Here is a 72,089-nt window from a genome sequence, read left to right on the forward strand (position 1 = left end):
TTTCCTTTTATTTCGCTCGCATCACAGATATATAAATGAAAGCTAGAATAAAAACGGAAGCCATCAATTAGAAAATGTTAGATTAAGTGTGAACATATATCACACTATTTATTATGGAGATTTATTGAAGATTTATACTCAGCTCATGAAAGAATATTTCTAGTTATGTAACACTTATGAAACGGAAAATTACAAGTTTGGTAATTTGGATTTGAGTATGCTGAATTTAAAACTAGTATTGAATGGATTATGAGATTTAAAGAATGTGTGATGTTGTAAGGATCCTAAGTTTCACTAACGTTTATTTTATTTTTAAAATTGTACTATCACTTCTTATTTTCTACTTCCGGCCAGAATTAAATGCTTTAACTTGTTTATGGAAATTGTCTTGCTAACGCCCAAGTATTTAAGTTGTGGCTTTTTGCCAAGAGTTAGGGAGAGAGAAGGAGATTTAGGAAGCAAGCCGCTTGCTACTGCAGTTCTACGAGTTTTCAGTCGGTTGCTGGTTGCCTTTAAGGCCAGAGGTTTAGCCCTCTTGATATTTGCAAACGTATTGCAGTTTCAGCAGTTCGGCGTACTACATACGTAACCCTTTTAAATAAAGGCCAATCTTAGTGCTAGGCATTTGTATACTAATTCAAAGTTAGCTTTTAGTTAGAGTTTTGGTTAGTAGTTTTATATTCTTACGTTCAGACCACAAGTGGTTGGTCTTTGTATCCCTAAGTTCGGGAGTACTTGTAAAAGTAGAGAAAATAAAGGGTTTCGTATACCCTTCCTGCTTGTGTTGTTTGTTATACACAAATCTCGAACATAGATTGAGTAATCTCCCTGTTCTTATTCAGGACACACCACGTTTCCAAAGCAAATTAAGAGAAACACAAGTCCTGACAATGTCATTTACAGTCAAGTGTCTAATGAGTTTGCTTTTTGAAAATCACAAAAAGAAAAGAGTGCTTCAGTGACTTTATAAGACATTTTTCTCTCTGCCTTCCAGCGTGATTTCGTGGAGTGATGGTAGCACAGTCAGAGCGTTTTCGAGAGGTTCAGGATTTGATTTCTGGCGAGGGCTCTGCATATTTTTCACGTCCCCTACCAGAATCAAAAAAATTAATGACTCTAGAATTTAATTTAAGATGTCTCGATATTTCAAAAAGGCTTAGCATTTATTAAATCGGTTAACCTTTTCGAATTCCGAAATTTGTTTAATAGATTAGGAAAGAAGATAACTAAATAAAAAAAAATTAAGATTTTTTTTCCTTTGGGAAAAGATATACCAAACTTTCAATGCAGCTAAATACAGCCTCATCAATTTCGTTTATTAATAAATACAACTTGTAAGCTGCCGCTTCGCGCCAATGTATAATTTGCTAATTATTGCCTCATTATCACAGAAGTAAAGCAAACAGGTTATATTTAAATTATGTATAAATAAGAAAGCTGAAGAAAAATTATTAATATTTTATCTATGTTGCTTGAAATTCATCATGTTCTGTTAATGTTAGAAACTATCAGAAAAAGTTGAACCTGTAATCAAAAGGATTCTTAGCTGGAGCCTAGATGCGAATATGAAGTTTCATTTGAAGACTTGTATCGATTGATTGTAAAAGTTATATATTTTGAAATTTTCTTCGATATATACGGAAAGGAAGCAACTTCGTCTAAATTTCCTGCTGAATAAACTCTTGTGGATCTGCATTTTTCTAAAAATAGAGAAAACAATATGCACTGAGAAGATTGCGATTTTTGTCACTGCAGCTATAGGTTTAGAAGTGATTCAAAAAGACGAAAAATTAATTTGCGGTAAATATAAAGAAAATCATAAAAATAATGTTTTATTATTTTGCAGAGAGATGAGTCTCTTCTAGCTGAAAATAATATTAAAAGAAGAGAATAATCGAAAATCTTTAAAATGTCTGTTCTTCCAATCTGAAACTTTTCAGTTAAGCAATGTTAAACATTGTTTCCACAAGAACCAACATTGTATGTAATAAAAATGTTGTAATTATTTTGTTTGTAGGAATACGTTTTTCTCTTGTATTATACAGAGTGATATATTCAACTTACGCGGAGTTTAATATGCTTTATTTCCAGTACTGTAGAGTTATTAATTTAAAACTAAACCCAAATACAAAGAATACGTTCCAAAGGTCTTACCGTTGATTAAAAACTTGTATGGAAAAAAATTCATATGATATGGCACAAACGTTTTCAGATTTTCATTAGAATATTAAGAAGAAACCTGAAAGAGGTTCGTACACATATTGTTGAAAATAGGGAGAAAATGGTTAATGGAAGAGAAACACACCTATGTAAAATTTCAAATCACGAAAGCACCAGTATTAATTTAGCGCAGATTTTGAATCAAACTATCGATTTTGGGGGCAATAAGACGCAGGTTTTCTTCTTCTGGAGCAAAATATATCCACTTCTGAAGAAACGCGATATACATCTGACCGCTTTTGCAGTCTATATAATTTTAGGAAGAAAGTGATAACTTGATGAGAAACGTTTGGTTTAACATGAGAGATTAACATGAATGTCTTCAAATGATGCTTTGATGTTTTTCAGCTACCTGCCTGATGTTGCAGTTTTGATCTCCCGTCTTAACTGACCTCAGACTACATTTTGTCCATCAAATCAAGCCTTTGTTCTCAGTTCTTTTGTTTGATCATGATTTTAAGTACATTCTATAATTCGCAAGATTCATGTTAAATTCATGTTTCGAAGCGCTACTAAATATATATATATATATATATATATACAGCGCTGGTAACATCATAGAGTCTATGTGTATTCTTTGGTAGCATACATCCTGAACTCTACTTTGAAGACTAAGTAGCGAAGTCTCGCTGTGTCTTTAAGAACAAATACTGCCAAAGAAAGATTTAAATAACCTTTTCATCTAAAACTAAATTAAAACAGATGCACGCGCTTCGTACTCACAAATCACCACCACTTGTGGCTACGTAATGGAAAATAAGAATGTAACAAATCACTAGTAAATTAAGAAATTCTAATGACTGGCTCCTTAGCTTAAACTAACACTAAATCGGCAGCACACAGCAAGGCCGGGGTGAGAAATATCAGTATAAACTAAAACGTGTCGAACACCGAACTAGAGAACTTATTTTAATTTCACAGCTTGTCAGGACTTGTATGTCTTTTGACTAGCTTTGGAAATATAACGTATCCTGAATAGGTGTGGTGTGATGTATTTAATTATGGCAAAGCACACTATAGGGCTATGTGCCTAAGGGGAGGGATGCCTTCGTGGAGGATTTTCTAAAGGAAACTGGCTCGTATACACGTTACACATGGGGAAAACCACGAAAACACCCATGCAGCCAGCCCGTTCGCGGGATTCGAACCTCGGACCGAACTACCAGTGTTCAGCGACTTTACCGCTCGGCCGCTTTATCCTGAATAGGAACAGAGAGCTTACTATAGCTATGTTCCATTATGTGTGGAATAGACGACACAATCATGAAGGGTATACTGAACCCCTTATTCTCTATTATTTTACAGATGCTCCCGTACTTCGGAATACAGAGACCAACCACTTGTGTTCTGAACGTAAAAATATAAAACTACTAATATATAAAATAAGTAAAAATAGATATATAAAATAAGTAAAAAAAAGTATGTAAAAATATAAGATTCTAACTAAAAGCTAACTTTGAATTAGTATACAAATGCCTGACATTAAGACTGGCCTTTTTAAAAAGGTAGTAAGGTACGTAGGTAGTAAGCAAACTGCTGAAACTACAATGCGTTTTAAATATCAAGAAGACTAAACCTCTGGCCTTAAAGGCAAGCAGCAACTGATTGAAAACTTGTAAGAATGCAGTGGCAATGCAGCTCATCCCCTCTTTCTCTCTTTCTAACTCTTGGCAAAAAGCCACAACTTAAATACTTGGGCGTTAGCAAGTACAATTTGCATAAACAAGTTAACGCATTTACCTCTGGCCGGAAGGAGGAAATAAGAAAGTATACTAAAGTTTTAAAATAATATAAACCTTAGTAAAATTTAAGATCCTTACATACTTCCCGCCAGAGTTAATTAGTTTGAAACTGAGGTCGAAACGACTTTTTTGAAAACTTTTAGCTCTAAGATTCTAAGTCTAACGCGAGGACAATCTTTTACAAAAACTCACTAAAAACTATCTATCCTAGAAATTAAAATGTCGTTTTTACATGATCAACTCCATGGACAATTACTTTTCGTCTATAGTACATCTACAAACAGGAGTTTTTCTTAGTTGAATCTGGTTCCTTTCATATATCTGAAAGGAAAACTAGTTTAATGAAATGTTAAACAATTAAATGACAAGTAACATGAACACAAATATTTTTCTTTTAAAACTATATTCTTATTTCACTCATACTATTTTTTAATTATTTCCCCGTGTTCTCTGACATGTGTTGTAAAGAGAAACACCAAACACATGCGTGTCTATGCACAAGTGCTCAAAAACTACCGCCTACAATCAAACCACTAACGTCTATATATTGTTAATATTGAACATAACAAGAACACATTTTATATTCATCTCTGAACCCTGAGGTACTATTCTTAAGAAGTGGCTAACTCTGAAGTGAGTCAGAGAGCCTAACTACGTTCATTCAACATTTAGCACATATTCACAATACGTAACTCCTTTTTTTCAGTCATACCAATAAGCTAAAACTTTGGCATTACTAATACATTTTCATTTTTAACATATCACAGTACTTCTTAACTTTTAAGATAACAGTTCACATTGTATATAAGAACATATTAACATGACATTGATTTTACGCATTTTAAAACATACATTAGTAGTAAAATGTTTTGTTAACTTCTATGTCTTCAAAGCAAATGCTAATTCTTTTACATTTAAATGCTACATTTCAAAAGTCCTTCAGAAATAAAATTTCTTTTCTTGACAGAATCTTTTAAATAAAATTTTATACAATATTTTTACAATATTCTTAAGGTACATTTCTTATAAATTACAAAAGTTTTTTACAATACTCAAGCATTTACACATTACTATTATACAATAATTTTAGAATACTCGTGAGTAGTTGAAAAACATAGTAACAAATAGGTAAACTCAATTTTCTCGCATTTTTTGGCGATAAAGCTAGACCTCACATGAGATAAAACGTTTCCTCACAATCTGCCACTTGCAGTAAGAACAAAAATTAACTTTAATTTTCAAAGTAACATAAAATTTTTTTTCGATATTCAGACATCCCCGTAGCCGCCCAGTCCTGGAAGGTAGCGAAGACCATTGTCTGGTTTACCCTACGTCTTGTGCGGGTTTGCCCTTCAGTTTCTTCCTCAATGCGTTTTCTCTTTTGGCATACTTGATGGCCCTTGAAAACCTTCTTACTGCAGATTGTACGTCCGGACGCTTGATGGGTGGTGTTTTTTGGAAGTATCGGGACAACTCTCTCCAGTTGGTGCCTGTATCTGGTTGCTGGCTGTTCAAACTTTTGTTGCTTCCTTGCATCTGCAGCTGGTTCTCCCTGGTCGATTCACGGAATTTCGCTGCGTAGAATCCTATCCGATGTTTCACTCTTCCATTTTTGAGCAGTGTTATGGTTGCGGCCATTTCTCCTGGCTGTCTTCGCATTACTAGAACTTTTCCCATCTTCATTTTGAGGGCGGTCGTGCCCTCTCTTCTCTGGTCGGGGGAATGGCTTCTTTTTCTTGTTACCTTCAGTTTTCCAACAGGGGAACTTTCCTTTTTTGTTTACCTTTCTACTCGTAGCTGACTCTTGCGGTTGTCGTTATGCCACCTCTGGAGATTGTGTCTGCCGTTGCTATACTTTCAAACTGGATTGCGAACTCAAATAACTTTTCCATTGTTGTTGAATTCCTTAAGTATATGAAGTCTTGTACTTGGGGAAGTAACCTAGGCAAAATTACTTTGAGTATTTCAAGATATGGCCGGTTTCCATACAAATTTTAAAGACGTGTATTTTTCTTAAAATAAAGCTTGAGAGATTTTCAGTTCTTTGATGGTATGTGCTGAAGAGTTCCGCCACCAATTTGGCACGATTTCTTACGACAGGGAAGGCCTTTACTAAGGCAGTCTTGAAATCTTCGTAAGTGTAGGTGGGACTTCCCACTTGACCTAAGAGATTTTTCCGATGCATTTGAACTTACTACGAGCTTGGTCCCTCAAAGCGCTGGTAGCTAAGGTGACTTTCTGGAACTCATGGACTGGATATAGCATGAAGTGGTCATCCAATTTTTCCAAAAAATTGGTCACCGGTGAGTTTCAGTCAAAGCTTCCTGCTAGTTTCATCGATGCGCGCATGGTCTGGACGATGTATTCAAATCCTTCTAGGGTGGCAGCTGGTATTTCTGGATTTTGAGCCGATGCTGCAGGCACCTCAGATTAATCTTGAAACTCGGCCATGGTTATTCTTCTTCGGGCGCCACTGTCAGAACTTGTATGTCTTTTGACTTGCTTTGGAAATATAACGCATCCTGAATAGGAACAGAGAGCTTACTAAAGCTATGTTCCAGTATGTGTGGAATAGATGACACAAGCAGGAAGGGTATACTGAATCCTTTATTCTCTATTACTTTACAGATGCTCCCGTACTTCGGGATACAGAGACCAACCACTTGTGGTTTGAACGTAAAAATATAAAACTACTAACTAAGACTCTAACTAAGAGCTAACTTTGAATTAGTATACAAATTCCTAACACTAAGACTGGCCTTTTTAAAAATGTTACGTAGGCAGTAAGCAAACTGCATAAACTAAAATAAGTTTTAAATATCAAGAGGACTAAACCTCTGACCTTAAAGGCAAGCAGCAACTGATTGGAAGCGCGTAAGAATGCGGTGGCAAGGCGGCTCACTTCCTCTCTCTCTCTAACTCTTGGCGAAAAGCCACACCTTAAATACTTGGGCGTTAGCAAGTACAGTTTGCATAAACAAATTAACACATTTAACTCTGGCCGGAAGTGGAAAATAAGAAAGTATAATAAAGTTTTAAAATAAAATAAAAGTTAGTAAAACTTAAGATCCTTACAAGCTTAAACATCGGAACTGAGTCCTCTATGTAAAACAGTATAGTTTCGCTTTATTACGAATGAAAATATCGACGATAACTCTAAAACAAATTATAATGGAATATATGTTCACATTAAATACCCATGCCAGAAAAGATTCATCTTTTGAGTGGTTTGTAAATGACCAGGAAATCAAGAGAACTAATTATTAGTTTTTAATTTGATGTTAATTTAATGTTACTAAACAAGAAGTCTGAACTACGACTTCATCTCTTTGGGACAATATCAGACCTCATAATATCAAGAATATTATTTGGTTGATTAAGCATTTATAATGACATACGTAAGTAATGTTTGCTTTAAATAACATACCTTCTTCGAAAGATGGTCCACCAGCAGATAAGCAGTAAAATCATTCAACACGGTTGTTCGGGTCGGGGCTCAAATTACCTTCGCAAGAGCTGCTTAATATGGACGTTTTCGTGTTTTTCCTTATGTTATGCGAAACAGTTTGCCTCCACGAAGACATCCCCTCTTTAGACAGACATCTCTCGAATGATTTGCATAAGCAAATAAACTAAACCTTTGAAGTTTTTGCAAAGAAAACTGGCTTCGCATAGCACATGGAAAAGCCATTAAATGCCAGTGCTGTTAACATGATCTCTGGAAAGAAGTACCATTGCTCAAAGTTCAATGACCTTAACACTACAATTCCTGTTCAGTTATTAGTGACTTTTTCGAGATATATGTATACTGAGAATACTTACCGCATTCCTCAAAAATGTCATTTTATCAAAAACTTTGTGGTTAAAATATTCTACGTATTGGGAAATATTATCTTTAAACTTATTAAATTTGTTTACCAAAATTATGATTTGTCGAAATTTCGAATAAAAGACAGTTTGTTAAATTTTGCTGTAAACTATATATAACTTTCATTTGTAAAATCAAGTCAAAAACTAAATAAATTTGGGTTTTTTAAATTTATTTTGTTTTGTTTCAAGGCATTTAGAGTTACTTTATTTAGTTTGTAAGAATTCTGAGATCATATTTCGCTAGAGATGGTGATAAAGAAAGAAACGCAATATGAAATGTAGCTAAACCCTTATAACCTTACAGACTGTATATATTTGAACAATGTAGTAAATTCCTTCCCTGTACTGCTTCATTTCATTCTTGACGTTTTAGAAGTTGCTTCAGGGAGGATAACAAGAAAAATACTTGTAGACTGATAGGGAATGTATTTCAACACCTTTTTTTATTGATTCATTTTGCTCAGCACTGAATTTCTATTACAGAATGTTTCTCTGAGTAAGTTTACACAGTGCCCTGTAAGTTAACTAAATTAAGAAAATTGACCAACTGATTGAGTCTGAACGGTCTAACTTTGCTTATCACCGTTACAAATGGTGTTTAACGTCATGAAGAAATTAATTAATTTTCTTATTTAGATTGTAATATATAAATATACTAATTCCATATATACTGTTAAATTTTTACGTTTTTTTTTCTGAAGCATATCTGAATTTTTTATTTTTCTAAGTAATTGGCTTACTTTACGTATCTGACGTTGAAAATACAACAATGATTTGTGATTGAACAGATGTTTTTTAATTATACTTATTTTTGTATTACAAATGCTGGCTTTTGGCAATGAAGCTCTTAGCTGTTTTCCTTTCCAGTACTTCTGGCCCACAAGAATTGAAACTATTAATTGCAGAATATATATTTAAAATTTCTTTTCCTATAGGATGTTCAAAGTTACAAAGCGAACACACTGGAGAGTTTCTGAGTCTAATGTAAAAGAGATGAGCCTTGAGGCAATCGTGTGCGTTTAAAAGACAGAATGAATCCACAGCTTTAGCCGTAAGGAAGATCAATATTATTAGATTAATTGCTCCGAAGACTTTGCTAAGACTTTTCTCTAGGTTTTACGCTCAAATTTTATTATGAATTGTTTTAACGTTTATATATATTCGTGTTTTAGCAGAATGAAAGTTCATAAGATTTCTTAGTTTCGGGAGGACAGTTATTCCTTCCATTGCAGAGAAATCTGCACTTTCTTTTCCTTGTAGTCTATAATACGCTGGCACCCATTTTCCTTTCTTTGTTTTTACATTGATAATGAGTCAACCATTCACTGGGTTTAATTATTTTTTGTCCAAAATCCCCATCATTAGAACTAACTCATAAATTTAGCCTTGTGCTATATCTTCTGGATCTGTCCTTGAGATGCAAACTCAATATGTATATCTAAAGATGCAAACTTGTTGGCGAGTTAACGATAAGAGGTCTAACAGGAACTGAAATGCGCTTTGCAGTGCGATTAAGAATTGATAAGAATATTCAAAATATTTCTACTTTCATATGTGCGTATTCAGTAGCAATTTTTATTGTAGAACATTCAGTCCAAAATGATGATGACGTATGAGATATGCTTCAAATTAAGGCAAGCACCATGCACATATTTGATAACAACATTACTGTTGTGTCCTTACTACTGTTTTTTATTATTATTGTGAGTAACTACTGTCCTATGCTAGATGTTATGCTGAACATAGTTTATATTGTGTGAATATTACAAGAAAATTAACGCTTATTGGATTGTTAAGACCTTTAGAACGGAGAAGTTATTGAGGCATTTGCTTCAGGAGCGCAAACAGGAGCGGGTAAAATGGCGTTCCAAAAATAACAAATTTATTTTAAAAGATAAATAACAAATTTATTATTTATTTAAAATAAATTAAAATAAGCAAAAAATAAGTTAAACATTGATTAATTAAATTATTTTCTACCCTAAGCGCAGATTACGAAAAATTCCAATAATTTAGCAATATCTAAATAAGCAATATTAGTTCATGCTTAGATGTTCTATAGTTTATTTTCAGAATACTGTAAACAATGGTCCTTAAGTTTTTATCTATTTCTTAATATAAGACGGAATTATCTTAGAGCTGCAAAAACAGGATCTAGTAACAGGAGCGAGAATAAATGGCACATGTGCGATGTAGCGTGCGTTGTACAGCGAGTACGTTTTGCGTGTAAGCTTTCTTTTTCGTAGTAGAATATCTGAGTTGCCAATTATCAGAGATTAAACTTTATATTATTTCTTGTTGCAGATCTAACATATTAACATAATAAATGCGCAATACCAAAAATGGGATGGGAAAGTGCTCCGTCAGCACAACGATAAAGTTACAAGTACGGAACATCCCGCCAGGCGTTCAAATATTACATTATTTCAAATTTAAAAGAAAAAAAAGTATGATTAAAATCATATAATGATACAACATACACCAAATATACCAATTAATAATTCAATGAGAATAAATAAACTATTCTACAGTAAAAATACAGCTATTCCTTATAGGTAAAATACAAAATTTCAAAATATTAGAGTTACTAGTTTATTTCTAGCTGGAAGAATAACTGGATGTTTACGATTGAAATTTAAATTTGAATGTGAAAGTCTACCCCCAACTCTTATTAATCCGCTTGATGGATCTAGAAGAGGATTAAAAAACTTAAGCTTACTCGTAGGTGTTTTATCAAATAAATTTCTGTTCTTTCATATTCTTCTGACGTGAGTTCTCCTGTATGCGTTTTAGGAGATTTTACACCTTCTGCAAAATCTAAAAATAAAGGCTAAAATTCTAATTAACTTATGAAAATTGTAACTGATACTAAGTAAGTTATCAAAAAATGAGTCATTATTTAAACTTAATGTCACTTTAGAAACAGTCTTGAGTTCATCAGTATAAAGTTTGTCAGTTAAATTACTGGGGGTTTGCACAGTCTGAGGAATAGGTAAATTTAATTTTGAAATATCCGGTCCTTTCACAAGCGACAAGTGCTTGAACCACATGCTTCGTCCATTGTCTAAGATGTAGATTTCAAAGAATTTTATTGTGCATATTGTGCCATAAAGTGCGAAGAAGAATACGTATCTCAAGAATCAGTTATTTACCAATGAATTCTGTCTTTCCTTCTGCCACGTCTGTTTGCAGCAATATCATTATATTTAAGCAAGAAGCCTCTCCAGATCTATAACAGCTGTTGCCTAATCATCAAGATATTATAGATTATATTTCTCTCTCTTTATATATATGTAGAGTATATATGTGTGTATGATATTTTAGGGATTCACAGTGATGGCATGTTGGTCGAATTTAGCGGAGATTTTCTAGACACATTAGGCATTTTTAGGAAGCAGGAAAGATGAAAAATGAACAACGCCTTCGCCGGGTATCGAACCACGGACCTCTGGAATACGCGCCTTGCGCGCAGACCCCTACACCACAAAGGCACGCTAAGAAGGCGGGAGAAATACCTTATATACTCGCCTTTTTCGTAGGGCGACTGGGGTCTTAGAAGACCCAATCACCAAATCCACCACCAAAAGAATCATCATCCACCACCCTTTTAGTTCTGGCTCCACTACAGACACACTAGGATTTTTTGGAAAGATACTAGGACACACTAGGATTTTTTACTTTTTTAACGCTCATAAAATTATATATAATTCTTTTCCAAGTACTCAAGTTTCTTAAGACGGAACTAAGCATTTAGAAACTAACAGTTATTACCACATAAGAAATCATAACATAAAATACTGAATTAAAATTAGCGATTGGATCGAAGAGAACGTTTATGTGAATTGTAGTACCAAATCCATGCAGTGGGAGCATGCACTGCTCGCACCTAAAAATTTAATGCGATACATGCTACCTTTTACGTTTTAACTTCGTAATGTGATACTTCAGTTATTGAGTACCTTCGTTTGTGTTAATTCAGCGATGTCAATGCTGAAGAAACGCTTTTCTTCAAATATATAGATAAGCGATTTTACCAATCTTAGTTTTACCAAAGTATTTGTTCTTGAATTCAGAGTCATGAATTATCATTCTATTGAATTAAAGACAATCACCGATTTGAAATGCAAGGTTTATTTAAATTATCATACTATTTCATAAATTGAATTTTCCCTGAACTTTACTGTTTCGTCTGTTGCACCATAAAATACAAATGAAGTAAGTTTGAAATAAAACGCGAAAGTTCTACAAGCAGGATAGTGATGGTAACATCATCAAGGTCTTGATTTGGTGATTTGGTGATTGGGTGGTGGATTTGGTGATTGGATTTGGTGATTGTTGCTGAGGATACATCACAGAGGTCAAACTACACTCATGAGAAATGGGAAATTAAGTCACAATTTTGATGAGGATCACTCCTCGGAAAGGACCTGAGGGTGTCTGATACCTCTTCCACAAACACAAACCTTTCGGATTGTCAGTATTGTAAATGTTCCCTTTCTGCACAGAGCACTGTACATTTGCGAGTATTAAAGCCGGGATTCAAATCCTGCCCCAACAATAAGGCAGCCAGCAACGTGAGCCACTGCATCGATCATAGCGGAGTCTGCACTTATATTAAATACAGTAATATTTAATTTATCCGCTTCTCTGTGACATGTAAAGAATTAAGCAAAATTTGATAGTATGATGAATTAAACTATAAAAAATGCTAATTTTAACATGAAATTAAAAGTTCATTTTCAGATGCAATTTTCGTTTCTTAATATTTTCATAAAATTGGGCAAAACTTCAACCTTCTGCTTGACGTTATGTTTTAACAACTGAGGTACATATTGGCGTATGTTAAAATATATGCCAAACGGAAGGTTATCACTAGGCCTAATTTTATGTTTTACTTGGACGTGTTTCTCTTCTTTTAATTAATATTTTATTCATCAAATTAAGAAATGAAGAATATGAAAAAAGTAAAATCAATATAAAACATTTATAAATGTGTTTAAAGTCCGGTATTTTCGATAAATACATTTATCTTTAACGAAGAAGAAATTCACCTGATACCCATCTATATTTATGGGGAAAATACAACGAACAGTAGCAAGTAACAGAAATGAAGATACTGCTCCGTCGAAAGTAAGAAAAGGACGATTTATTGATCCTGATATCTCTCATAAAGCACTAAAAAGGTGGGACTATATCAGCTCTTGAAACTGTAATCGACGAGAGAAAAACGCACATATTAAATGGATATCCAGGCTTAGTGAAGCATTCAAAAAATTATTCGGCAGTACGGAACGTGAAATAAAATGTTTCTTTTTTTTTTCGCACTTGCTTTAAAGTACAAAAAAATAATCCGTGGAAATATGTTGAATAAATGAAATACTTTTTGATACATAAAAAACTAAGACAAAAGAAACATTAAGCCCCTTCCCTTTCTAAAGCTTAGAAGAACGATTACCTAAATCGGATCATCTCAGAGAAATATATTTCGTTACACTACCGAAATAAACAAGATTTCTTTGAAAAGAATCAGAGGATATTTGTTTTGTTCTTGACATCTGTATAAGAGTTCTAACAGTAAAACTTTCATAAATTGTTGTAATGAAATACGTGTCGTACATGTTATACACTATTTTTATTTCTTTAATGGTTATTCGAAAGGTGAATATTTTTTGAGGGTATAACATATTCTATAGCCTTTCCATTTTAGGGACTTTCTTAGAATTAAGAAGAAATGTACTGCAAAAACATTAATGCACTCCTGCTACAAAATAAGCAACAAAGGTAAAACACGGAAAAAGATAGTCCGTTTAATTGACAAACTGATGAATCTGGGACTTGATCTTTGTGCCTTATAATATCGACATATGATTCAACTTCTTCAACTGCTTGTATATATTATAACCCATCTACTTTTATGCTTTGAAGTGTTTGTAACCATTGTAATCTATTGTAATCCATCTGTTATAAGTCGCTGTGTATAGCAGCAGTCAAATATTTGTATATTCCCTCTCAGCATCTTTTTCTTAGTGCAATCAGGTAATATTGTCTATAACAGCTGTCCCTGTACCTATGGTACATTTAATACCAGGTGCTGTTTAGTATCTGTATATCTTGTATTTGCCTATTTACCGATGAATAATAATGTTAACTTTTGCATATGCACATTTATTATCAAGTGCTGTTAAATATCTGTATATATTGAATTTGCATATTTATCTGTTGCATATGTATTGTCTTAATAGTCTCTTTGCTGTCCATAGCAGCTATCAATGTACTTATGGTACATTTATTACCAGGTGCTGTTAAATATCTGAATATATTGAATTCGCATATTTATCTGTTGCATATGTCCCGTCCTAATAATCTCTTTGCTGTCCATAGCAGTTATCAATGTACTTATGGTACATTTTTACCAGGTGCTGTTAAATATCTGAATACATTAAATCTGCATATTTACCTATGAATAATAATGTTATTGTCTTTATTTTTATCTTTTGCCCATGTATTATCATACATATAACTGTCTGTATTCCCTCATAATGCACTATGATAATATCTACATTGAACGTATTTTGTGTTTTTCACTGTATAATAGTATATAATATCTTGGCATATCTAGTTGTGCGTATTAATGATACATTGTGTGCCAGTTGCTGTTAAACATCGGTATACCATATACTTGCATATTTGGCTATACATTATGCTGTTACTGTCTTCTTTTTATCAATTGCCCATGTAATATCATACATTTAATTCTCTGTGTAATAATAACACTGAATGTATTGGGGTCGCTAGAGACTTTCATTGTATAATATATCCAACCATTATCCATTGTTTTAAATATATCCATTGTATTTATACCAACATTGAATGTATTTTGTGTTTTTCACGGTATGATATATGTTCATAATTTGTGGCATACTTAAATCTATATTTCATCCTTTGCAAATGTATAGTAACACATTTAACTGTCTGCATCAATTTATTTGCTGCATAAGGATCACAGGTGTCATGACAATTTTAAATATATATTTGTATTACCAACACTGAATGTATTTTATATTTTCATTGTATAGTATTGTATAGTATCTACTGTATCGTATCGTATTGTGGTATTGTTTAATATTGTATAGTATCTTATATCAGTTGGCTTTATACAGGTTAAATATGTTAATTTTTATTCATTATGATCTTTTAATTAGCTTTTGTATTGTATTGTATTGTAGTATAGTATTGTATGATATCTTATATTAGTTATCTTTTATGCAGGTAACTGCATCAATTTATTTGCTGCATTAGGATCACTGGTGTCATGACAATTTTAAATGTATTTTTGTGTCATTAACACTGAATATATTTTGTATTTTCATTGTATAGTATTGTATAGCATCTACTGTATCGTATTGTATTGTGGTATTGTATCTACTGTATCATATTGTATTGTGGTATTGTATAGTATCTTATATCAGTTGGCTTTTAGTACAGGTTAAATATGTTAATTTTTTTTTTGTATTGTATTGTATTGTAATATTGTATAGTATTGTATGGTATCCTTTATTCGTTAACTTTTATGCAGACTAAATATGTTATTTTTATTCCTCATAATCGTATAATTAGCCTTATTGCATGTTTTTACCACAATACCACGTGATCAATTGTATTGTACCGCTATTGCATTCTGTTACTAAGTGTGGTACGAGTCCTATACCATAATTAGTAGTAACCAATGTATCGACCTTTGTATATCTTAAACACAGTTGCATGCTAAATATATTTTGTATAACATATTCCTTTTTCCTAACTATTGTTGTACTATAGAGATTGAATGCGTACCGAGATCAAATTATATTGTACGCTACCTACTTCTTCTGTATGACATCACTACCTGCGGTATTGTAACATGACTTCATAGCGAATATCTAGTTTATTACACTAGATATTCGCTATGAAGTCATGTTACAATACCGCAGGTAGTGATGTCATACAGAAGTGTCATAGCGAATATCTAGTTTATTACACTGACTTTTAATGTGTTGCTTTGTCAAATATATGTACTTGGCTATGCAATGTATCCCGATCCAGTTGTTAGTCTTCTGAATTAAGTCGAATTCTGAATGCTTTACGCATTTCCCATGTATCAGTACTTCCAGTCACACACTGATGGCTATTGTATTCTTTTATTTTTATTTCTTTTGGTATATCCTCTGTGTATTGCTGTAATCATTTACATTCATTATGTCACTATGTTTTTATGTTATATTGTCATTAAGTCTAATTCTACTGTCTATATTATATATTATTCGGCTGCCCAACATTAGACTGTACTTTAGCCTATGTATATATTATATTTGTGTGTATTACACCTTTGTAAAATTTTTGCTTATGGTCAAAACTCGCCCTTGTTTGGTCCTGTATGTTTTTGTTATTTTATTTAATAAATGTGGGCCCTGGGCGGTTGTTGGGACTGTCTTTCGTGGGCATTTGGTCTGTTGGACTGCCCCCGGTTTGAATTTGGCTCTGGGTTTGGGCGCCCGGTGCGTGGCGTCTTATGATTCCTCTTTAGGCTCTAGATATACGTAGGTGAACGTGGTGCTATACCGATTAACCTTTTGGTAAAGGGACAGTGCCCACGTCCTCCGTTGCTTATCGCTTATTCTGGATCCAGTATCATGTATCCCGGCATCTGCATATATAATCTCGTATCATCTTGTAGCATGTAACATATTCTGCACCATGTATCATGTATCTTGGATATTGGTATCTGCCTATATTAGTATCTTCTGCACCTTGTATCATATATCTTGCAACATCCTGCAATACGTAACCTATGATGTAAAATATAACCCTGTACGTTTTAACAAATACCTTGAATCATTTTGTAATATATATCATATTTCTCGTATCTTCCTGTAATAATTATCATATATCTCATATCATCCTTTAATATGTTACCTATTTTGAATCTTCTTTTCTTAAGTATGTGTATGTCACCTTATGCATGTCCTTATATTTGTCACCTTATGTATCTACCGCACCTTATGTTCTACATATCATGCATCCTGGCATCTGCCAATATTTGTATTTTCTGCATATTGTAACATATATGTCGTATAACCATGTATCATGCATCTTATTTCGCATCGTCTACCATGTATCCTGCCACTTATATCACTTTGCACCTCGTATTATGTATCTTGGCATCTGCATATATCTGTATCCACAGCATCTTGTATCATATGTCCCGCAACATCCTGTAACATATAACTGATTCTGCTCCTATATATCTTATATTCATAAGTATGTGTACGTCACCCAATGTGTGTCACCTAAGATATGTTCTTATGAATGTCCCCTTATATATCTCATGCACCCTATGTTCCTACGTAAGATGTATTTAGGCATCTGAATATATATGTATCTTCTGCACAGTCTATCTGTAGCCACCGTATGTTCTTATGTATCATGTATCTAAGCAATAGATAAAGGTGTACGTGGCGCTATACCGATTAATCGTATTGGTACAAGGATGGTGCCCACGTCCTCCGTCGCATGTCGCATGTTGCCCTGACATGTGTGTGCTTTTGAGTCAGTGCATGTCTGACTTACTTAATTCCTGCTGTTATACTAAGACGTATTGTAGTATTTGCATTTCCCTGACTACATACGCAGTATCAAAAGGCCAATTTTCGCATTAATAGTCTCTGTAGAACATTTAAATTTAGTTCTTATTTAGCTTGTTAGTTTATTTCTTATTTTCTACGTTTTAAACCAAAAGTGCTGGTCTCTGTATCCTGAAGTGCGGGAGCGGTTGTACGCTGTGAGAAATAAAGAGCAAAGTTAACCTTTCTTATCCGTGTTGTTTGTCCAACGCACACACGAGCATAGTTTGAGTAAGTTCCCTGCTCTCATTCAGGATTACTAAATATTCCCAAGGGCAATTAAAAGAAATACCTGTCCTGATACTGTATGGTGCCTGGTGGCATACGTCGACCTGCTATCCGTCGTCGCAACATGTTCCAAACATGTTCTATGGGACTCAGCTGCGGTGATCTAGCAGGCCACGCCAGATGTGGTAAGGATTCCCTCTCCAGATAATTCCACATCACTCGAGCTGTATGAGGGTGTGCGTTATCCCCCATAAATTTCGCGTCAGTACCCACTGCAGCAATAAAAAGGAGCACAGGAGGGTGTAAAATTTCGTCGCGTTATCGGACGGTTATGTTGCAATCAGCAGGAATAACTTAGAAGTAAGTGAGGCCATTAGTTGCTAATTAAGCCCATACAAGTAAGCCTCCTCCTCTGTAATGGTCTTTTTCGATAATGTTTGTAGCCCGATAAAGTGTCCTTGGCTAGCGCCATATCATTGCTTTTCGGGATATGTTGTGGATAATAAATCGAGTCCAATTAATGTCCAATTGCGACGCTCATGGGCTCAAATGACCCGCTCTCTGACATGCGATGGGAGCAAAGGAACACAAACTGCAAGTCATCAGGCGTACAAGTCCACCTTCATATAGTAGATGTGACACAGTGTGGCAAAATATAGGCCGTCCTGCAGAAGCGGAGAGATGTGACGCCAGTTGACGGATGTGCTGTTACTGATTTACAGCGTCTTGCACATAGATTGTCTGCCTTGGGGCTAATCCTCTGGCGTCCACACCCACGTCTTTTACCTTTATATCCTTTTGATAATGATTCCCCAGCCTATTGTTGACAACGATGCACATGCAGCTCGCAACATCACGAATGCCCTCCACAGCATTTCATCCTGCAAATGGTGTCTTCGGCTCATTATTTCCGCTTTGGATATCTCAGATTATACAGAGAACTATCACTGCTTGTAAACTGACTCGGAAGTCCGGCATGCCCCTTTTCCAAGCGTTGTAGTGTGACGGCAGGATTGCGTCTTATGCTAATTTCGGTTGCCTATTTGCATTCGGAAATGAAGCGTTTACCTCATATATAAATGTTATATTTTAATTTCTTCTTTTTAAATTCGTACCTTTTCTTTTAAAATTAGTTGCTTACATTTTGAGCACAAGTGTGTTACAGAAACTTGATTGCAGGAAGATAATATAGCGCATTATGTTAAATTAATAAAATATACTATAAAATCATATTTAAAAAATTGTGCTGCTTGCTATGGCGGATCATATGTAAACCAAGAAATACTGTGATCATGAAGATGGCTAATAGTGGATTAGTTGTCTGGATAACATCAAAAGAGAAAGCAATATCAAAAATTGAAGAGTTTTTCAATTATTGGAAAATAATCCTGAGAGAGTTTTATTACCTTATGATATTTTTATTTATGATATTTTTATTACTTATGATATTTTTTACCCAAGTTATCCTTCTTGATGTATTTCAAATTCTAAAGTTAATAATCATAAGTTGTTCTCAAAATTTATTTCTAATTCTCGTAGCTGCTTAATGTACTTTGCTGTACATTAAGCAGCTACGAGAATAACCATACCCTAATAAGCTACCTTAGTTTGGTGTAGATTTTAAGTAAAAACCCCATCGACTTTGCGGAATTCGGATGTACTGATTTCGTCAAAAGCCAAAAGATTATGCCCTCTAATCATCTTCGAAACCAATAGAGTTTTATTGAAAATCTACGTCAAAATGAGACTGCTCTTTTTACTGATTTAAATTTTATTTTTATATTGCATTTTCAATTTAAAATATTCATAGCTAATTTGGCAGCCTTCCAAGTTATTCACCTAATGCAACTGCCTCACTTGCCTCACCCTGGTCCCAGGTCTGTTGGAAGATGCTAATCCTATGAGATGATGATACTCAAACAATTAATGCTATGCTACTTTGCTACTTCATTTGAGTATCATCATATTCTAAAGCATATGAATCAGCCCCTAACTCTTAAGAATGTATTCTCTACGTCCTCTTTCTTCGTGGTTGCATTGAATGGTTGCGTGAAGCTGGGTGATCATACCCAGCAATAGCAGCCACCTGCAGCGTTCAGACACTGCTGTGCAAAGATGTTGCCATAAATAGTTGCTACAAGGAAATTGCCGATGAAATGAAAGCTCTGGAAGGCCAAGGAGCACAAATGCGAGGCAAGATAGGATGATTGTTCGCCAGGCCTGAACCGCACCAACGGTATCATTGCCGACCATTCAACACACTACGGCCATGTCTATAGCTCCCGTGGTACCGTCCACCATCTCACGTCGCTTGTTCTAAGGCGAGGTTACGCTCACAGAGATGTTTAAGACGTTTGCCTTTGACCAAACAACATCGGCGGAGTCATTTGAAGTGGTGTCGCAACCGATCATCATGGCTGCCATCAGACTGGCATAATATAGTGTTCAGCGATAAATTCCACTCCACTCTTGAAGCAAATGACTACCGTGTGTCTGGAGAGGACTGGGCCAGAGGTCTCAAAGAGCCTTTGTTTTACAAAGGCATACAGCCATAACACCTGGTGTGATGGTGTTTGTAGCTATTGCTTACGATAGCAAGTCAGCTTTACCTTCATGGAACGTCATGCTGGGGCCATTTTCCAACAAAATAATGCCAGACGACATACTGCTAGCGTATTCCTGGAGTATTTCCGTGCGGTTGATACTCTTCCTTGGCCAGCAAGGTCATCAGACCTTTCACCAATCGAACATGTTTGGTACATAGTGGGCCGTCAGATTCGGGCACCACAAAGTATCGCAGATCTGGAGTGGCAACTGATGAATGCCTGGCAGAATGTGTCGCAGGATGACATTAGGAACCTGTACACTCCTTGCCTCGACGGATTTATTCATGCATTGCCGCCAGAGGCGGTTCGACCAACTGCTCATTTGAACACTCAATGGGTGATTGTGAGCCGTGAACGGGTACTATGACCTTGATTTTTTAATCATTTTATTATCTGTGTATGAGCTACACGCATATTCAATTTCATGAGAAACAACCACTTCCTTCATTGTACTTCGATGTTTCTTGCAAAAGTGTGTATTGGTCATAGCATCAACTTTGAACAGAGCTCCGTCTGATAGCATCAACAAAAAACTTGAATGCAATCAAAGAATTCTCTGAAATGCTTTGACTAAAAAGTCACGGTATGGGTCCTAAGATATAGCTATGAAATATGCTGGTGCTCCAAGAACTCAAATTTGTATGGCGCTGCCTTTATTTAGAACAACAGAGTGGGGATGAAGGTAAGAAGAAGAGTAACGTAAACGTGTTTTCGAGGTTTTAACAAGGGCAGAATCCTAACAGACTTAAAAGTTTAATATATAAGTTATTTTTCACGCCTTCTTAGAGTGCGTCTGCACACTCGGCGCGTATTCGAGAGGTCCGTAGTTAGATTTCCGGTGAGGGCATTGCTCCTTTTTCAAGTGTCCTGCTTCCCAAAATCCTAATGTTTCTACAAAGGTTTCAATTTAAACTTGCCAAAACAAGAAAAATATTTTAGTCAAAGAAATCCAAAAATTTCGCAATACCTGATTTTGATAGTTTTTCAAGTCTTTTGCAGATGTATAAAATAGCATGAAGTGTACAGGAAATTGACGGGACTAAAATGATCGTTTGTTACATGGGGAGTTTCGTTTTAAATGAGGTTTGCTATGAGTGGAGTTTGATTGTATTAATAACATTATAGAGTATTATCTCAAAAAATATCTGGGTCTTAATTACTCCAAAACCTTAAAACCATATCAGAATATAGGTATTCAAGTACTGATAAGTATATTCGGCTATCTAAATTTGATGTTTCGATGTTTGCTTTATTTGCCGCAGAGCTGATCGCAGCAGTACAATTTGCGACGGCTGCTTGAATCTTTTACATAATATGAGGGCTTATGATCACGATTCTTCTTACCTTATACAACGTCTTTAGCTTGTTCCTCAAGGGAAATAGTGTGGGAGAAAAGCTGACTACTGTGCTGACTTTGGAAACATCAGACTTTCGCAGCAGATAATACATTTGGATCGATATAACATACTCGATGCAGGGTTTTGAAAGCATTTTATTAATTTCTTCATTATATATCTACCTATTCTTTCGCCTAATTTAAACATTTAAAACATTTCCACGTGTTAAAGAATTTTAAGTAATATATTTTTGTGAACTTGACATTGTTATTTGATGACTTGCGTTACTTTACTTGCCATATTAGTTCCAATTGATTTTAGTCAATAACAACTTCAGTGTCAATACTTAAGTTCTTAAAAAAACTCTAAAATTTTGTCGAAACATATATTTAGTAGAAGAACATAGAACTTAAAATAGAACAGAGATGGTAAGTAAGAGTTTCTGAAAATCCATGTTTTTTTCTGCTTTGTTTTTATCATAGTAAACAATTTTGTACGCTCAAATTGCTTTCATTCTCAGACCTTAATAATGCTATAGCTTTTTTCGATAAGGTATTACTTTTCATGCACAAATTTACACTTGCGAATAAAAAGTAGCTCTTTGGGAAAGAAATGCTTTCTATTTCTTGTGTAAAAATCTTCTTTACGTTTCAAATAATTTTATTACTTTTTTTCTAGTCACATATTTTAGAAACTAGAGAGGTAAGTTTTAATATTTTGTAAATTCACATAACTGTGTTGATTACCCTGCACTCTTTAAATCGTTTCATTTCTGGTTAGTTTAGATACAGTACTTTAAAAGGATAGATTTTCCTGATTTTTTTATTGTATTATAAAGATATTCTAGGTAATTAACAATATAGTTAATTCTAGCTAATTAAAAATACAGTTAATACTAATTAACAATACAGTTAATTTTCATTCAATGAAGTAGAAGTAAATATTGAACGTCTTGGTAGTAAATATTGAACGAAAAAATGATTATCCAACGCTTCACTCCGATGATTGAAATGGAATGCCATAAGGATGAATAATAATTTTTTATGAAATAAAAATGCAATAAGTTGAAGAAACGTTTTCTATTTTAATGCTTAGCTATTAGATGTTGCTTCTATCTCTTAGATATTAATAATGAATTGTTTTTGTCAATGAAATATGTCGTACTTTTTCCATCTGTTCCAAATCACAAAAGAAATGTGTTCAGTTTTTGGACTGGAATAACTATTAATTCAAGTTCTAATGAACTATTTTTTTTTTTTTTTTTTTTTTTTTTTTTGTTGATTTCTCTTATTTTGTCGTTATTTTTCAGAAAGTACTGAGAACATTTTCAGCTAAGTAAATGGAAAATATGTATTGAATATAAGGTTAAATTGCTTTTTCATTCAAGAAATATGCCTTCACTCTTATTCAGTAGGATTACTATGCAAATATTTATGCAATTTTGAAATAGTTATACTTTAAAAAGAATTTTTATGCTTTTAACATATTAAAATTTCTGATGCTAAGCTTTTAAAAAAATTTTCTTCTTTTAGATTGCGTAAACTTAGGATGCGTTAATATCCTAAATTTCAGTGGAGAATTCAGTGGAGAATTACTGCTACATGCAATCATCTGTGCTCTAAAAACACAGTACGTAAAAGTTTAAGTTTTGCTACGGGATTCGAAATTTATTCTCATAACTTACATAATTTAAGCAATATATTTAAAATTACATATTATAGGACTTTTACAAGTATTATGATTTGTAGAATATTTCTAATATTAAATAAAATTCAATTTTTCCATTTCTGTGTAATTCATTCATTAAAGACTTATGTTCTATATTGCCTATGATAATGCACTCTACTAGTAGCTGAGGCATTAAGACCATTGACTACTAGAGGTCTGATCTCGATTCGAATCCAGGCGAACGGACTGACTGCATGACTGGATTTTGTGTTTTTCATCATGTGTAAGTAACTACGCACCAGTTTTCCTTAGAAATTTCTTGGCACAGATACTTCTCTCTTTAGAAATGCGTGTGCGTGTTTGTATTCAAATAACTTAAATAATTATGAATATTTTAAACTCGAAATAGATTAGTTCATACTGATTCCAAATCAAAAGAGTTGTATTTTTCATCTACAAGTATTATCACAGTAACATCGATCAGATGATGTTAGTAATTAACTCGCAAAATATTAATTCAGAAGTCAAACAACAAAAATCACAGTTATATTTGCAAAATTTTCACAGGACTAGTTTCGATGGTTCTACCGAGCCACCATCCTCAGCTGCAAAACCTAAAATGAACAAGATAGGAAATAACAATTAGATAAGATAAGAAAGCCTGGACAAGAATAAGCAAGTGGCGCCATCTGTTGGTGAAACCAGAACTAAAACATAATTTCTTTAAAGGCCGAAGGCAAATTTGGATTGGAATTAGGATCGTTAACTAGAACAGAAAGATTTTTATGAACGTGAAATGCCTCTAGAAAATCCAGTTCTCCAATGGAAGATGTTTTTTGAATAATTTTGGCAGCAGAAAAATTGAAAGTGTGATTTTCGGACCAACAATGTTGAGCAACAGAAGACTTCTGTGTTTCCTCTTTTCTAACATATGCCTCATGTTAATTGACGCGAAATTTTAAGGCTCTCTTAGTTTGGCCAATGTAAATTAAACCGCACTGGCAAGGAATCCTATAAATACCCCAGGAATTCATATCCGGAATGGGGTCCTTGAGTATGGAACTCGGAATTTTATTGATGGGAGAATAAACAACCCGAAAGTTAAATTTCTGCAAAATATGTGCAACTTTATAGCTCTTTCCATCAATTAGCTCGCCAAATGCAACTTTGCCTTTCCATGACATTTTTTGGCAACCCAAACCTGCTTGGAAGCTATCTTATCGCGCCTGGACATAACGTAACAATAGTTTTCTGAATAAATAGAAATACATCTTAAATGTTTGGGGAAAATTTTTAAAAAAGTGAAAACAAAAAGGGAAATGTAGGAAGATATTAATTGCCGTTCATTTGGAGGAAATGAAATGCAAGCAAAATCAGTAAGCAGAAAGAAAACGCAATTTTGCGAATTTTTTCCTTAATATTTAAAGTTTATCCACAATTCATAGACCTTGTCTTTGAAATAATAGTCTTGCAACCTAAATATGTGTATAACGACTTTCGAGCCTCACCTCAGCGTATCTGTATTTTTTCCTGAGAATTAGAATCACCTCAGCTTATCTGTATTTTTTCCTGAGAATTAAAATCACCTCAGCTTACCTGTATTTTTTTCTGAGAATTATAAACCTAGCATTTGCAACTCCATGCTGCTAAAAAATTTAAGAAGGAAAAAAACCTTATTTCAATCTTATAATTATGATCGAAATTCCAGATTATAAGAAACGAAAACAAGAACAATAAATAAGAAACATGCAAATTTCTCTTCTTTCCCTAATCTTGACTATGACGCGGCTGGCGGAACAGCTAAATTTGCAGTGACTTTGAAGTCGTCATGGCATAATAATATGAGTTCTTGATATTATTTGTAATTCTTTCATGTCTGTCCCCAAAGTAAACATTTTGAAGTTGTTTGTCGAGCCGTTACTATGAGAGAAAATTCTGTTCTGTGTAACAAAATGTATATATCTTATTTCTTGGTAAATGAATAACAAATATTTTCTAAACGAAATAATGGTAGTCTCTAATATTTGTCAACAGTTTATTTTAATTTCTGTTTGAAAATCAATTAAGTAAGATAATTTTTAAGTTTTATTTTAGTTTTTATTAATCATACAATTTAAATATATCCCTATTCTTTCGAAGAAGTGCATAAATTATTATAATTTTTTCGAGGATTAATTATTCATCCAAAGCTCAAATAAGTTCTAACGCAGATGTAGCTTTTTTATGTCGATTTATAAATAATTTCACAGTACATTAAATTACAAAGCAAAATATTAGATTACTAGCTATCATAAAGGGTGAAAAGTTGTAAATTATTAACTATCATAAGTAACTAATTTTTTAACTTCATGAATAGTACACGCTTTATTTAAAAAAATAAGTTAATTGTATATGCTGACACCAGAGGAAAAGAAGTTGTTAGTTTCATAAATGAAAATTTGAAAAATTCTATTTTAAACCGGTATTTGATATTACATATTAGAAAGAAAACTCCGGAGAACTTTATTTTAAAATGTAAAGTGCATTTTGTGTAATCTTGACTACATAATATTCCCTATTTTATACTTCTATATAATGCAAACTATTACATTTTACCTGACTCCCATTTAACCAGATGTAGAACGTACAAAGTAACAATAAGATGTAATTTGTTAAACATTAAATAATAATATCATTATCAATTTCTTGAATACATGTGTGTGCATATTTTCCTTTTCATCATTTCCCTATTATGATCGCTTGCTTGCTTTGAATTTTTTGGTAGTCTTTAACAATGTTTATTTGGGATATGCTGCACAGCAATATTTTCGTCTGACGTTGGAACCGTTACAAACACTGAACGTTTTTATATGAAAATTTATTTAAATTTCGTTTCGCTTTATAATAATTATAATAATCGTATCATTCCTTTCAATATCAAATCACTTTTTATGACGATATTTCTTGAAATCTTAATGAAGTTATTATTTTTACGCATACGTGTCTTTTGCCTGTTGTGAGCTCCTACTTTCGTAATTCTTTCTTGACTAAAATATTATGTCTCAATGAACTCGTTCACATGTTTTTAATATCTGCATCTCCATAGCTTTTGTAATTATATTAGTATAGTCTATAACAGTCGCCCCCTAGGTTACTATATTATAAAATTTAATCTTGTGTGATGTTACTGGCTCCTAGACCGATCAAAAGCCAAGACTGTAGGCTACTTAACGAGATCACACTTAGCTACCGCTGTTTTGATAGTATTAATCGAAAGATAGCATTAAACTGTGAGAAAAATGTATCCTTCAAAACAGAAATGGAATTTAACTAATTTAAGGTAATTATAACTAGAAAAATATAAATAGTTCACTTTCACAGCATTTTAACAAAGAAAATGCATGTGATCATTTATAAACGGTTCAAACGTTCCTGTAAATCACTGTTTTCCAACGTAGGACCCATAACTCCCCAGGCGGGCAATTCGAAAATGGACTCGTCCACAGTTTAAGGGGACAAGGGACGTTCAGATTTCCAAATTTTCTTCAAGAAGTCGAAATTTTTCAAAACTTTATTTTTTATTCCCGTAAATAATTACGTGATGTATATGTAAAAATGTTTTTAAATTGCGGTGTATTTTTAATACTTCATAACGAATTTTCTCTGTAGACAGGAACATTTAAATGCTTAGAAATTTCTTCCTAAAACCTATCATTCAAGTTTCTTTCGTGAACATTTCAATTCTTAAATACAGTCAAAAGTCTTTAATCCGGACTCGTCGGGACTTCGGCGATTCCGGATTATCGATTTTTCCGGATTATAGATCATCAGTTTGAATCTGGTAAGATGGCATGCAGAAATTATAAAATTAAAAATATGAAACGGCAAATTAAGAAATAAAGAGCAATTCTTATCTAAAGAGTATCAAAATTTATAAAAAAAAAGCTTAATATTTATTTGTTTACTTTATTAAACGTTTCTTTCAACGCGCGCATGCGTAAAGCATACATTACGCATAGACGAAATTAGAAATTGCAACCAGAAAAACTATTTGATGTGTATTCGTGATATTTTTAATGACGAGGAATTTGATTTAAATCACATCAAAGACGGAGTACATCGAGATGAAATACTACATTTAGTAAGGAATTATAAGCCGAATAAAATAAAAACATCCGCTCTGAAGATAAGGATAGTGCTGACATATCAGCGTGAAATTGATAAACAGATTTCGGAATGGTTAGGATTATTAGGATATGCCTTTATCAATTTTTTTGCAGCAATTCCACTTTTTGTTTGAAGGACATCGAAACATGCTTTCGCTTTGTAGATCCTTTGTAGCTCCAGAATCGGAAATTTTTTTTGACATAATCGAAAATTCAAGCTTACTTTTATAAAGTTGCTCTAACAGTCTGCAAAAAAGAATAAGCTGGATCCAATTAAAAGATTAAGGAACAACGCAATCTGCAACATTACCTGAAAAAGATAATTAGATAATTTTAGCTTAGCTTATACCGTCCGTTATACATTAAATGCGCATGCATAAACGTATTATGCGCATGCGATAAAGCATATGCGCATGCGTAAAGGTATTATGCGCATACGTAAAGGCATTATGCGTTTATGCATGCGCAGAAAGTTTGTAGCTTTGAGGTCCGGATTATAGATTATTCCAGATTATGGACGTCCGGTTTAAGGAATTTTGACAGTATTAGAAATTATGTATATGCTAGGGGGCATAAGAATTTTAGAGAGGATTAGGTGGGACAATAACACAAAAAAGGTTGGGAAACACTGCTGTAAATGATTTGACCGTACCACTAACCTCAGACCCGTCGAGACGCTATACTCTGTAGACATTCCTGATAGGAAGAGAAATTGTATATAAAAATTTAACAGTAGGAAAAATAACCAATCTTAGTTAAGTAAAGATGATTTAAGAAACTTTTTTCAGGTACAAAAAAAAAATTCTACAGACACTTTGTTTCTAAAGAATAGAGACCTGTGTCTGATCTCCTCAAAATCGATAGGCTTATAGAAAATTTACAGCTAATCAGGGTTGTTTGTTTGCCTAGTTTTAAATGATCGGCTAAAGTCGAAACCAACATGTTTGACGACTTAATCCTTTGCTTCGGTGACACTTTTCCATAACTTGTCGGTTTTAAAAATTTATTTTAAATTTTTTCGGCGACTTTCTTTTTTACTGCAATCTTAAAATTTTTTCTATAATATTTAGACCATTTTCTTGTTTATACATACAAAAGATCAAGGTATCGGCAATTCAATAACAATATCTGAATTATCTTGTTTATGGCGACCACACGAAGTGTCGTTTACTTTAATTTTTCTAGGTCATTTCAGAATCTAGTTCTTGTGGTGCCTTTTAAGAGGACACCACACATAAATTAAGTTTTCCAAAAATCTAACCTCACTAAATAACACTGCGTTGTGATATAAAATTACCGGATTACACTCGTGTTGATAACTGGTTATGATTATGAGTAGTGATTAAATAAAACATACAAATTGTTATTTCAAGAAATGCTTGACATTTATTTTTCAAAGAGAGAGTGCTTCTAAATCATTTTAAACATATTGAAAATCTTGAGCATAAAGAAAAAAAAAAACCTTTCTTCCGGGAAGAAATAAAAACAAACATAGGATATATATAAATTTGATTGCACCTGTTAATCTCTATTTAGATTAACATTTTTCACCGAAATCTATTATTCTTTCTTAATCAAATACCCAAATTATCTTTATAAAGGGTATTTTATAAATGTTTTGTAGAACAAATTATTTATCCAACATATTGCACGTAAAATAAATAAATCAAAACACAACATTTAACAAAAGTCGTAGAAGGATCATCTACCCTCAACTTAATTCAAACAAGCGGTAATTGCCTAATTTACAACTATTGCGCTAATTTATTTCTTCAGTAAATATTACTTTACTGAAGATTTTTGAAAGTGATCCTAAATTAAAGAGCTAATTTTTCTGCTTCTAGAGGTATAAATTAAGAATGAGTAAACTTAAATTAAGATTATAGGTACTTAAATTAAGATTAAGGTAGGAGAAGGTAGTCTCAAATATAGGAGCATTGACTATAACTTCAACAAGATATTTTACTTTCCTTGAGTTATGTTAACTTAAAATTTCCCTAACATTTCTTTAGTTATAATTAATTTAAAATTTGCTTAATAATTAGCATTAAGATTATAAAATCTTCTGCCACACAGCTCTATAATAATTTCAAAATATTTAAATATTAATAAGCCTTATCTTTAAAGAAATTACATTGATATTCCACCACTAATTCCGTTCAATAGTTTTAAAAATAAACTTCTATCTATAAAACATTTAACGAATCACTTGAAAAATAAGTTAGTTACACCTTAAGGTAAACTCACATTTTAAAACAATTTCCTGCAAGCTCTTGAAGGAAATTTTAATTAGAGTTAGAATTTACAGAACTTAAGGAAATAGCAAATTAAAGATGAGAAAGTTTTCTTCATTTAGCTGGAAAAGGCCCGACAAGGAAATGCTGGCAATCCGTCAGATTATTTAAGCTCCAACTCTCGATTTTTCAGGGAAAAGCAGGATCAGCAAGCATTAAGAATGAAGGCAGAAGAAATCGGGCGGCTAGATGCTATTTCAGGAAGAAGAAGGAACAGCTGGAGCGTCTGCATCTAGGCGGCATCTGCAGGTAGAACTATCATCAGGAAACGGGTCGAAACTCATAGCATAGGTAATCGGACTGCTAGTTGCTATTTCAGGAAGATGAAGTAAAGCTCTTGAGTTTGCATCTAGGCGATTTAGGCAGGAAGAACAATGACGGCATCTTGCTCTTTGGTAAAAATGTCATACAGAACTCTTGTGGTAAAAGGATAAGCCGGCATCTTTAATGTAATGAGCAATTGACATCTTAAAGCTAGAAGCAAATTAGCATTTTTAGAACGCAGCGAAACGCTGGCGTCTTCAGTAAAGAGGTCCTAAAAATCTGTTCTCGGCCCATAGCCACGTGAACGCCTGCCTTCGCCTCTCATCGCCGAGCCGAGGTGACAAAATTTGCCGCATCCACGAGAGCATGAACTCAAACGGCCATGAAAGCCAGAAACAACATGGGAAGAAGAGACCGAAATCCCGATTTGCAACTCCTTTTAGATATGACGAGACTTTCACACTGTCTGATAAACGCTGGAAATTATTTAAAAAAAAACAGTTTCTACAACCACCACTTGTAAAATTTCTCATTTTTCCCAGTCGTTGAACTAAACACAAATTTAAACCTCGCCAACTATCGCCGAGACTGGAAAATCTGCGAAAGCCGAACTGGCAAACATAAACTAACCGCACCGAAATCTCCTAACTGCGTATGCAAGATAACTAGAAATCTTGTTCGAAACTGCGTTTTTACTACTTCCTTATTTATTACTTTCCGCACAATGCAAAATGGAAATTTCAGTTAAATAATTTACTATATCTTAAAATCTGTTACGGCTAGATTTTTGAAAGTGACCCTAAATTGAAGAGCTAACTTTTCTGCTTCTAGTGGTATAAATTAAGAATGAGTAAACGTAAATTAAGATTATTACGTAGAAGAGCACCATTGTGTGTTTCAGCGCGTTTACAAGCAAAGAGTGAAAAAAAATGTACCAATTCTTTCGTACCAAACTCCAATTAAAAAAATTAAACAAATCAATACAGATATTAAATAAAATGCACATTGTGTAGCATAAATTTAGAATAGTAATAAATTAAACTTTAATAAGTCATTATTGAAATAATTATGTGAATTTGCTACACAACATAGTCTCTCACGGACTCTGACCTCAAGCAGTCTTAATATAATAAATTAAAATAGCAAAGCACATTTTTATGAGTTGTCACAGTAGAATAGGCTTAATTGCATTCCATCTATGAAGACGCAATTGAAATAAATAACAGTTCAAAGCAAAGTAAATAATTCAAGATATATGAAAGAGAAGGAAAATTTTTCTCAACAAGAAAAGGAATATCTAAGATCATAAAAAGCTTTTACAGAGTAAACTCTAAGAATATAACCTATAATCACAAAATTCTGAACTGAATCAACACAGCTAACTTTCTGAACTAATTATTTGACTGCTTAGCCTCGAACGCAGTGGCATACGAATGATTACCCAGCGGTTCGAAAAGAGCAGTAGACATTCTTCGAATGCCTATGTCGGAAATTTCTAGTTTGTCGCCGAGATGACAAAAAATCTCCAGATATTGCCAAAGCTCGTCAAAACTAACATATCTATAAATACGTCTGAGTATATCTCTGATTTTGGTTGAGATATTTTCCAATTAAGAGAGTTGTCGGTTTGGAATTACAAGATTCAAGACATAATATGGAAACTAAACACTTACTAGCATGAAAGATGGCCAAAAATTCAGTCAAGGGAAAATATAATTAGAACACCCTAATATATTACTACATGAAATACATCAAGTAAACAAATGCATAGGAATCAAAATACAATCAAATAAATTCAAATATTAACATATATTCTCAACTATACACATAAATATTCTAAAGCTTTCAACGACGCCTTATCACTGACCCATCGTAATATCTTAAATTTTGAAAGGGAAAAACTGACCCTTACTTAACTTAGAGAGAATACGATAACGATTACAATCTGGTCCGAAACACTGCAGGGTGATGTTAAGAACAAGGTTCGAATATTAAAGTTTAATCCAAACATTTAATTTGCATTTTATAAATTACATCGTTCTATAACCTAAATTTCCTGTTTTCATGAATCCTTTTACTTATTTGTTCTTTAAATTAGTATCGGTGGCATTTTTATTCAAATGTGGTGGTTATTGCTTTTTTTCCTATTCATTCCTTTTTAATAAAAAATATAAAATATCTGTTACTTTACTCGGAGCCGAATATTAATGGTGATTCTCGAATAAATATTGCATATAAAGCTCCCATTTTCTGACATATCACCTCTGATTTATTGGCCATTAACGCAAACTCAGATGTTTCTCCTGTTAATGAAATAATCGGAAAGAGTGCAGCTACGAAAAATCTCCATATCTCCAGTTTAATACCTCATAAAATTACATGGTTGAAGTATGTATTATAAAACAAAATTTTATTTCTTTTATGTACAGTTTGGCAACAGACATATCTTCAGTGACTCATTCTGATTTTTTGGACGATTTACGATTTCTAATCTGAGTTGTAAATAATAGCTGCCTGGAACCAACATTTAAGTAAAATTTTTAATTTATAGCTCAAAATATTGCCTTTTAATGTAAAATAATTAAATTAAAAAATAATGTATTTTTTAAATATATATTTACATTTTTAAAGGTAAAAAAGAAGAAATCTGTAGTTCTTTGTTGTTTGCTTTTTGTTTCTTCGAAACGCGAATTAATATTGAATATAAGAGCATTCAAAAATGCAGAGTTTGTTCACGCATTTTTGAAACGATTCCAATAAATAATTTTAAAAAGCGAATGTTTCGAAAAAAAAAGTCTGGAAACAGCTTACTATTTGAAATGAGAGATATCGTCTGCTCCTTTTAAATTTATTCTTCTTTCAAAATATAGCATGTCTGCAAGCTTTGGATTGAAGTATGTGTCTCTGAGCTTTCATAAGGGAAATGTTTCTTTTCTATACTTCAAAAATATTGTGAAGTGTACGATATAAAAATTTCTAAGGAAAATTAAGAAACATTACTATTCGAAAAGGAAAACCGTCAGTCATTATTTCGATATGGAAAAAAGACTCCAAACTAATACTCGAAAAAGGTACGTACTAGTTTTTATGCTTCTAAACTTAAATCTTTGGCAACAAAAAATAAAACACAATTGTAACAACACAGAAAATACTAAATTATGAATTTTTCTCAAACTTTTGCCCAAGCAGTCGGATCAAAGCAGAACAATTTACAAAACCCTGTATGAAAATTATTTAGCAAGAAACAAATGGAAATGCTTTGTAACGAAGCGAAATGACTGCAACGGAAAAAGATCTATTTGTTATTGGAAACGAAAGGAAAAAACTATATTAACCTGGTTCCGTGAATGTAGAGAAAGTTTTAATAAGAGTTTTATGATTGTCACAGGATTCTCTTACACTGGAAAATTTAAAAAATCAAAAGTGGAAAAAATATTAAAATCAGCACAACGTACTATCAGAGAAAATTTTACGTCCTATATTTGCAGAAGAAATTCAATTTCTTTATCCCCGTGACATTCAAAGTGTGTAAAGCAACAAATCATTCTTTGAAAAGTATCACTGCACTACTTGAAGAAATGAGGAGTGATATAGGTGTTGTATGTACACCTTTTTAAAGTATTCCTGCTAAGTTCACTGACGTTTCATTTATGGGCTATTGTACTTCTGGTCTCTTCAAACGAGCTCTTTGGAAAGTAGTGGAAGAAGAATGGAAAACAATATACCCCTAGAAATGTTAACAAAGACATTTCTTACGGATAACAGAAGCAGAGTTCACAAAATGCTATCGGATCAAACTATTTTAAACATTACTTAAATGGCCCTCAAATCGGTTTAAAAATACTTAAACATCCTCTGTAATCTGAAAACTCTTTCAAGGCACATTTAATCTTAATTATTTTTTTAAAATATTCGAAAATTCACTTATGGAAAAATGATGCAATATTAAGCTGAACCTGCAAAATTTTATGAGCTATTGCATAAAGTTTCTATGTATTTCCGTCTGAATTCAGATACATTGAATCATTTATCTAAGTATTTAGTTTTGATCTCATTTTTGTTAAAGTTTCCAATGCTACGACGTACAGAATATAAATTCATGAAATATTTCGGACAGTTAAACTTCACAAACTATGATATCTAAAAACAATATTGAATATTCTAACATCATAAATCAATCCTGCCTTCGTATAAGTAACTGCTCATTATAAATACGTAAAAATGAACATATTATATACCATAACACTCAGCATAAGAAACAAACATAAACAAAATACATCCTTTTACATTTGATTTTATGCAGGTGATTCAAACTTACCTGTACAAATGTGGCTGTTAAGTTGCATGAATTGGTGCCACTTAATCACATGCAAAATTCGATAAGACTTACCAGTTTTTAATCTTACTTCTCAATGAACATTTGACACAATTAAGTGCATTGCAACAAGAATGTTTGGTCTGCTAAATTTGGACTGTGTTACGAACTGATATCAATATTATTTCAAAAGTTACTGATCACGAAACTTGCATTTTTTTTCTTCCTGCCTTTCTGAACTGCGAATGATGGGTCAACGGATGTCGAGGCGCTACTGTAGAAGATAATATTAACGTAAGTTCTTATTTTTCCGAGTCAACATTGTTGAAGAGATACAGATATTCAATAAAGTACCCCAAGGGAGGAATTAAAAAACGGTTCATTCTTTAGAAAAGGCTAACAGATTGGCAAAATAAAAATCATAGCGAATGTCTTCCTTCTCCAAGTATCGAAAGCAGAAAGAAAATTAACAGCTAAAATAATCATTCGACCACTGTTAGTTCTTAATATGGGCGAGATGTAAAATCTCAAAGCTAATTTGAATATGGTACATTTATTGGAATGTTTTCACGTATGGCTTTTATTTAAATCAGTATAAAATTAACTTGTAATTATTTTTCTGGATTCACATGTGAAATGTTATAAAATATTTATGCAATCAAAATCACACTTACTATTGCAGACATTTAGCTAATATGTAATTGAATCATTGTATATATTGTGTGTTTGAGTATAACGTTTAGTGATATTATTTATCAGATTTTGCTGTTAATAAAGAGATAAAAAGGTGGAAAAGAAGAAAAAACCGTAATTTCTCCTCCAAACTTGTTGTTCTTAATCTATTTCTGCATTTTATAGCTATAAAATGCAGAATCTAAATATTCGGGAATATCTATATTTAGATTTGCTTACTGGAAAAGACTGCAATAATAGTAAATCAAAGAGTTATTAATCATAAGTTTATGACAGATAATTACTTACACATAATTACCCGTCGATTTTATTGGATGAAATTTTAATATGCTCATGCAAATTTTACTGACATCATTTTATTTGCATTGCTTAGCAGACTTGGCTGCATTATTATAGCTTTGGTAAATATAATTCTGAGCAATAACATTAAACGCATGGGTGAATCTGAGATCCGTCGATCTCGTACTAGAAGATGTCACACAGGTGAAGCATTCGTTATGCCTGTTTTGTGTGCAGTATTAAGTGGACAGTACTTTATTTCTTATTCACATGCGGTTATAAAATATATCGAATTCGCAATATTTTTCTCCCCTATATCTTTATCGAATTCCATATTTATATAGTAATATCTACAGAAAACAATCTAATGCACGTATTTCATTTTTTTTTCAATGGACATTTTTCAGTTCTTAGAAACCATATATTAATTTCGTGGAAGTTGCGAAAAGGTGCAAATGTGTATGATAAAGACAGTCAGTCGGGTTTTGGAATTGTTATGAAGATTTTTTTAGAGTCGTTTTAAATTAAATACAGTTTATTTCCATTCAAAAAATGTAATGATCATGAAGTAACAAGAAGAAAAATCTTTTGCGTTTGTTTATATATATAAGTAGTCAGTAATAACTAATAATTATTAACCTACCCTTAAAACTACGTTACTATATTTAATTTTTTTTTTGATGAGAAAACTTACAGACCTCACAACTAGGTCATAAGTAAACACTTTACTTTGATCGTATAGAGTTTACTTATAACCCAGTTGTAAGGCCTGTGAGTTTTTGTATCAAAAATAATTTTTTTAGTTCATTAAAGTAATTTTATTAAATATTAATTATTAGAATGTGTGTTAATATAGCATTAGGGTAAACCAGAAGCAAACGAACATACATGGAAATATTTCCATATAAGGTACACTAGAACGATCGCCCTGCACAAAACTTCATTAAGCACCAACATGTTTGCTTATATGAACATCAGTCATCTGTTCTGTATTAGTCCTGACACATTTAATGACCAAGATGCAACTATCTATGGGTGCTTAGTTCCGATGAGGAGACCTCTGGATGAAGCTGACGCATTTCAGCATTTACATAACAACATACTTTATTATGGAAATATCAGTCTTTTGTTTTGCATTACTTTTAATACAGTTGTACAGTTGCGCGCCTCCAACCTGCACGCAACCAAGAGGTGACTGTTGAAACTGGAATTTAGACAGAGACTTGCTAAGGGTTTAAGTCCCTTTTTATTCAACTTAAGAAATTACAATTGCGTGCTCTTGACGCTCCCAAACTACGCCGAATCGGAGGTAAAATAAAAATAAGAACCTGAAAAGAAATAATAACAAGACTCTAACTACGAGGCTCTCTAAACGTAACTAACCTCACCGCGTTTTACAATACCGCTGCTAATTCAGCAAACTTTGAATATCACGTTGAACGATTAACAATTCTCCGAGGCAAGCACACAGGCCGAAACGCGGGGTTCTTCAATTTCTGGCTAACTACCTCCACGCTCGTGAAGTAAGAACAGCACATCTCGAACTCGTTTCCTTTCTATTTAACTCAGAATACTTTCGCTGATAATTTGAATCCTTGCGCGTTCTACTAAAATTTACATACTCTTGCACTGGCAGTTCCAGGGGAAAGTAAGGCTTGACAGGAAAGATAGTTTAAAATAAATGTTAGTTAAAATAAATATAAACCCTACACAGTTCATGACCAAACGCAACTACCCATGTGTGGTAAATTCTCATGAACATAACTCATACATTATTATGGAAACATCTGTCATCTGTTTTGCATTAGTCCTGACACAGTTCATGGCCAAGCACAACTACACATGTGTGGTAAGTTCTGATGAAGATAACTCGGAATGAAACTAACGCACTTTGTATTTAGTGGAACTGTGAACTTCTCTGAAGGCTTGATCAGCAGATTAGAGAAAAATCTTAAAGGTATCTGTCAGGTTGCGTTCGCACCTTCAAGAGAAAATAATAATGGCAACTTGGCTGAGAAAGGAAATGTAGTATACCCTAATTAAAATGTTGTTCGAATCCATTTGGAGTGGAAAAATTTTTCATCAATTCTCTGCTCCACATACTCTTTGCTGGCTGTTGAACGACCCGGTTCTCTTCTTCAGAGATGCTTCTTCTTTCATTTAACATCTAAGGGTTGTTAAGAGTCAAAACCTCATCTTTTAGGTTTGATTATCATGTATAAGTCTCCCTTTTTTAATCCCATCATAAAAATAAAAATAAATTAAATAAATCAAAAAATATAAAAATGACAGTGAAATTCACGCCGAAATCTATCAACTGTTAACTAGTCGCAAAATAACGACTGTTTTGTCAAAGGTTTTATTTATAAAAGAATAATGAAAAATGCACGCATGTTTTTCTTTTAGAATATCCATTTTAATCTGATTTCTGCTCAAATAATTCAAACAGGAAGTTTAATAAATTTAATTAAAGAGGTATGTCCTTACGTTAAACTGTCTTCTCATTTCATTATCTTTTGAATGACATTTTTAAAACCAGGAGCATGTAAATTAGTATTAAGGCTGACAATTCGCATCATTAAGAAATTAGAAAGTTACGTTATTGCAAGCATCTTATGTTGCACAAGATCTTTCAAACTGCCTCGTCCAGACATTGCAGAGCGAAAAGAGTAGGATTAAGCAAAACCCAAAAGCATTCATTTAAGTAAGCGAGAAACGTTTACCAATCCCTAAAAGATAGTGACTGGTAAATCTATCACATTAATCAAATAAGATATCATACTGGAGATTAATTAAACTTTGTACATACACATTCGTTATTAATACGTTTTGTATAATTGTTTGCACTTTTGCATTTGTAAAAGTTTAGTTAATAATTCTAGATTTATTCTGATATATTTATTATCTATTAAAGCACGTATGTATGTTTTAATTTTAAATTCTTTCTTTCTTTATTTATAAGTGTGTCTTTGTTAATTGGGAGAATTTAAAGCAAATTTTGTTTAACTACTACATAAAATAAAGATCTGTAAAAAGTAAACCAGACCATTATCTAAATTTGCCAAATTCTATTGATTCCAGCTTTCATATTGTTTCAAGCATATTCGATATATGCATAAAAAATGCATCCGAAAGCTGAAAATATAAAAAAGAATGGAAGTTTGAATTTGATAGCTGATTTCAAGCTGTTTTTGTTTTTAACTGGATTGGAAACTCAAACATGGCTTTTAAATTTAGAAAGACTACCTGACTACTTCCCATATAAAGTTCTGTGAAAATTTACATCTCTTGTAGCAACTATTATTTTATTCTAAAATGACATTATTTTAAGATTTCAAGTTGTTGCTGTTAAATAAAATACTCAGAAACCTTTCTATTTCTCAATATTTAAATTATAAGAGTATAGTGAAATTTATGTCTCATCTAATAAGCCAAGAGGAATCTTCGATATATAACTTTCTGAGGGAGTATAATGCGCTAATAAAATTTTGTTAACTCCTTCCAAAGAATAGGAGAAAATGATGTTAATGTACGTTATTTCATATCTCATCATCTCCAGAGCAAGATTTAAGAATTTCTCCGTAAATGTTCAAGCAGGTAATGATCCGAAAAATGTGCAGATATTTTAACGGAATGATTTTTCTCATATATGTCTCTCAAAGTATTAAAATGAAAGTGAGAATTTTTAACATTGCAATAAAGATGAATAAAATTAAATTTTGGCTGAATTCAAAATAATTAGATATAAAATAAACTTATTAAAACCTCGTTTCTGGTAATTAATTAATTAAAAAAAGACTTCAAAAATTACTTATTATTTAAATATCAAATTAAAATATAGTCTCATTATTATTGCATATCTTAAGATAAGTATTTACTAATATCGAAAGCATAAATTTGGTTATAATTAGTTTGTTGACAGTATTTTAATTTGCGTGTAAATGTAAACCAAAAATGCAAATTTTGTTCGTCTTCTAACGTAAGTTGTGCATTTTAATTAAATTGCTGGTTTTATGTTAAATATTACTCACAAATGGTGAAAGCTACCAACACCGTCATAGAACTCAAGATAAGGAATAAGATAATAAATGGAAGAGACAGTTATTTTTCGAAGCACTTCTGTGTTTGTGTAAGCGCAGCACGTTTCAACGCTGAAAGAATTATTTTCTTTCTCTTTTTTAAACAATTGCCAAATTGATTAATTACAATATTCTTCAATGTCATCGTTTTAGAGCGTGTAAAACAAGGCTAGATGATACGAAATCTGGAAATTATTACTCTCTTTAACTTTTTTCTAATTACTGACGATTGGTAACGAAATATAATAATAATATATTCTTCCTGTCTTGGAAATGATCAGAATGTGGAAGTCTTACAAAGTGATTTAATCATAGTATACTTCCTTTTACAGGTGAACAATAAATAGGAATTAATTTGTTCAAAGATATGATACGTGAAGCTTTCTTTTCACTTATTTGAAATATTGCTCTAGAAAATGGCTGATTTTTTTCTTCTTGCAATCAAATCAGACTCTTACAAACGGTTTCCAACAAGAATATTATAAGTGAAATAAAATAAAGTTAAATAAAAACTATTTCGGATACAACCAAATATTTTTATATTATACATAAAAATTAATTTTAAATAGTTAAATACAACTTCTTGTAGGCCATAAATGACACCGCACACTGATAATTTGCTAATGCAAGGTTTTCTGTAGCCTCTCTTGTGGGTTTTTTTTCATAACCAACATTTTAATTTTATTTGTTAACATATCCATTCATATAGAAATGAGCTTCATTTGAGAAAATAATTATTTGGCCTAAATTAGCGTTCTTGAAGATATTTAACCAAGATGAATTGTCAGAGCATACCAAACACAAATAAAAACGAGTGACAGTGATGCATGATGAACATTTATAGCATGATGACTATTTGGTTTTAAAATCTTATCACTTACTGGAACTCACTTTATAAACAATTATACATATGTTGTAGCTTGTACACCTACCATAATACGATTAATTGAATTGTATCGATTAAATACATAACATACAAACTCAAAGAAAGGAAAGAACATGAAATTAAATTTTAAAATTAGAAAACTTCTTAGAACAACGTTTGTATTAGAGAAGAATTTTACATATATCAAAGAAAAATAACATGTAATGTGCTCTTACAGCAGTTACTTTGCATGAAAGAACATATATCTTCTGCCAGAAAAATAATAAATCTTTGTTTATTACATATTTTGTCTCTTAGTAATGCTTGTAATAAGATTGCTAAATATTTTTGATGATGACAAAGATTTGTTCGAAACCTTCAATATTTAGCATAATTTTTATGTCCTCGGTTTAGAAGCTTTTCAACAAACACAATGGAAGAAAATATTTTATAAAATCCTTAAACAGTTTGCATAAGCAATCAAAGCCTTGTACGCGACTTTCATATGTTCTTTGCTCAAGTTCTTGTCTGTTTCAAAGCAAACAATTGTAGGACCGTCCTCTTAAGAATAACAAATACTAGCTTTGCCTTTCGTTCTTTTTTACAACAAGGTCCGTTCTTCTAAAAAATGCTTAAATAGAAGTCCTGATTCTTTTAAAAAGTTCTTTTGCTTTATCAAATAAAGAACAACTTAAAAACTCAAAGAAAGGAAAGAAAATATTTATTCTGATCACGTAAAGAATATCCAGTCAACCGAAATAATTTGATCCTTTATTTGAAATTTAGGAAGAATGCCTCAGATTTAAATTACTGAAGTGACTGAATGAAATTTCTCAAACTGACTGAACGAAATTTCTCCTTTTTAAAATACTGAATTCCCTTCCAGGATTAATTATATTTTAGTAATATAACAATTCATTTAATATAACATAATAACAGACTGAAGAGAATTTATGCGATTTTATACCAATAGCATTATTAGAGTTTCTTATTGCATTTTTCTAGTTTTATATTTTTATAACAAATTGCATAAGTATTGTTAAATTACAAATTAATTTATCGAAACTGATAATTTAAAATTTTAACTATTAGTTAGTTAGTTTTCAGACAATCAAATCATATGATTGCAACTCTGAAACTTTAAAGGGAAAAGTCTTTCATAACGACGAAAATGAAACTTTATTCTGAAGAATTCGGATGATATTGGGAAGTTAAGAAATGTATATTTGAATAATAATGAGTAAATATTTGATTTTCATATAAATTGTTATTTACTCACAATTTAGCTAGTTATTCTTCAAATGCACGAAAAAATTTACTTGTATCAATATCTGGAATATTGTTTAGTCATATAAGACTTACCTTTATTTGAGCTTCTGTGAAAAATGAAAGAAACTTATATGTGTATAAAACTTATATATATATATATATATAATATATTTATGTATATATATAAGCTTATATATATATAATATATTTATGTATATATAAAAAAACTTATATATATATAAACTTATATATATTAGAAAAATACAGGGAAATGAAGAACGAGCAGAAATCTTGAAATTCAGATTTCAAGGTCTACATTTGAGAAAATTTCTCGAAAGCAGCTAAATTTCGTCCCATGCGAATTTTTTTTTGTTTCAAAGCTTAAATGAAACTGACAAAATAAAAGAAGTCTTCTTCACAGCAGGATGGCAATTTTGTCGACTTACTTGCTCGATATTCACGAATCACCAATCACCTGATTCACAGAACGAATTGCTGGGGTTAAAACTTATTAAGCAGAGTAACTGAAAAGTTATGCAATTAAAAATTAAAAAATTGTGGAAATTCCAAAATGGATATTAACGGCAAATTGTTTTAGTGGACGGTACTTCCATACCGTCATAAGTAAAGTATCACTTGAAATTGCAGTTACAGACAGATTAGATATAAAAACGGTTTGTTTGACGCATTGTTATGGAAAGCTTTAGAATCATTTAAAGAAATCTTATCAATAGTTCGTGAATTTAACAAGCCAAAGTTTTTTTAACATTTTGTTATGATATTTTCTCCCTCATTACTAAATGCCTTAATGGCGTAATCGAAGGACGTCTGTCTGTCAATCCAAAAGGCCAGCCAAGCCAGTATAGTGCTTAGCGATGCTGACTGGCCATATCGAAGGGTCCGAGTTCGAATCTTGGAGAAGGTATAGATTTTCGTAAGCGTATAGTATCTGTGCTCAAATGGGGAACTCAAAGTATACGTTGAGATGAAAGTCCTTTCAAGAGGTGGATAGTAGGAGAAAAGGATAATTGATACTCTCAAACCGCTCTCGGGAAATTCTTCCTCAAAACTGAGGCGGAACAGCATATTTAGCGCGGCGAGACTATATCTGTGCGACCAGTAGTGAATTTCTTATACTCTTCCTACTAAGTCCAGAGTTCAAATCCCAGAAAAAGTATTTTGATTGTTTCATACTTTCTCCTTTAAAAAATTCTAAATAATTCTACAGTGATGCTTGAACTAAAATATGGTAGACGATAATTCTTCACCACAACGATTTGGTGTTCGTGTCACCAAATCGTTGGGGAGAAGCTCGAGTCAGCCTTTAATTAGATTTGAATGCATAGTATTTTCTACCTTCTTACCGTGTGTCTTTCTGATATAGTTTGAAGCATATTCGGCTAACAGTCTGGAGGCCCAGAGTTCAAGTCTTTTCTGCGACCTTGCACATTTTTCACGTTTCCTGCGTTGGGCAAAACTAAATACTCTAAATCTTGATTTTGAGAAATTGGATGCCTGTATAAGAAATAAAATGACAGCTTTTTCTTCTGATTTCGAACAAAATGGAAGAAAGCAGGAATAAAATGATAAAATCGTCAACAAAGATAGTCAGAAAGATGACATTGCAATCAGATTATGAGCTGCAAAGTAATGCTCAGCGAAAAAAATTCGTTCTCTTTGGCAAAATCTCATCTATCTCTTGCAAAAAACAGACGGTTTTTAAAGCTTCAAATAGGTAAAGGATAAACTTCAAATAAAACTTTGGTTTTATATTACTTGTAATATATACTACGGCATTACTGTTACTTGTATTGCCAATTATAGCCATTTTGGAAATTTCACAATTTTTTTTTAAAGTTGGTATACACGTCTTTTGTTATTTCCCGGTATTTTTAAAACTGTGCGCGTCTTAATAATTCCGTTATTAAAATTGAGGCAAGATGCTAGCATTAAATTAATTTTCCAAATAATTTGAATATGTACTGCTTAGATCATAAAAAAATATTCAAAACAGAGACTATGTAGATGCAATTTAGGGTCAGTTTAAAATCAAGCAATAGTTTAGAAAACTTAAGAAAAATGGAAGTATGCATTTTGTTTGCATAACTATTAATTCTAATATTTTCAGGTTAATTAAGCAAAGATTACTATTGTACAATTCGCTTCAAAGGGCCTTTTGTAACGGTGAACAAAGGGGAAATTCAAGAATAAAATCCTTTCATAATGTAAAATCACCTGATCGCGCCAAATCCCAATCTGAAAAGACAAATACCTCTGTTCGCAATTTAGAACCTGAGTATGCTTTATTTTTACCTTTGAATAAAAGAAGATGTGCAGAGTGTTTAGAGAAATGTGTATCGACAATAGGGCATGAAAAATGAATATACAACGAACAAAAGAAATCGATTCTTTACAAGTAATTAAAAGACGCATAAATATAAATTGAACCCGCAATGGAGATTTTATGCTGTTTTGATGATGTGGCACTGCCTCACAAATAAAAATAATTGATAAATGAGAATGCATTGGTTTGCGTATTGAAAAAGATGGAAGATCTCATTACATGGTTCACAAGCATTTATCTTCATTCCTTTTAACACTCATTCTGGATATTATAGGAATGTATGTATTTAGTTTAGTTTGGTTGAGTTATCAACAAAATCATTAAAATTTCAAAAATATATCTATTCAGTTTTATCTGATTTTTTTAAAGATTTTATATAAATAATTTTATTCTGTGAGTTCCGTGTAAAATGTAACGAAAAGAAAATGACCATCCGTCGATCAGCGGTTAACAGTATAATACCGTTGAACATTGTTATTTCGATTCAGTTCGAATCCTAGCAAAAGCTTCATAAATCTAGAGTTGTATTTTTAGAGCAGTTTTCTCCATATGGCACACAAATATGTAACAATTTCTCTAATAATAAGTATCCTGAAAGTATCCCTTTGCTTAGACCAGTGATGGGCAAACTACGGCCCGCCGAAAAGTTCTATCCTGCCCGCGGATGGAATTTTAATTTGCCGGTCCGAGGCAAATTAAAAGAAATATATATTTATATATTATGTCTCCATCTCCTTTTCTACTTTGTTTAAATATTATTTCAGAAGTAGACTGACAGATGACTGCCTCGTTCCTTAGAATCAGTACATGTCACTTCGAACATCAATATAAGGAACTTTTAAAAATGAAATCCCAACATCTCCTTAACATATTTTAATTATAATACTTGTATATATATATATATTTTAATTTTAGAAAAATTTATCTTGGCCAGCCAAACGTTTATGTTTTGATTTTTGGCCCGCGACCGAAAACGTTTGTCTGTCTCTGGCTTAGACAATCAACACTATATTTTTTGCGGTTAATCAACTAAATATTGGAGGTAGATTTCGAAAGATGTTTCAGATCTGAATGTTTGAAAGGTTCTTTGAACATTTTGAAGCGAGAATTTCTTTTATGTTTCATCTAAGAATAATAAAAAGGAAAAAAAATCTTATTGTTATAAATTTAAAAAAAAATTAATATTTGATGAATGGAAAACAAATTCAAAAATTTAGTTTACAAAAATATATCTATAATTATTAATAATGAGTAATTTAAGTGGTAGATAACTGTCATTATTTTATATATTTGATATAAATTGCCAGAAGATGTTGTTGTTGCAAGGGGTGAAACCCCGGCATCCCAAGCTGAAACAAATACAGCCATCAGGCAATAATAAACAATAATGGAGAAAGCGAGCCAGTAACGTTCCATCAGATTATCCAATCAGATCAAAATCCCTGTAGTTTCTCTATTCTGATTAATTCTCACCATAATTTCTTCAGCTACTTGTTTAAATTTCTCATAATTTTCAAAATCCCCCTTTATATCAAAGGGGTGTCGCTGAACTATCAGCTGAACTATGGTGTGTATCTCTAGTAAAACTATAAGATTCAAGGAAGTGGCACTTATTACCTTTTACTTTAAAAAATTGACAGTTTTCATTTTCTTGAAGGCCAAATCTCTTAAAATATGCTGGGAATCGTCTGTTACCAGTAATAATTTGTTTCATATCTATATCATCAAATATCTTTCTCCTTTTAACAATTTTGAAAAATCTGATATAACAATTATTTTTTCTAGATGAATCGCAATTTTCTTTCCATTCCATAAATATCTCCTTTTTCACAATATTTAAGAACTTTTTATTTGAATACAGCACTGCAATATCTTGCTTTCCTAGGCCTTGAGCAGCTTCCTTTGCCAGAGCGTCCACCCTCTCATTACCAATATACCCAACATGGGCCTTGATCCATCAGTGTAAATTTACATTATGTATTTCAGCCAGAAATTTGAAATCGTTTTTAATTTGATTTATTAATAAATTACAAAAAATATTCGGGATTTTATACTAGTATGTTACCAAGGCATAGAACTGTTAAGATGACTCAGGAGTTAGTTTAAAAATTTTTCTAGGAAGCGCAGATCACAGATTACTAAAAAATTCCAATGGATTCCAATAGATAGTAGACTAAATGACTGTTGCACTCAAGGTTGACGTAAGTTGATATTTGTTACCCGGTACCACTGTAACTTCAACAATCGCATTTTTTTTTTCAGAATGTTTCTAAAGACCGTCCATAATACTACAATCTTTCCTAAATCTGTATTTAATGGATTTTAGATTATGTTTTGGGAGATTAAGATTGAAAAACTGAGCCATAGTTCGAATTTTTGAATCTCGAATGTTTTTGAAGATTCGCAGAATAATTCGACTTACTTAAATTGAAGTTCAGCACTAAAAATAGTAGTAAGATATATAAATAAGGGAATATGCATACGTAATTTGCACTATTACTGCAAACACTATTAACACACAGGCAATCAACGGCGAGAAAATTTACAAAAGAAAACTTTCGAAGGAATATCTAATGAATATCTCCGTAGATTATGTCTATGTATGTAGAGATTTAAAATACGAGTAATTTCATGACCAAATATGTTGTTACATATGGCTTTATTGGAAAGATCAATCCAAGAATATAATAGCTCAAGTATCACACAAGAACAATGATATATAATAAGAAAGAACAGACATTTATAGTAAGAACCGGAACAAATGAGCATTGGAACCTAAGTAAAAAACTAAAAATTTAAACTAAAAGGAAAGGAGCATAAGAGATGTAGTCTTTTCAAGGAGTTCATAAGAGTTCTGGAATTCCCGTATAGTTTGATTATCTCACCACGTTTCTGAGACCTTTATCTAGTTCTGAACATATAAGAAGGTGCTCTGCATTCATGCTGCCCGAATTACAAATTTGACATATACTAGATGGAAGGATATTAATTTTATTAAGACGATGTGCCATGCAAACATGGCCTGTTTACAGTCTGAAGTGAGGCAATGTTGCTCGTGTCCGTGATATCCTTAATTCAGGCCAAGATAAATTTTTCTAAAATTAATATATATATATATATATATTAATTAAAAAACGGGCCTCCAGGGTGGTGCTAAATGAGTAACAACTATGGCTAAAGCGGCTCCATGACTAAATATCTTTTGAAAGGTTTGTCTTAGAATGAAGATACCGCTTCAAATATTAAAGCAGAAATGATAGTCTTTCAGAATTCGAAAACTTTGATCTTTTTACTGAAAGCACAATAAATTTATATAAGGACCTTATAGAAAAACATCCGATTAATTTAGATTATTTCTTATGTTTCTGAAAGCCTCTAAGGAGAGGAAATGATCGCTAATATGCGACAGATAAGCCAGAATAAAGTAACAGTGTGACATAAATAATTTTGATCTGAAGATCAAAAGTTGTAGAAAATTTAGGATTCTATAATAACTGAAATATACTAAAACAAAAATTCGAATTTTAGTATTTCTGCATAGTAAGTTCTATTTCAAATTATTCATAATCTGGTATAAACGATGCTTTGTAGAAATTTGATTTAACATGTGGGGCTATTTGCTTTAATATCATTTGTATAAGTTTTAAAATTTTTAAAAATGTAACATTAGATATTTGATGATTATTTGTCGATAACTTTGAGTTTGCTCGGCATATTTTATTTGGCACAATTTTCGTTGATCTGCTTAGTAGTAAATAAACTTAATGTCATAAGCGACTGCAAATTGGCCAAAAACTCCATTTTGCAGACATTCCAGGAGTATGGAATCTACCTCGGAATTATATGGTTATTTTTATATAGTATAAACTTCTTCCATATAATAAAGTATAAAATCCCGTTCCATATCCTACGCATCCAAAAACATGTGGATGAATTCCAAAATATTCATGGTATTATAACCTGATTAAGCTTTCATATACGATTACGCGTCTACAGCAACTTACTAGAAATGACTTTTACATTCGCGGACCAGCATAGAAACCATTGAAGGTTTCTCCACATTGAGAACACTTGTGCCCCCATCCCGTCTCCGAAACACAATAAGCAGCGAAGTAAACGGCATTTCAAAGGTACAAGGATGGTCTTTCATACGTTTACAATATAAAAAAACATGTTCGTTGTCTTCAACCGGATTAAGCGGTGTGTGACTTTCCAGCCACTGTAAATCCTACATATTACATGTTCTATCAACAGATGTCAATTGTACAAGTCATGTAAAATATCTGTATTTAAAGCACAATGTTGAGACAAAATGACAGTAATTTTTTAAGTATTTAATTTAAATTTTGCAGATTTCAGTATTATGTCTATAATATTCATGTGCAGTTTTATTACATTACGATTATTTTTGCACATTCTAACATATACAAAAATACATTGGTCAAAGACCTTTTTCAGCTTTATTTACTGTAATATTACGAGTTATCTATGTGCCAACACTGAAGGCCAGTACGGTTTCTTAGAATATGAAGTCTGCTCCAAGACGATTTCGCCTAGGAAATAAAATGTGGTAATACTAAAACATATATTCAGAACTTTCAGCGGTTGTACGCTTTTATTGTGTTTTATAACATATGCTAGATAAAATGTACGAAAATATTACGATATGATTATACCTTGATAAATGTACCCGAAATGTACCAGTGAAGTCAGAACTTTTATGTGGTTGTTATGCGCTTTTATTGCTTTATTGCGCAATTTTACTTTTATGCGCTTTTATTGATTTTGTAACATATGCTAGATAAAATATTAGATGATTAAGTGACGGAGTTCTTGGATATGTTCTTGCATATCCAAGAATATCAGAATCAGGTCTGACATCAGAAAATAAAGGCAGAATCTGGAAAACTGAAATTTAGTGTATGGTTAAATTTTTACTCATACTAACATAGGAAAATGCTCATACTTACACAAGTGAGTCGGATGTAATTTTAAATCTAATAAGCGGTTTGAACCAAGCGTTAGATTTGTTTGATTGTTTCTTTAATTCGCTTCATAAGCTCTCAAACTACATTTCTCCAGATGATATTAAGATCAGATTTCATTTTCATTCAAAGCGGAAAAAAACAAGTTAGTTAGTGCATTTTTCAGATACCTCTTCTCTTGCTCTTTTCACAAGTTTCTTTTCTTCATTCTTTTTTTATTCATTACCTTTTAACATATTTATCTATTTCTTGTTTATTAGTAGAGATTAATCCTTAAGGCAAACATGCCTCACGGTCAGTTTGCTTTGAAAGAGAGATATCTCGAAAAACCTTGTCAAAACCAATCAAGAACAAATCCGAATCAACATAAACCATAAATAAAAAGTGAAGAAATTCCTTCTAAAGAAAGACAGAGGATTTAATTTCTCGGTGTATCTTCCGACGCTCAACGGGAGTCAAAATTTAATTCCTGAAGAACTCTCTTAAATAATGAAACCCAATGAAACTGATAATCTGTTAATCACGCAATGCCATTTCCAAGTCCAGTTCTCACAGTGGAACACAAAACAGAAAAATAAATCAGAGAAAAAAAAAAAAAAAAAAAAAAAAAAAAAAAACAAGAACACAATTACAGTTTCTTTCTCAGAGCCGAAATTTTCACATCGTAGAAAGAAAAGAAAAATTTGTCTCGTTTGCGAATTTTCACTAAATCCGGAACCGCTGGCTATTTTCACATTAGCAGATGAATTTTCTAAAACGAGTATTTTTTACAAAGCATCTTCCCTTCATCAGCAACGAATTCACAATGAGCTATGAAACTATTTAAAATATTAGGAACGTTAGAAGTTCCTAACTTTTATGACGAGAATACCTAAAAAGAAACGTTTTGCTGCATTTTTTTTCTAAAGGCCCGTTTGCCTTAAATATTTTTAAAATTTTTCCCGCGACCCTTCTAACTGACAAAAACATTTACCGATCTTTCTTTCCAACGACTCGAAAACAGAACAATTACGCCACAGAGTTTTTCCTTTACTACTTCGAATTTATATAATTTTTAAGTCAGATTGCTACTTAATTTTAAGTCAGATTACTACTTCGAATTTATCCAATTTTTAAACTTTTAAAAAATTAAAGAGATAATAAATTACAACCTAATCTTTTCATCTTGTAACAATATCCAGCAAGGATTTAAAATACAAATAGCATTTAAAAATTTAAATGGTCTTAAAACTTACTTTCTTCGTAACTTTTTAACTCAGTATTTAGTGCTTGGCCCGGCATTCGCTAAAAGTGCTTGCAAGGGGTATTGGAAACGGCCGCAGGAAACACGCGAAACCTTAACTATTCAATGGTATGGATTCGAACCTTGGATCTCCCAAATGGTAGCTAAATAGGTTATCAGTTACAGTATGGGAACACACACGTCAAAATTCGAGACTTTCTTCTATACTTAATTGCTTCTATACTTAATTGCTTTAAATTATATAAGCATTTTTCAATAACTTGTATAAAAAGGCCATATTAAAGAAAGGTATGAATAGTAGGACTTTGCGAGAGTATGTGAACCTATAAAAATGTATGAATATATTGTTGCCGCAAGAATGAGGAATCGGATACTGAAACCTCCTTAGACTCATTACTTCCCTAACAAAGATACTGAATGATACAGCCGAATGAAAAAAGTGCTAGCTATGTTCAGAACCTTAGTTTCCATTGTTCAAAAGCAAATATCATTTTTACACATCATAATACCTCCATCCAATTTCCAAATATTCGGATTGAGTTTGAAACTTCCTCTCTTATGTTTCTTTTTAATCCTTGGAAATATCAACTTATCCGCAAACATAAAGACATGTGTCGAATATAAAAAAGTAGTAAAATCTATCATTCTATCAAAAGCTATGCCAACTAAAATTTAACACTTAAATTGATTGAAAGCATTCAAAAACGAGAATGGAAAACTATACGTATACACCTGACGCAGTCGTCTTTTAATGAAGTAAAATGAAAAAAAAAAAAAAAAGGTAATTTAACAGAGAAAGTAGATAATAATTTCTATGGCTTCATCTCATGTAACTTCAGTATTAACCCTCAATTTAAATATATTTCCAAAGAAAAAAATAGATTCAAGATAATAACCATTTCCATCAAACTGGTTTCAAATAAAGATTAATTTAATTATCTTTTTATTCAATTTCAAATGTAAACATATGTATTATTTATTCTAAAGAATATGAAATGATTAAAAGCATTTTTATTATTAGTATATTTACAGCCTGAATTCTGAGATCATTTATTAGTTAACATATGCTCGTCGTAAATAAATACGCATGCATAAATAGCATATTCCAGAGCTTTGTTTAAAATAGAATTTGTAAACGAATTAACCAAAATATTTTTAAGAAAACGTCTTTTCACCTCTTGGAGATCACTAAACAGGAAGCCTTTCACTTTCTATTCAAAGTTGTAGCTAATAAATTATTCTCAATTAAATGCATGTTTTTTTGCTGAATCATTTATTCACCTCAGAATTCAAATGAATCTAAACGTGAGAATAATTCTTACATGTTCAGTTACTGGTATTTACTAAATAATGGATAGAAAACTTAGCTTTAATTAATTCATTGAAGCTTTAACAACGTATATGATTGATTGGAAAGATTAAAATTCCGTCACGTATAAACAGTATATTTCAAAAGGCCATTGTAAAAATTATTACAGCAGATTGTAATGCTATAGCAATTTAAAAACTTCCTATTACTGTTCTTTACTAATTGTCGTTAACGAGCTAACGATTTCCTTTTCAATGATTCCTTTAGTCTTCGGCTGATAGAAATCTTACAGCCATTCATTCCACAAACTAATATTGGTTAGAACCACAAACCTGACGCATTAACCAAGGATGTCGCTCAGAAAGCAGAGTAATCTGTTCCGCTAAAAAGAAAAGAAAAAACAATACAGATGGTGCTATAAATAAATCCAAGGGTCATTTTGGGGCATAAAATACGGTTGAAGGAATAAACAAGTCAGACCATGTTCTTTATTGGCAAAACTTTATGGGAACAACGGACACGCCGCAACAAACACCTTTCACTAGGAAATTCGTGGTCGTGCGTTAAGGCGCTTATGTGCTGAGAATGCTTCCTGTTTTCTCGTACAAGTCATCATATACAAATATCTTCGTCATATATCGCGTGTATAAAAGTCATGATCTTTGAATATACTGTCTTTATTGTCTTTAATTTAATTTTTTGTATTTTGCATGAATTTTGCTTATTCGAGTTCTCTACTTATGGCTTGATTTTAAACCTCCCCAAAAAAGAAGAAGGAAAATGGTTATTAATTAAACTTATTCTAAGTAGTCCCATGTCCTTCCTTCCAATTCTAATCTTCCGTTTAAGTAGCCTATTGTTCCACAAGCCTATCAGCACTGTTTGCATTCAGCAGTTCGCCCAATGGTAACTGAACTCCAGAAAATTAAGCATATATTTTCTAAAAAGAAAGTTTCATTTAAAATCTTTCTTTAAGATCAGTTATAAAATGTACGATTATGCTTACATTTGCAGGTTATATATGTATCTTTGTGCCCCACAAAGATGTTAAGCCGCTATGCATATGTAAGGGTATTGGTTTGGAGGACAAACAGGTACTTGCTCCTTTTCAACTGGAGCAAAGATATTTGCTACCAAAGGAAAGACACCGTTGTATTTACCGAAAAGGAGTAAAGTGAACGAGAAGTTAACGCTATTTATCGGTAGAAATAGTAACGAAAATTGAAAAATTCATAGAGTTTTAAAAGTTTTAGGAAGGATCGAACTGGAGTTAAATTTGTTAAATAAACAAGATAAATATCTCAGTCGATGGAAAAGCTTCAAGAGAATCCAATTCGCCAGTGAAAACAGATTTTGGAATAATTTATGTACACCTTTAGTCAAAATTATGATTTAATTTCCAAATATGATTAGCTATCCCAGACTTGTTAATTTCACTTTTTCGGACATACAATTCGTGTCTTTGATGCGAAGCTTTAAGATACTTCTAGTTTAACAGATAGTATTTAAAGCCACACTGTCAAAATATGCTATATAAACATTTAAGAATTTCAGGAATGGAATCTTTAGTAATAGAACCAAAGATTTATTAAAGGGCGAGAAAATGACTTGAAAATGAATTTCTGGAGACTTTGGGCAATTACGTAACTGACAGAAGGATGAAATAGAAACACGATAAGGTTATTAATATTATTTCTAACAGCGGAATGTCTTTCTCGATGACAAGATGAAACTTCTTAGAAGGTTTTTATCAATGATGACTTGTGAAAAACCTCAATCATATAGCAATTCATCTCAAATCATTGAGATCATTAGCAAGCAAAGGTTCCGAGGAACGAACTTTGATAGCGCTAGATATAATTAATAGTAAAAGAAGCTATTTTTTTAACTGGGTGACTCGTCTTAGCGTGGGCTTACAAACAAACAGAAATGTGTTTATGGTAAATATTAGTACTTAAATCAGATACATTGAGGATTATAAGACTACAATGTCGAGAAGGATATTGTCAGATTCAGTTTCAAAATTGAACTGAATGGCAGTCGAATTTAGTACAGATAAAATGTGGAATAAATCTGCTTTATTACTGTCAAAACGTCTAGTAACGAATCCATAGACAAAAAAAGATAATTTTTCAAATAATGTGACCTCAAAATCGTGCATGCATGTGTCAACAAGTATAGGGCTGAGATGCACTATTCTGAGGAAAATTATTTGAGAAACTATCTTTATTTCTGGATTTGCTAGTTAGCTAACTCGCAGTTTGTTAATTAGACTAACTTAGCAACATACTTAGATATCTAGTTTAGTTAGGTATATAGTTAATTAATTGTTATTTTAGGTAGTTAATGATGGCGGGTTAATTAATTTGTATTTAGTTAATCGAGCGTTCATGGCTTTTTCCAAATGTAACGTGGATACGAGGCCTGTTGCCGAGAGAAAATCCTCCACGCATCCGTTTCCTTAAGCAGATAGCCCTCGTTTCGTTTGCTGCAGCTAACTACCATAAAGCAAACCAAACCAAACTCAAGGTTAAAGACATTGAAAACCTGCATGCTTTTTTGCACTCGCAAAGTACTTGTTAGACAGTTTTCGATAGAAATCTCTTTAAGAAGTAAGACGTGACTGGGCAGATAACTCATAAACCAAAGCTCGTAAGTTATTATTTTGAGTTTAATCAATTACGTATTCATTCATTACTTCCTTTATTCCTTCTAAAGTCGCACAATATACTTAATATGTTTAAAATATAAAAGATATGATATAAATTTTGGACTATATACCATTTTGTGTGATTACGCAAGCGCCTTTCTTTGTCCAGCTTTTGTTGGACGGTGCTACATTTATACGTGACTAATGCTCACTAAACTCGGCAGAAGTTTCGTTAAGTGATTTAATTTCACACTTCTTTTTGTTCCTTTGTTTAACGAATAATAGCTTCACCAAAGAAAGATTGGAAAAGTGTTAAATGGCACGTAAGCACGTCACCTTATTAAGTTAATATGAAAATATGTTCTTCTGTGTACAGCCAAAAGATTTTATAATTAAAAGAGGGGGCTTAAGTAATCATGTAAACGCTTTATTACTGTTTGCTTATATTTCAGTGCTTTTGAACTTGAAATGATTTATATGGTGGAAACAACTCGCCTCTCAGAATTTGGTTCGATCGTGAGAAACGATGTGTGTTCAGAAGAAATGCAGTCACCTTAGTCATCAATTTACATTCTTCACAACACCTTTTGTCTTTCATTTGCATACATTAGTTACACTTTGACATTGACTTAATATTCCGTAAGAAATACACTCGTAATTTTAATATTCATGAGCAATTTAGCTATACGCGTCTTTTGTCAAAAGCTACAAAATTCCTTCTCAAGTCCAATAGTTCTTTAATCGGCTACAGCAAATAAGTCTGCTTCTCTTGACCATATATTTGTAAGTGCTTTGGTATTTGATATCTCAGTTCTTATTCGATGCTGACGAAAACTGAATCCAAGGAATATTTCCTATTCGAACTTTTCGGGGAGTTTAGGTTAGTTTAAGTATAAGTGCAAGGTCCACCTATTATTTACTTTGAGTAAGTAGGTATAGACCCATTACCCTAGCTACTCAAATTAGCAACGCCTACTTGAAGCCCACGGTACTGTTCTGGTGCCGAGGTACTACTGTTGTCTGGTGCAAAAGGCATCGCAAGCTCTGCCACCGCTGGTGATGTCATCGGTTGTCCGTCTTATGTCCGGACTTACTTTGACTAGTGGAATATTTAATTGAACACGATATGATTGTATGTTCATCATACCTAACCATTCATTACTTATATGAATGGCTAGGCATGATGAATGATGTACTTAGTTCCTACTTGGGGAAATTCGGATATCCATGTACTTATTTCCTATTCAGGGGAATTCACATTCTTAATATTTCAAGATTTTATGTGCTAAGATTACATGAGCAAGATAATTTTCCCCTATCAATTATACAGTTAATGACACAACAGCTAAATGAAATTAATAGCCATACATTAAAGTATAATGCAATAGCTATAAACAAAAATTTCTAAAAAGAAAAATAAATAATTATATGAATTTCGGAAATTCAAGCATCATCTCTGCTAGGTTTCTGAAAGAAAATTTGCAAAAATATTTCGAAACAACATAAAACATATTTTTGTGAATGATAGGAGCACAAATTGTATAGTTGAATTCTAAAAACATTTCATAAAGCAGTACTATGCATAATTCAGGCCTATTTTAATTTTAAAATTTCCTTTACTTTCTCCTTATATAATGTGAATCGCTTAAATGTTCTTTATGTTTGGATTCCGAGATTTAATCATATCTTCTCTTACACTTATATTAAAATAAAAAACCGAGATTTTGATTCCTCATAATTTACATCAAAAGAATGCACTGAATTTTATCTACTATTTGATAGGGAGCAATGAAGTTCGGATATCTAATCCCAACTGAGTAGGTAATGCGTTGATAAATCATTGTTAAACAGTCGCAGAGGAACACGAAAGCGGATGCAAATATACGATAATTTCGTGTCGCATCATCTCCAACGTTAAAATAGAAACTTTTTCGTAAATGTTAAAGTAGGTAATGATTCGAGAAATGAACATACATTTTAGCAAAGAGATTTTTATCGCATAAATGCAAGTAGCTCAAGATGTGATTCATATTTCGATTATATGAATATTGCGCTTAAGACGGAATAAATTTTAGTCCTTTTTAAGAAATCAGCTGATCGTAGTTTCGTGTTATTAAAAAACTGTAAATATAATTTTTTCATGAATAATTTTAAAATATGTTTAAAATAAATGATTCATAGTCTGGTTTTGAAGGTGTGAAAAATTACTAATTTTTTTCGTTATATAATTTCGCTCTTCAAGAAATAATCCTCGTTGCAATTGTCTACATAAAAACGTGAAGTTCATAAATAAGAAATATCTTATGCAAGCTATTAGAAAATGTATATGTAATGAATCGTATTTTTTGAAAATGCATTTAAACTGAAAACTGACTGAATGATTCAAAATGCAAATTATCAGTTTATAAGTGCCATTAATTAAATAAAGACTGTAACGAAATCAAATGTGCATTCCAGATTATAGCGATGCATTCTGTGGGATTAAATTTACGTTTTTGATTGTTATATTACGAAAAACTTAGGATTTTCTGTAAACTGCATTAAAAATTCACTGAAACAATCCATAATTAACAGCTAATGTATAAGAGCTATTAATATTCTATAATAGCTTGTGATAAAAAACGTAAATGAAATAAATGTTTTCTTGCATACTACGGTTAGATACATATCATGTTCTACCATTTTATAAGAAATATCACATCCCACTCAAGCATTGTTAGGAATTATTATGTCCAACTAACAAGTGGAGGATCTGTGACTCAAATAAATGTGAGAGTATACCACATTTGATGTTTCTAACTTGTATGAGATAATTCGGATTGAGAAACATGACATATCAACTGAATCTTCGTTGAGATCTGCTTATGGATCCTCCAGTTTGTGAGCTGACTGAGTATCACCTACATTGTAATATTACGCACGAGTTGCGGTAATTCCTTACCCTCTTTGCAATTTCAAGGATTGTGGAAAAGCAAAATCGATCCAAACGAGATGGTGACGAGTTATCATCCATAACATTTAAATTTTGTCCTCAATGTAAGGACCATTAAGCATTTCGTGCCAAAAAATGACAAATTTACATTGCTTCCCCCATTTACAAACCACTTGCCATCTCCTACGTATATATACATAACCTTTTTTCATCAAGACTGCATTTGCATTATTCCCTAGAATTTGAATTAGCGGTGTGTCGCATGTAAGTGATCTGAAGCCAAAACAGGCTAAAGTTCAATAAAACTTCATAATATGCATGGCAAAACTACATAAGTTATAGAATTGTGCTTTAGTGGTAACCAAAATGTTAAAGAGGACGAAGTGATGGCCATAATGGACAAACATTCAAGACAAACATTTTTATTGCTATTAAATGATTTTCTTAAATGACAAAATATTGTAACATATCATTTTCCACAAATATAGTAACACGTTGGTTCAATGGCTAAGCAATATATTTCTACGGCAAAGCCATATAAAACTTAATGTGAGGATAAATATTTTTATCTGGAAGTCAATAGATAACAAGAAATGACTTTGACTTCTTAAATTTTGCTTATATTTAATACTTTCTTAATTCTCGATTTTATTTTCACCTATTTTAAATAAATTTTTAAAAACTTTCTTTAATCGACAGTTATATTTTCAGTTGAATTGCGAGTAAATAGAATATAGTTTTTCACTTTTCAAAGTAGCGAAAGAAATGTTATAAATTTTGATACCCCATCATTCTACTTTTTTCAGGTCTACCTTTCATTTCATAAAGCAAAGTAACAAATCTTTCATAAAAGGAGGACATTTAAGAAAACACAAGGCTAATGCAAATATCGTCCTTCTCACAGAATAATAATCAGAACATTTGAAATCCAGTTGTTGAAAAGATTGGAAATAATCAGATATTAGAGTTCACAATTACTGACGAAATTTAACAATGATGTTCCGAATATGACTTTTACACCAAACGGCAAAGTGCCGCAATGTACCAATCTAAAAATTATGCAAATGCATATAAGAAGAATCATTCAGTGTTTATTTTCGAGACTTCTAGAAATGTTGGCAGCTGTCATAAGAAGTAATATTCCACAGGACTGAGGACCATTAGGTTGGAATATTTAACGTATGTCTTTTTACATTCTAGGTCCATTCTGACGAAGGATATATATATATATATATATATATATATATACACGTAGTGGCCAAGTGTTATCTCTGTTATAGTTCATTTTATTATACGGACACACGAATACTTTTATTTGTTATATTAGCGTTTGTGTTTATTTTTTGTTATGTTTATTTATTTACTTAAATATTTGAGAGTGAAAATAATGTTAAAGAAGCTGACACCTACATGAATTTTTCCATTTTGGCACTCTATTATGGACTTCGTTTATTTACAGTAACCCTACTCAATAAAACTTTTCTGAGTCGAAGAAATAGTGAAATGAACCGGGAATAAAACAATAAGGCAGAAAGGCAATCATTTCCATTTTTTCAAAATGAACCACTTAGAATTTTTTCATTTTTAAAAATTAAATGTATATTTTATAAAATAAAAATTATGGCAGTATTTCAGTTGGTAAAACAGCGAGTTGTGTTCTACAAGTAACTTAAATATTCTTATTCACTGACAGATTTAATCACCTATATTTAATCTATATGAATAATTTTCTTTGAAAGTGAATAAATTATCAAATCTAGAAACAATAAACATTTTAATAAATTATAAAAAAATTAATATATTAATAAAAAACAAAAATCAAAAAGAACATTTTGAATACTACCACGGAGAACTTTTGCTATGAGAGAGTTAGCGTGCTTTTTTGTGACCGATGAAGGCGGAAGAAGAATGCCCGAATCTAAATTCAGCCGTAGATGTTATATTTTAAGATGCTGAATCTTTAATTTACGTTATTTATATAAAAATAAATTAAAGATAAAACTTCTTAAGTTGTTTTATTTTTCGATGTAGGAAACGAACTTAACGTTCGGTAATGACATGCGCAAACTTAAGCCGTATCTACTGCCTTATGATAATAAGCCTGGTTGCGGTTTTATACTATAAAAAGCATTATCCATATTTACTCATTCAAAGTTCCTTTGGATAAATGGAATTTTACGGTATCCTCGTGTATATACAAAATGTTATATACCGAGTTACATATTACAAAATAAAACCCCATAGAATATATGAAAATACTAATTTTGATAGAATAGGTATCCGGACATAATCCCGACAGCCGAAATCCCGACAAGCCAGAATCCCGACGGACGGAATCCCGACAAGCCAAAATCCCGAGAGGGTCGAAATCCCGACAAACCAAAATCCCGACAGGGTCGAAATCCCGACAAGCCAAAATCCCTACAGGGTCGAAATCCCGATTGTCCAATATCCCCACAGGGTCAAAATACCGACACAGGCGAAATCCCAATAAGGCCTAATTACCTCTTAATACTTCCACAGCTGCAACTAGTATATGCTTTGATGACTAGCAAATCTGAAGAAAATTACAAAAGATTATTCCAAGATTTAATTGATTTCGCTGAAGAAAATAATATTGAACTGAGGCCATCTAGAATCATTAGTGATCTAGAAAAGGCAGCTATAAATGCTCCGCGCACTCAAAATGCTGTCGAGGATTGGCACAGAAGATGGGAGACCTTAATTGGACGGACCATGTTGGCGTTTATAACATCATAGAAGGATTTCAAAAAGAACAGGAGCATGTGGAATACCAAGTTGAATGCATTCTTCGCGGAGAACAACAACCAAAACATAGGAAGGTAGATGATAACAGAGAAAGGAGAATTATGACTGTTGCGGACGATCGTGATAATCGACCTGTGATGGAATATCTTCGTGCTATCGCTCACAATGTGTCACTGTAAATATGTCGTTTGCATGTGTAAGTGATGTTTTCTTTTTCTTAATAAAAAGAATTTTATAAATCTTCATTTCAAATTTTAACGGTCATTTCAATTTGTTAAAAATTATTTAAGTAATGACATAATTTTTATGATTTTTTGATTTAAACTTTTAATTAGTAATATGTAATATTTAGTTAAAAATTGTATTTTATTAAGCTAAATTGAGTGTTTGTATTTAGATATTAATTTGTCGGGATTTTGGACAGTCGGGATTTCGACCCTGTCGGGATTCTGAACACTCGGGATTCTGACCCTGTCGGGATTCTGGATTGTCGGGATTTTGACCGTGTCGGGAATTTGGGGTGTCGGGATTTCGGCCCTGTCGGGGTTTTGGACAGTCGAGATTCCGACTGTCGGGATTCTGGCTTGTCGGGATTTCGGCTGTCGGGATTATGACCAAGACCCAGTAGAGTGTAGTATAATATAAGCAATATTTAGTATCTAAAATCACAGAAGGAGTTCGCTCTAAGTAATAACAGGATAAATAATCATAGAGTGTCGTAGTGTTATGCATAAATAGTGTGCTTTAGAAATGTCTCTGTAATTTGAAAGAAAATCCTTTTTACAATTCGACCCGCCAGAAATCAGAAAATAACTTTTACCTTCTGCTAATGTTTCTGAACTTTAGGCCCTTGGCCAATCTGAACTTTAGGCCCTTGGCTTAGAATTTTGTAGGAGAAATTTATAATATAACAACCGGTTATTTTGTGAACAGACTGATGAAAAAACTGAATTCATTGGATATTTAATAACCTGAAAATTCTCTTATTTATATAACCTGCCATTCGCATAATGCGAAATATACTTATCTGGCATTTACGACAAAAATAATTATCCTTTAAGTAACTTCATAATGAACAATGTACAAAATAAAATCCACAGTAACACCATAATTATCAGTAATCATAATATATAGATTAATTCGATGTCAAAATAACTAGCAAACCAGTCCTATTCAGTCACCTAATGAAGGTTTAATCCCATATCTAATTTTAGAAATAGAAGGTTTGCAAAATGACTTCAATAAATGACAAACTTATGAGAGGTAAATGTAGAAAATTTCACTGTCGAAAATATTTGAAACTTTTTTTCAATATTTAAGGTAAGCATGAAAGTTTGCTTCACTTTAAATTTTAAATACACTAAAACTTCAAAATCGTAAAAAACAACCTTGTATTTAGCGTAGGTATAATGAAACACTAAATCGATTTCGAGGGCAGCTAAAGGTCCCTCCTCATCAGGAGAAAGAAATACATAGAAAGAAGAAAATAGGAGAAGGAGTCACAGAAACACGTGGTCCTTATCAGCACTGCACGTGGTTATAACTAGATTTTTAATCAGAATTGCACTGGCCGCCTACTTTTACTGAGCCAGGCTATCTGATCAAGCATAAAGAAATATTAGCGAAGTTAAAATAGGGAGCGAGGGGCAAATGCACCTTACGCTCAAAATCTGAACTTCAAATAAGCATTTGAAATTATTCAATCGTCGAATTACAAGTCGAATATATTTAATAACTGTAGTATAAATGTTACTATTGAAGACATCAAATCTTTTGTTGCTCAATTTGATGGCCAAAGCCACGAAAATGTCAGTAGTTGGGTCGAAAGTTTTGAAGATGCAGCTACCATTCTTCAGTTAAATGATTTACAAAAACTGATTTTTGCTAAACGCCTGATGACAGGCAAAGCAAAACTATTTGTTCTTAGTGAACCAAAGTTGAACTCATGGCAAGTTTTTAAGAATGCCATTCTTGATGAATTCCGGTCCAGCTGCAATTCAGCCGAACTGCATAAGTTATTTTCAAAACAAAAAATGAAGAGCAATGAAACATTTGATGAGGGTTTTTTTTTTAATATGAAACGAATTGATAAAAATGGTCAAGGTTAGTCAAGTCAATGGTTAGTTGCTTTAATACGATATGTTATAGATGGTATACTAGGCTCCACGTTTAAGAAATCTTGCTTGTATGGGTCACAAACATTAACTGATTTTATGAACAAATTGAAGCTTTATCAACAGATATGTGATGATGAAGAAAAGTCGCAAACGTCAAAAACAAAATCTGAAAGTAAACAAAAAATTGAATCTAGACATAAATGTGTTTCAAAAAATTCTGTTAACCAAACAAAGCGTAACGTAACCGATTGTCAAGGAACAATTCCTGAAATTAAACGTAATACCACCTGTTTCAACTGCAGTGAAAGCAGTTATATTTCTAAACAATGTGTTCATAAAGATAAGGGAGTCAAGTGTTTTGAATGTAAAGAATTTGGGCACCGAAGTTTCGAATGCTCAAATACGAATTCGAAACCAGAAGTATCAACCGTAAATATTGATGTAGTATCGAAGTTGATCAAAGAAGTAAAAATTAATGATGTATATGTAACCGCGTTAATAGACACAGGAAGTCAAACTACTTTGTTACGTAGATCGACTTTTGATAAACTGAATATCGAAGGCATCGTGCCCTTAAGTTCAACGCTGAGTGGGTTCGGTAAATGTTAAGTAAAACCTCTAGGTTTCTTTAAATGTAATATTAAAATTAATGATTTCCAGTGTACTGCAGATATTTGTGTTGTAGACAACAATGTGATGACACATGAAGCCATTTTAGGCTTAAACGTAGTATTAAAAGGTGAAATATTAATAAACGAAAATGGGGTTACCCTAAAAAATAAGTCACAGAGTGTAGAGGAAGTAAATATTGCATCTGTTTTACCTGTTGACCTAGCCAGTAACGAAGACGAAATAAACATTGCACCTAGTGTTCCAAACTACTTTAAAGAGACTGTTCAACAGTTAGTTTCGAACTATATGCCACGTAAGACCAAATCTACGGACATACAGTTAAAAATAACGAACCAGTATCGCATCAACCACGTCGATTACCGTTTTCGGAAAAGAAAATTGTTGAAACCCAAATATCCGAATGGCTAAAGTCAGGAATTATAGAACAGAGTTCTTAGGAATATTCCAGCCCATTGGTCATCGTTAAAAAGAAAGACGGGACACCAAGAGTCTACGTTGATTATCGTCGTTTAAACAAAGTTGTCGTAAAGGATAGATTTCCCCTTCCCCTGATTGAGGATATCCTAGACTGCCTTCAAGAAGCACGTGTTTTCAGCCCAATTTATCTAAAAAATAGCTTTTTTCACGTGGACGTCGAAAAGGAAAGTCGGAAGTACACATCATTTGTTACACATGAAGGACAGTACTAGTTTTTGAAAGTGCCGTTTGGACTCTGTAACTCACCAGCTGTATTCCAGAGATTCATAAATACAATTTTTCAACCGTTAGTTAACGATGGACTCGTTTTGCCGTACATGGACGATATCATCATTTTGTCTGCCTCATACGAAGAGGGAATCGAGAGACTGAGTCAAGTTTTAAATCTAGCGAGTGAATACGGGTTGGAAATAAATTTTAAAAAATCCCAATTCTTAAAGAAACGAATTGACTTTTTATGCCATGTCATAGAAGAGGGTACAATTTTCCCATCCACCTTGAAGACACAAGCTGTTATAAATTTCCCTGAACCATCTAATTTACAGATCCAAAGTTTTCTTGGGCTGACAGGGTATTTTAGAAAATTTATTCATAAATACTCTATAATTGCCAAGCCACTTAGCGACCTGCTAAAAAGGGTAATAAGTTCGAATTCGGTGAAGAACAAAAGATCGCATTCAATCGTTTGAAATCAGCGCTAGTTGAGAAGCCTGTACTTGCAATTTATAACCCTCATTATGAAACTGAACTACACACAGACGCCAGCATAGAAGGATATGGGGCGATTCTAATGCAGAAACCCCCAGGTGATAGCAGTTTTCACCCCACTTATTTTAAGAGTAGGAAAACCTCTGATGCAGAGAAAAAGTACTCAAGTTACGAGTTGGAGGTCCTCGCGATTGTAGAAGCACTGAAAAAGTTCCGTGTTTACCTTTTGGGAATTTCATTTAAGATAGTGACGGACTGTTCAGCATTTCAACGGACGATGGAAAAAAGAGATTTAGCGAGTCGTGTTACTCGTTGGGCTCTGTTGTTACAGGAATTTGATTATGTTATAGAGCATCGTAAAGGTGTTATAATGCCACATGTAGATGCTCTAAGTAGAGCTCCTGTAAACGTCTTATGTATTTCTGTTGAAAATATCTTACCTAAATTAAAACTTGCCCAAGAAAATTACACTGAAATAAAAACCATTAAGGAATTATTGAAAACCTCAAGTTATGAAAATTATTGTAATAGAAATGGCGTACTATACAAGTTTATTGACGGTAAAGAATTGATAGTCGTACCGGAGAGTATGCAGACTGAAATCATAAAAGATGCTCACTAGAAAGGGCACACCAGTATCAAATATACAGAGAAACACCTGGATGAATCCTATTTCATTCCAAAGCTTCGGCAGAGGATAGAAAACGTTATCGCCAATTGCGTTCATTGCATCTTAATAAATCGCAAAGCAGGGAAAAAGGAAGAATTTTTACATCCGCGATTCAAGGAGGACATTCCGTTGCATGCCTATCATATAGATCACTTGGGTCCTCTGGAAAGTACCCATAAAAAAACTGCAAGCACATATTAGTAGTGGTCGAAGCCTTTACTAAATTTACTTGGATTTATCCAACAAAATCTACGACCTCAGCCGAGGTGATAGCGAAGTTAGAGAATCAGAAGGCCATTTTTGGAAGCCCTTGTCAGATTATTTCTGATAGAGGAAAGGCTTTCACATCCAGTGAGTTTTCTGACTACTGTGCTAAAGAAGATATTAAACATCATCTAATCACCACAGGCCTGCCGAGAGCAAATGAACGAGTCGAACGAATCAACCAAGTCATTATATCAGTATTAGCGAAACTGTCCTTAAAAAAACCAATCGAATGGTATAAACATACACACGAAGTTCAGAGGACGCTTAACTCAACATATCAAAGAAGCATTAACACCACTCCGTTCGAATTACTCTTCGGTACTAAAATTAACAGTAAGGGCACCGATCAGCTTAAAGAACTGATAGAAAATGAGTTTCAATCTCAATTCGAGTCTCAGAGAGAATAATTACGAAAGCAAGCCAAGAGGCAAATTTTCCAAGTTCAACAGGAAAATAAAAATACATATAATGCCAAAAGAAAGACAAGCACAGCCGTACAAAGTTGGTGACTTAGTGGCAATCAAAAGGAATCAATTCGGACCACACTTAAAATTAAGAGCGAAGTATTTCGGTCCTTATAAGATCACGAAAATTAAGGATGGCAACACCTATGACGTAATAAAGGAAGGGTGCCATGAGGGACCCATATGCACCACCACATGTGCCGAATTCCTCAAGAAATGGACAGCGCTTTAAAATTTTTCATGAACACTTATTTCTGTTATTGCATATCCTTGCTTGTTGCTTTTTTTTATTATTTTTTTATTTTGCAGTGTCCTGGAGGGCCAGTCCACCCTCGGATGGCCTAAAATGTAGTGCCGATCGCTTGGAGCTGTGAAGAAAACCAGATCATGAAGCCAGATGCCGTGACGTCATTCTCTCATTCATACTACGAGCTCCGAAAGCGCCAAGCAAAATTAGGGGAATTACCGTCTTGAGATGATAGACGATTGACGTGGGAGCAGAGACGCTGCTTCAGTTCAAAAAGAACTTTGACGAATCATTACTTGTTTAATTCTCTTAAATGTTAAATTTATGTAATAATCGTTTGTCTAATTAAAATGTCTTTCGTTAATTAATTTGTTCATCGTTTAAAATCCCCACACTAATAACTATACTGTTTATTTAATAAAGTGAAATGAAATGTTTTCAGACATTTTACATACAAAGCATTTCTATTCCTGATTATGTATAACTACAACGAAGCTCTAAATTTCATAATAAATGCGAAGGAAAAATATATTTCGCAATTTTTGCGGTCATGTGTTCTCATTCATAACCACTCTCATTCATTGTTGAATTCATGTTTTCTACCTTAGTAGTTAAATAAATTGAATAATGTAAATTAAGCACAGACATTAAAAGAAATATTACCTCAGAGAGCGGCAGCGAGCAACCGTATTTACTTACATAAATATTTTACCTCTTTGCAGCTTTAAACTTTCGTAATTAAACACAAAAATTCTTCAGTTACAATAATTAATTGAATCGAATTTCAGCAGTCACTTAAGCATTCCATTATTTCCCATGAGGAGCTAAAAGGCTGGGTGTAGGACAAAGACGCCTTAAGATATAAATCCCATTACACTGATTTGCTCTTACATATTAATTTAAGTGCTTTGTGTCTGATGAACTCTGTGAGCAAATAATGGTTTCCTTTTTCTTCATTTTTTACTTTTTTGTTCTCTCGAAACAAAATAATTTCTTGCTAAGCAAGTTTATTGGAAATTCTGTATCTTATATTCGGCCATGATGGCTATATAAAGTAGTATTTCTATTAGTAAATCTCCATGCGCATGCAAATTATATAGGCTTAATATTTGAAAGAAAATTATACAGAATATATTAAAATAAGCTAAAGTGATGCATAAATTGTTTAACAATTTTAGAATAGTGTTATAGATAATATAAATTATATTTTCAATAAGGATGACAATACTAATTATTCGAATATGTTTTACAGCATATAGTGCTTCATCTAATAGTCTAACTGCTTTAGTCAGTAAGGATCTACTAAAATTTGCAGTTTGAGAGTAATATTCGCGTAGAGATAATTGTTCTTTATTCATGAATATATAAGAATTCTAGTTGATAGCTGAATTGTGTAAGTCTTTTTCTGAAAAAAAGTCTGTAACATTAAAAGTGATTCATCAAGAAAAATTTATTTAAATGGGACAAATTTCGTTAGAACATATGTTGAAATGTATCAAATATACATATATTGAAAATGAAATCTTAATAATATAATAGGAATTGAATGTTTTATTCAGGAAATACAGCTACACGCGAAAAAAGCGTGTAATGCGTTTTCCAACCTCTTTGCCTGATGTAATCTATTATCTAGCTGGGCATTGACTCGTAGAGTTGGTGGATGACATTCTACGAAATTGCTTGCTATGCACTTGACGAGCTAGAAGCGCGAGTCACTGATGGACGATGATACCTAAAGGATCGATAACACTACGGAACGTACAATTGTGGGTGTCAGGCTGACAATAAAAGTATCAGGCTGTTAAATGAAGTTGTACCCAGTACCATAACTCTTGATTGTCGAGCTAAACGGTGGACGAGGCTGGGAAAACAACTCTACTCCACTCCGTTCCGTGTGGTCCTGGTAGAACGCGTACGCCATCACTCAGAATGTGCCTCCTGGTGTACAACGCTGAGAGAAGTTGACTAAAAGGCCTCTGAAACTTCAACCTCCGCTCGCTAAGTCACCTAGCGAAGGTCATTATTACCATTGGTAAAACTGACAGCCTGAAATAATTCGTTGTTACTTCCTTACCCTCCCCCCAAAAAGAGTCAGATGAAATATAGATGTAGAGTTTATTATGTATTTATTATTCTCTGTACGGCCATGGTTCACCCATTCCAGCCAACATCGGTGAAAGGTAGCATCGACCCGGCCCAAATGTCTAGCGATTCCACGGTTTGATGAACCTGCTTTCTTTAACACAATTGCCTTTTCTCTCCCAAATACTGACATATTTATACTGTTCGCGAACCTGTGTGTGACGCACTGGTACAATCCACGGGGTTCTATGGAAATCCTGCCTTAGCGTTGGAATGTCCTATGTTTTACACACCATCCGGATGCTCCTTTATAATGCGCTGAAGTGCCAGCTTATCAATCACTGGCTTCGAAAAGTTATCAATTGCATATTCTGTCGTGAGGTATGGTCATATTCGAATAACTCATTCTTGATGCGTCGCTTTTCATGCTACAGAGTGTATTATAGGGCCTTAAAGGAGCCGAGTATTAACAATTGTACTCAGCAGACACCAAGCAAGAGATTTTATCGAAAACAGAGAGTGGATAGAAAACAGCTGTTATTGCTACAGAAATGGCATGAGAAGACGCCTTCGTAGGCGAAGTATTAGTTGAGAAAATATAACCAAAGAGACAGTTAAGAAGTATAAATCGCTTAATAAGAAACAAAGATGTGCCACTCATAAAATAAAGGAGATATTGCTTTTTGTTTGGTTAAAACAAAGAGATATCAGTAAAAGGAAATTCAATTTACAGTATAAATTAAGTCCATGCTGGAAACTGCAATGTAAACAATCTAACAAGCATATTGGCTCAAATTATTACATCTTTGGCTAGCAAAATAGTTAAAGCCGGATAACTAATTTACAGAGTTGGGCGAGAGAACCGTACCATGGACAGCATCGCAGCTAAAAGCTCTTTTCCCAAACTTTCAAGAACTATCGCTTAAATACTCTTATTTCTTTAACATCCAGGCCATAGCTAGCGAAAATCAGAAATACCATCAAAGTTTCAAATTATAAGAATATGAGCTGATTAACATAAATTATACCATATACAGTAATCCTACTACTACGTTGCTTTTGAGAGGTTATGCTGGTAATAACATGAAGTGTCAACCGCTTCTTAGTAAGCATTCAGGGAACTAAAGGGCATTACAAATGTTCTGTAATAAAGAAAGAATAAAAAGAATGCATGTATACAATTTGGGCCTGTAGCATCAGAGTTTACCTGTATACCAATAAGTTGACTTTGAGAGCACTGCTGTTAGCAGATCGTGCAGCAAAACATTCAAGAGTCCTTGAAGACTTTCCCTGATTGACAGTTCAAGTTTTGCTTCCGTAAGACAATTCATTCAAATTGTTATTGTGGATTTCAAGAAACAGTACATTCGCACTCTGTTTTTGTCAGTATTTTGAAGCATACTAGTTAACCTGAGCGATGATATTTAAGACATTTTGAAAAGAAAAATTCATATTCTTGTAGCTATCCATCTCATTCAAAAGGTGCGATGAAATGTCAATGAATGACAAATGAATTTTGCTTCGCTAAATAAAGTGTCCCTCTTGTATTCTGAAAGAAGTAATATCCCTGAAACTTTGGATTTAATTGTGACTCTTGCGAGATAACTGGAATTAGAAGACACTGAAGATGTCATTGAAACTCTTAATGGAACATGAGAATTATCTGATGACAGAACAATTTCGAGACTTTTTGAAGAGCTAGAGAAAAGAGCTAATTCTAGATCTATTATTAAAAACTTTTTTGAGAAGATAAGAGATGCGGTTGTTAAAATGACGATCTCAGAATAGCACCTAAATTAAGTTGAGGTCAATAGGCTTCGTTGCCGCTCCAAAAATAAAGTAATTGTTCAATTCTAAAACCTCATAAGAAAAAGAAAAAGTGTTTGATATTTGGGAGATTTTTTTAATGTTCCACGAACCAAAAACATCTGACTTATGCAAAGCTCAAGCGCTACATTAAATGAAATTCATTTACTAGGAGTGAAAACATGATAGTAAACTTCAGCATGTGGTTGTAATTTGTAAACAGTTTGTATTTACAAAACTAATTATTTCTATTTCACTTATACTCATTATTTTTGTCACATATAAATAAACGCAGAATAAAATCATTCAATTCCTTGACCATTGTTTTTCTAACCAGAACGAATTAATCAAATGCCCATAAAAGTATGTGGTAAGTTAATGATTGTTTAACAAGCAATTACAACAATGAATATACAATTTTAATTATAGAATATTATAACAGGACATCAGCTTTAAAAGGATAATCTTTGTTAAGAGAACACTACTAAGTAAGTTGTTTTTAACTAAATAAATTCAACACTTGGTCTTTTTGTAAGAAACAATTCAAATAAAATATCTAGTTTATAACACTATTCAGCCAGCGGTAAAGAAAAATTTAACTTAAGTTTTAAAACCGATGAAAACATGTTCACTACAGATTTTGTGCACTGGTTGGAGTAACATTTGGAAAAGATTAGCTCAAATTAGTATAAATATCAGCACTTCAAAACTTAGCTTTTATTTGAGTAAAACAAGTAATGCCTGACGCATAAAATATGCTGTGAGCGTTAGGAGGCTAACTGACGTACGCTAAACTACTTATAATTACATATAAATAACACAGCTCTAAATTTCTATTAAATTTTCTTAACTAGTTACCATTTAATTGAACACAATAATTCCAGAAAATACAAATGATACCTTGATTTAATAAATTAATTCCTTAAAACACTACAACGTTATTCATGAATAATTCAAGGCAAGATCCTTCAAGAAAATAATTCCCTAAAAGTTAGGAATTTTATTTAACAGAGGCTGTAAGATTTCTATGTAGATATATTAAAATTACATAAATTAAATTAGATACATTATATTAGAATTCAAAATAAAAATCCGTTTTAAAAATTCAATAATACAGTAATTTTCGTTATTAAATAACTATTGAAATTTAAGCACTTCAAATTTTAGATTGAAGCAATTACTCATAATTGAGAACACAAAAATATCATATAAAATCAAAACTGTTTAAATTTTTTCCCAGCCAACAAATTACTTTTCTGAAACTTATGTTATAATCTATTATGCATTAGCGTAAATTTACTTTACTCATAAAATTTCCAGTAGTTTTAGACACAGGGAATAACATAATTTACTAAAGAGAAAGCCAATTTATACTTAATTATATAGTTATTTCGAACTGAGTGAGAATTTAACCTAAGCAACTCAAATTTAATAACTAGTAAAATGTTATACTTGTATGTTCCAAAAATATTTTTATATTTATTGATGTGTTAAATTAAATAAATCATAAAAACTCAATACAGTTAAATAGCAGATACAATTTATATCTAATAAATACCTGCATGAAATATTTTCTTTCTTTATGAATTTTACACGTGTGCGAGAAAATTAAATTACATTTACTAGGATGAAAAATATGATTACAAATCCAGAGATTATGAGGCTTATTAGCAGAAATATTGTAGGCTTTGTTATTAGCCCAAAAGAGGCTATTAGTCTACAAAGGGAATTTTGCGCTTGTTCTTTATAAACGGCGTATTTCTTCTCGAATTGTTGCAGCAAATATTATCGCTGTGTATTATTTTTAAAAGAACTAAATAATGAAGAAATTACTTGTATGTATGTTCCTCGCATTGTAGCCTTAAGCCATCAAATTTTGCATTAAATAACCCATTACCGGAACATATATAAATGTGTACATCTGAAAGCTCAAATTTTGAATTTCGAATCTGTTTTATTATTCTTTACATATTTTGTAAAATTTTAATGAATTTTTCTTTAGAAAACTCAATGATTTGACAGTGAGCAGTGGCAAAACTGTTTGAAATAAAACACTCTGATCTCATCGCGCGAGACTGTTGTCATTCGGAAAGATGTAGGCTATTTGTTTTTTGATTCTAATTAACAAGCTAGATGCCCTTTAATTAATGAGTTACCGAGACAGGAAATAAAATAATTTTTCCTTCCATGCGCAATTTGTAATTTTATAAAGCATAAGATACTTTCAAATTTATTATACTCACATAGCAAAAAACATCTTTGGGATATCCTGAGGATGTTGCTCGCGGGATATTCGCACATCCTCAGGACAACCCGGAATATCCCATAAAATTCCTAAACACATCCTCCCGAGTGCCTAATGTCACATCCCAGTATATCCTCAGGACATCCAAACAAAATCCCATCGACAGCGTACGGGATGTTATTAGGATCTGAACTCCTACTTACTGCATCCTCAGGACATCCCGGGATATCCCATTATATCCTAAGAACATCCTATCTATGTCCCATCTACAGCGTATGGGATGTTATTAGGATTTAAAGTCCTACTCACTACATCCTCAGGACATCCCATAATATCCCAGTTTCTTCCTAAACTCTTCCTCCCGAGTGCTTAATGTCACATCCCAGTATATCCTTAGGATATCCTATCTAGGTCCCACCGACAGCATATGGGATGTTATCAGGATTTGAAATATTAGTTACAATATTATTTATATTAGTTACGACTTGAGCAGGACATCCTTAAGGTGTTGATTTACGAAGTCCTCAGGATATCTGAAAATCAACATCCTGAGGAGATCTTCATGTATCCCGAGATATTGAGACTTTAACAGTATATCCTCAGGATGT

Source organism: Stegodyphus dumicola, chromosome 6, assembly GCF_044657685.1.
Source record: "Stegodyphus dumicola isolate Sdum_Otavi_A_Nest chromosome 6, ASM4465768v1".
NCBI classification, from domain to species: domain Eukaryota; kingdom Metazoa; phylum Arthropoda; class Arachnida; order Araneae; family Eresidae; genus Stegodyphus; species Stegodyphus dumicola.